Genomic DNA, 72,089 nt, shown 5'->3' on the forward strand with positions numbered 1-72,089 from the left:
TCTTTTTCGGAGAGCCATTTAGGGCATTTTCTAGAGTAGGACGGGTGATCTCCTTTGCAGTTGACACATTTGAATTCCTTTGAGCATTCATTGCTATCGTGGCCGGCCTCAGCACATCTGGCACAAGTTTCTGTGCCACGGCATGACAGCTTGGAATGCCCAAAGCGCTGGCACTTAAAGCACCGTAGCGGGTTAGGAATGTATGGTCTAACAGGGCATGAGAGATATCCAGCTTTGACACGTGAAGGGAGGATAGGCGTACTAAAGGTCAGAATGACATGTTTCGTATTCTGCATTACGCCATTGCGTTTAATAGTGATCCTTTTCACTCCACTTACGCGTTGGTCCTTCATTTCATCTAGGATTTCCTTCTCTGGTGTGAATAGAAGGTCTGGCTCTGAAATTACTCCCCGAGAAAAGTTTAATGTAGAGTGGGCTGTAACTGTGCAAAGATAAGGACCTAATTGTTTAATAGCTAGTATGAGTTGAACTTGTTTATTATCTTTTATTTCGACCAAAAGCTCGCCTGTTCGTGTTTTTTTTACTGATTTAAATTCGCCGATTAGATTTACAAGAGCTTTGTTGATTAGAAAAGGAGATACAGCAGTAAATGTAAGGTTTTCATTTCTTTTGATAACGAAAAATTTTGCGGAGGTATACGATTCATTCTGACGCTCCCCACAAGGGGGAGAAGTGTTCTTTGAGTTTTCATCCATAAACGAACCAGAGAACTAGGGGGAAAATATGGGGTCTAACCCCTGTGTAGCCCCCCACACAGAGGTAAGGCTGCGTACGACAGGGTTCGCCTGCTATCCCTGAAGTCTCCCGTTTGAGGCACCGACTACCCCCGGTACCACGCAGCCATCGGCACGGTTGACACGCCTTGGCTTAGGGGTTTTCGTCCGCATTTGGTAAGTGTGATGAGGGAAGGAAGGGAGAAAAATCCCCTCCCGCCGATATTCTGTTTGAGCAACTGGGGGTTCACGACTCCTCCCAAGAGCTCGCCCCGAACTCACCACACCGCAAGCCCCCCCACCACGACAAGGTAAACGGACACGGGGGGGCCACCCTGCACCTGGAAATGCCAAAGTGGCAGAAAGGAAGGTGAGGATATTGCAAGATCGATGGCATTCTAGGTTTGCGTAGGAAGATGGAAATAGGTATTTTCACCGTTGTTAAGAACACATAGATCGTTGTCTTCAATAAAGTTTTCGATTATTAAACCTCTGCTGTTGGAGTCGGGACTCCCCCAGAGAGGATTATGGCCATTAAAATCCCCCAAGATGATAAATGGGGGAGGAAGTTGATCAACCAATGTCTGCAACTCCACGCTTCTCAAGTCGTAAGAAGGTGGAATATATATAGAGCAGATTGTAGACAGCGAGTAAAGGTGAACGCGCGCAGCTACTGCTTGTAGGGATGTGTTGATATTGAGCTGGCTGGATGCATAATCATTAGCGATTAGCAAAGCCACTCCTCCACAACGACGGTCTCCTGACAAGCAGTCCTTGCGGTATATGTCAAAACCTTTCAACCTCGGTTTATCAATAGGGGAAAGAAATGTTTCTTGTAGACACAATATGGCCGGTTGGTGATATTCGACAAGATCTTTGATGTCCGTGACATTATGCGAGTAACTCTGACAATTCCATGAGAGAATGCTCAGGACCATGGAGAAAGAAGAAAGGAGAAACGGCCGGAAGAGGACGAAGCAGCTCATGAAGGAGAATGGTCCGTCCACCCTTCATCGTCGGATGGCGGAAGATCTTCAAAATCAACATCCTCGTCCTCCTCTTGGAGAGGAGGTTGTTGGAGTTTTTCAATTTGGGACTTGGTCAATTTTACTTTCTTGCTAGAAAAAAGTCCTCTTGTTTAAAGTTGTAAATTTTTGGGGGCCTCTGTTTAGAGGCTACCCCAATTTTTGCGAGCGTTTGGATGTATTTCTTTTTTTCAATAAGTTTTTTCGAATTTTGAGTGATTGGTTTGTTTTCATTAACAGTAACAGATGCAATATTTGTTTTTTGTATTTGTTGTTGATTATGATTAGTTTTCTGAAAAGAAGATTTGGGGCTTTTAATTTGTTTATTTGGTTTGGTTGTGTTTACAGTTTTGGCATTAGTAAAAGCATCTGTTGGGGTATCTGTTTGTGTGCTTACAGACTATAGTACCTTTTTAACGGCTGAAGAATATGAAAGACCTGTTGTTGGTGTGCGGGATTCAACGAGTTTCCTTGTATCTGGATAAGATATTTTTTTGTGTTGCTTTAATTATTTGAATTTCTTTTTCTGTGAGCCATTTTGAGCATGATCTGGAGTATGAAGGATGGTCCCCTTTGCAGTTTACTCACTTGAAGGTCTTGTTACATTCACTGCTATCGTGGCCGGGCTCTGCACACCTGGCACAGGTGTCAGTACCACGGCACGAAAGCTTTGAGTGTCAAAATCGCTGGCATTTAACCTCTTCAGACCCGATGTACCCAATTGGGTACATTCATAAAAAAAATTCGTAAAAAATAATATTTCTTTCTAAAATCATTTAAAAACTACTAAAATCTATTGAAGACATTCTACTTTCATTATTACTCACTAGATAGCAGCATAGGTAGCATTTTCGAAGGATTTATGCTCAGATAAAAATGGCTGATGATAATGTGCTGAAAGCAGGCCCTTCTTGTGGTGTAAAACGTAAGTTATCTTCCCTTTATACTTTAAATTTTTAACATTTTAGTGTTTTATTTTGTTAAGCAAGCCTTGAGATTGAAATTGAGTTAAAACAAATTGGTTTGCAACTCTTTTTAGTGTGATATTTTGAGCTTCAAATATTGTGTACCCGTTCGGGTACTTCCGGTCATAACAGATCATTCAGTCAATCGTTATTCAATCCGCATCTATTACAACTTACCAAAGAAAACTGATAATAAATGCAATACATAGTATATAATGTAGTTTTTCCCACTTAGTAAGTAATTCCATAAGGTTTTTTTCTTTTTACTTTTAAAAATAATAAAATTTCCTATTTTTTTATTTATGTTTGTTTCTAAATGTATCTTTTGTCAATTCTTCCAACATTACTCTTTAGTCCACGAAAAAACATTTCATTTTTCTGCAAATGCTTTAAAAATTTTAATCCTTGTACGCTGTATGTAAAAGAAGGGCTATTCCCTCCAGTGGCGTAGTCAAGGGGAGGGGAAAGGGTGGTCGTACCCCCCCCCCCCCCCCCCCCAAGAAACAAGAAAATTATATGTATGAACACACCAAACGGGCCCAAAATCGCGATTTTCGACCTTTTAGTTGGAAAATTTCCCCAAAACATCCCCCCATGAAAAATTTCTCGCTACGCCACTGATTCTCTCTTCCAGAAATTTTAGTAACCCAAGGATTATGTCATAGATTTCACAGATTCCAAAGAAAATCTATATCTGCCTCTGAAACTTGCTTATTTTTAAAAATTCATCGCATACACATATGTGCTTTTGAATTTATTTAGCATATTCAGCAAATAAATGAAGTAAAAAATGAGTAAAAAATATAGAAAGCTAAAAAATACTTAATATTTAAAGTATTTTTTATCATCATTTGTTCATTGTAGCTTCTTGTTTTTGTAGCTCGGGGACGAAGAAGCCTAACACCCGAAGAGATCGCAGTTTTACTTCAACAATATGATTCTGAATTTTCCGACTTTTCTGATAGTGATATAGAGTTTGGGCCAAACAATTCAATCGCCCCCCATGATTCATCCTCCATATCTTCTGATGAAGAAGAAATCCCTATACCTTCTAAGCAAAAAATATTCTGGAAATCAAAGAAAGCTGTTAAAAGAAATATTCCAGATGATGACTTGCCTAAAATTTCTACTGGAGAGCCTTTATTCCCTCTGAAATATTTTGAAAAGTTTATATCAAATGAGTTTTGGGATTTGGTACAAGAACAAACAAATCTGTATTCAGTAAGAAAGAAATGTAAATCTATTAACACAAATGTAAAAGAATTAAAAGTTTTTGCTGGAATACATTTAATTATGGGTGCCCTGAAAATACCCCAAGCTAGAATGTATTGGGCTAAACATACTGCAGTTGTGCCACTTGTTTGTGAAAGTATGAAGCGGGATAGATTTTTTGAAGTTAGAAGCAATCTTCATTTTGTCGACGACAATGACAGTGTTGATAAAACGGATAAATTGTGGAAAGTTCGTCCAATGCTAGATACAGTTCAGAAAGCCTGTCTAGAACTTCCAAAATCAAATCATCTGTCAATAGACGAACAAATGATCCCATTTTCGGGGAAATGTGTTGCAAGACAATATGTTCCGTCAAAGCCGAACCCTTTGGGACTAAAAAATTTCATACTTGCTTCTAAAGATGGTTTAGTTTTAGATTTTGTGATCTATCAAGGGAAAGGAACTGTTCCAGAGGATGATGTGAAAACTTTTGGTTTAGGTGGCGCTATTGTCAAAAGACTTGTTGAAAGCATAAAAAATCCAAATTATCAACAAGTTATTTACACCGATAGGTACTTCACAGGAATTAAGATAGCTGAGTATCTTCTGAGTAAAGAGATTTATTCTACGGGAACTGTGATGAGTAATCGGACTCAGTCTGGAGCACAGAAGTTTCCAAGTGATAACACAATGGTGCGAGGAGATTACGTAGAATTGTGCAGATCCGATGACAAAATGACAGTTAAATGGAAGGACAAGAAAACTGTTTTGATGTTATCAACTCTTTGTGGAATTGAGCCATCCGATAAATGCAGAAGATGGAGTAAACCTGATAACAAAAAGATTGACGTACCTCGACCTGCATGCGTACGATTGTACAACACGTATATGGGTGGAATTGATTTACAAGATAGGTTTATCGCTCTGTATCGCACAAGTATGAGAACACAAAAGTGGACAGTTAGAGTTTTTGCGTACTTTTTGGATCTTTCCATAGTCAACAGTTGGATTATGTATGTCCGCGATTGCAAAGAATGACTATCCTAAAAAAGACCAACTAACTTTACTGCAGTTCCGAATGACGGTTGCAGAGTTATTGATTAAAGGAGAAACGATGCGAAAATCTGTTGGACGACCTGTCTTATCAGAAAAGTCCCTTGGATGAAGCAGAAAACAAGTCTCCAAAGAGACGAAAAGTAATTCCTAAGCCAGAAAATCTGATCAGATACGACGGATTAAATCATCTACCAAAAGCGATGAAAGGTGTAAACCAATCTCGATATAGAATGGAAGGATGCAATGGAAAATCTCGCTTTAAATGTGTGAAATGTGATGTGTTTTTATGTATACTAAATAATGATTGTTTCTACAAATTTCATACTTCTAATTAAATAATTATCTGGCTGAAACTGCTCCTTTTTTTTTTACTAATAACCAATTTTTTTTTTTTTTACTCAGTTACTGTTAAAATATGCTTAAAACAATCCTATCTAAAATAGTTTACTATTGAATGGTAAAAGTTTCGCATTTATAACGCATTAAAATCCTATCACCTTTCAACACATAGCGAAACGGATGCTCAAGTGTGACCCGATGTACCCGATTGGGTACATCGATTTTCTAAGTCAAAAAATTAAAATTATAGTAATTTTTTTATGCTATTAGAGTCCTAAGACGACAACATAACCGCAACAAAATAATTTTTTTGAACAGTGGTATTTCCTCGGGTCTGAAGAGGTTAAAACACCGGAACGGATTTCGAATCTATGGTCGTACTGCACATGACAGATAACCAGCTTTAACACGTGACGGAAAGACTGGAGTATTAAACGTCAAAATGATGTGTTTTGTATTTGACAATTCGCCATTGCGTTTGATGGTGATCCTTTTCACTTCAGTCACACGTTGATCCTCCATTTCTTCCAAAATCTCCTTCTCGTGTGTAAAGAGAAGGTCAGGTTCTGATATGATTCCTCGGGAGAAGTTAAGGGATTTATGTTCATAGGCAGTTACGAGATAGGATCCTATTTGTTTTATGGACATGATGGATTTGATTTGTTTTTGGTGTTTTATTTCGACGAGAAGTTCGCCATTACGTAATTTCTCAACTAATTGATATTCTCCTATTTGATTAACTAGGGCTTTGTTGATGAGGAAAGGGGATACTTTTGTTAAATTTAAATTAGGATCTGAGCGTTTCATAACAAAAAATTTTCCGGAGCTATTCGATTCAGTCTGACGCTCCCCGCGAGGGGGAGAGGTGTTCTTTGTATTTTCATCCATAAATTAAAAAAAGAACTAAGGGGGAAAGTGGGGTCTAGCCCCTGTGTAGCCCCCCTACACAGAGGTAAGGCTGCGTACGACAGGGTACGCCTGCTATCCCTGAAGTCTCCCGTTTGAGTCACCGACTACCCCCGGTACCACGCAGCCATCGGCACGGTTGACACACCTTAGCTTAGGGGTTTTCGTCCGAATTTGGTAAGTGTGATGAGGGAAGGGGAAGGGAAAAAGATTCTGTTAAAGCAACTGGGGGTTCACTACTCCTCCCAAGAACTCGCCCCGAACTCACCACACCGCAAGCCCCCCCCCCCCCCACCACGACAAGGTAGACGGACACGGGGGGGGGGTGGAGGTAAGCTGTATTGGAGGTAGTCTCTTTAGAGAATTTAGCGAGATCATTGATGGTAGATGGAATTACTTCACACCATGGTTCAATCAGTTCTATTGTATTGAGAGCATTAAAATCTGACAGCTGCAAATCTGAAAGCACCCTGCGCATTCGGATCCCGAATGTCGGGGTTGCAGAAGGACGATGAAGAAATAAGATAACATTAGATGGATTAAAAATATGAAGGTGTAACGGGTGATCTGTATAAGGTTTTGTTTTGAAATAGAAGTTCAATGAAAGTTTGAGGCATCTATTGTTTAAAGATTGTTCATGAGCAAGAATATGAAGACTGTTGATAGGTGAGGTTCGGAAAGCTCCTGTGCAGATGCGCAGTGCCTGATTGTGGATTGAATCTAGAACTTTCAGATAGCTTTTTGCCGTAGAGCCATAAATTTGGCATCCATAATAAAGTTTTGAGCGTATAACAGCCCTGTATATTCTTAACAGAGACTCTGTATCAGCACCCCAAGAAGTGTTCGCTAAGACTTTAAGCATATTTAATTTCAGTAAACATTTCTTTTTTAACTCTTGTATATGCAGTATATATTTAAACTTATTATCAAGTGTAAGACCAAGGAATTTTCCTTGGTCTTTTACAGCTATTGGTTGATTGTTAAGGAGAAGACTTGGATCAGTGTGAAGTCCTCTTTTACGGCAGAAGTGGATGCAGAAGGTTTTTTGAGCAGAGAAAGTGAAGCTATTTTCCTCTGCCCATTGTGAGACTTTATTTATAGCGATTTGAAGTTGTCTTTCAATGATACTCATGTTCGATGAAGAGTAAGAAATTTGAAAGTCATCTACAAACATGGTACACTTCAAAGCGGGAGGTAGTTGTTCGATTAAGCTGTTGATTGCTATTACGAAAAGAGTTACACTAAGAACACTTCCCTGGGGAAATCCTTCTTCTCGGATAAAGGTATCTGACCGAACAGACTTGACACGTACGCGAAAAGTTCGATCTCTTAGAAAATTAGAGAGAAAGATGGGTAGATTACCTCGTAATCCATACTCTCGCAGGGTTTTGAGGATACCATACCTCCAGCTACGGTCATACTCTTTTTCAATGTCAAAAAATACGCTCACAAGATGTTTTCGCTTCAGAAATGTTTCGAGGAGCAGTAGGTTGGTTGGTTGGTTGATTTGTTTTTTTTTTTTTTGTTTTTTTTTGGCGCAAGAGCCCTTCAGGGCTATACTGCGCCAAACGTTTTTTTGTTATAAAATATATAGATAAGTATAGGAGTAAGCGTGTTTTCAGGTGAAAGCTATAAACATAGGTAGTTTAAAATAAGTAATAAAAAACAAGTAGACATTAAAAACATTTAAATAACGTATGAAATAATATGTTGGACAAAACACCTTGAATAACAAGAAAAAGACAAATCACATTTTAACGGCACAAACACTAAATTAAAAGGGAGAATCCAATCTCCAGGAGGAAGGAGTACAAATTGCAATGGGGTGTGTCCCCCAGCAACTCCTTCAAAGAGGGGTTAAAATTATTAAAATATTTAAAACGTGTTTGGTTAAAATTAGGGCATGGTTAAGGTTTGGTTAAAACCTTTAGCCGAGGGCTGGATGGAATGTAATTTATTTTGTGTTTCAAGATTCCAGGACCGCTGCCAATGCGTGTTAAGACATTCAGAAATTACGTTTTTAATGTCGTCAAAAGGGACAGTGTCATCAACCAGGATACTTGCGGCTCTGGCAGCTGAATCGGCTGCTTCATTGACTGCAATTGCCACATGACCAGGGACCCAACAGAAGAGAACATGAAATTGGTTTTTAATAAGATTTTTGTATAAATGATATGACTGAAGGACTATAGGGTGGCTGTTATTGTTGCAGTGAGTGATGGCTTCCACTGAACTCTTTGAGTCAGTGTATATCACCCATTTTTTGTAATTGGATTGGGTTATGGATTGGAGAGATGTAGATATGGCTTTTATTTCTGAAGTAAATACAGAGCAAGATTGGTTTAATTTTTCTGCCGTAACGTGACCATCCACTATTGTAGAAAGCCGACGCGTTCGTTTCCTTTTGATCCGTGAGTGAAAATGACATGGTAATCAGACTATTTACATTTTGTATCAGAAAATATTTGCTGGTAAGTAGCATTAGAGGTAGTCTCTTTAGGGAATTTAGCCAGGTCATTGATGGTTGATATATTTACTTCGCACCATGGTTCAATTAGTTCTATTTTATTAAGAGTATTTAAATCTGACAGCTGCAAATCTAAGAGCACCTGGCGCATTCGGATCCCAAACGTTGGAGTTGCAGAAGGACGATGAAGAAATAAGTTGGTTGGTTTGTTTATTTTTTTCGGCGCAAGAGCCCTTCAGGGCTATACTGCGAGAAACGTTTTTTTGGGATAAAATATATAGATAAGTATAGGAGTAAGCGTGTTTTCAGGTGAAAGCTATAAACATAGGTAGTTTAAAATAAGTAATAAAAAACAAGTAGACATTAAAAACATTTAAATAACGTATGAAATAATATGATGGATAAAACACCTTGAATAACAAGAAAAAGACAAATCACATCTTAACGGCCAAAACACTAAATTAAAAGGGAGAATCCAATCTCCTGGAGGAAGGAGTACAAATTGCAATGGGTTGGGTCCCCCACCAACTCCTTCAAAGAGGGGTTAAAATTATTAAAATATTTAAAACGTGTTTGGTTAAAATTAGGGCAGTTACTTAAAATATGTAACACTGTCTGATTCACATTACATGTAATGCACGTTGGAGCTGGTTCGCGACATAAGAGGTATTTGTGAGTGAACCTTGTGTGACCAATGCGAAGTCGAGCTAGTAATACCTGTTGTCTCCTGGTAAGTTGTAAAGATGTGAAACCTTTAGCCGAGGGCTGGATGGAATGTACTTTATCTTGGGTTTTAAGATTCCAGGACCGCTGCCAATGCGTGTTAAGACATTCAGAAATTACGTTTTTAATGTCGTCAAAAGGGACAGTGTCATCAACCAGGATACTTGCGGCTCTGGCAGCTGAATCGGCTGCTTCATTGCCTGCAATTCCCACATGACCAGGGACCTACCAGAAGAGAACATGATATTGGTTTTTTATAAGATTTTTGTATAAATGATATGACTGAAGGACTATAGGGTGGCTGTTATTGTTGCAGTGAGTGATGGCTTCCACTGAACTCTTTGAGTCAGTGTATAACACCCATTTTTTGTAATTGGATTGGGTTATGGATTGCAGAGATGTAGATATGGCTTTTATTTCTGAAGTAAATACAGAGCAAGATGGATTTAATTTTTCTGCCGTAACCTGACCATCCACTATTGTAGAAAAGCCGACGTGTTCGTTTCCTTTTGATCCGTCAGTGAAAATGACATGGTAATCAGAATATTTACATTTTGTATCAGAAAATATTTGCTGGTAAGTAGCATTAGAGGTATTCTCTTTATTGGTTGGTTGGTTGGTTTACTTATTTTTAATGGCGCAAGAGCCCTTGAGGGCTATACTGCGCCAAACGATTTTTTAGTTTAGAATTTATACATAAATAAAAAATCAGGGTATGATAAAAGTAAAAATGTTTTGGAGAGGAAGGTATAAACAACAGTAGTTTAAAACAAGTAGTAAAAAACCTGTAAACATTAAAAAATTTATGAAAGGGTGTGAAACAATAGGTTGTCAAAGAACCTTCAGTAACAAGAAAAACGGATAAAATTACATTTTGACGACACAACCACTAAATTAAAAAGGGAAAGCCAATCTCCCGGAGGAAGGAGTATATATTGGGATGGGGTGGGTCCCCCAGCAAGTCTTTCAGAGATGGATTAAAATTATTAAAATATTTAAAACGTATTTGGTAAAATTTGGGCAGTTGCATAAGATATGCAACACTGTCTGGTTGACTTTACATCTAATACAAATCGGAGCTGGTTCACGGCATAAGAGGTATTTATGGGTGAACCTGGTATGGCCGATGCGAAGACGAGTTAACGAAACTTGTTCTCTCCTGGTAAGTTGTAATGATTTGAAACCTTTAGTCGATGGCTGGATCGAATGTAATTTATTTTGTGTTTCGAGATTCCAGGTCCGTTGCCAATGCGTGTTAAGACATTCAGATATTGCGTTTTTAATGTCAACTAAAGGGACGCTGTCATCAACTAGGATATTTGCGTCTTTGGCAGCTGAATCAGCGGCTTCATTGCCGGCAATGCCTACGTGACCAGGGATCCAGCAAAAGAGTACATGAAAATTATTTTGTGTAAGACTTTTGTATAAATGGTAAGACTGAATGACTATGGGATGGCTGTTATTGTTGCAGTGGGTGATTGCTTCCACTGAACTCTTTGAGTCAGTGTATATCACCCACTTTTTGTGAGCGGATTGGGTTATTGATTGTAGATATATCAATATGGCTTTTATTTCTGCTGTAAAAACAGAGCAAGATGGGTGTGATTGTTCAGCGGTAACTTGACCATTTATTATTGCAGCAAAGCCGACGTGATCGTTTGCTTTTGATCCGTCAGTGAAAATGTCATGATAATCAGAATATTTGCATTTTGTATCATAAAATATTTGTTGGTAGGCTGTATTGGAGGTAGTCTCTTTAGAGAATTTAGCGAGGTCATTGATGGTAGGTGGAACTACTTCACACCATGGTTCAATCAGTTTTATTGTATTGAGAGTATTAAAATCTGACAGTTGCAAATCTGAAAGCACCCGGCGCATTCGGATCCCGAATGTTGGGGTTGCAGAAGGACGATGAAGAAATAAAATAACATTAGATGGATTAAAAATATGAAGGTGTAAAGGGTGATCAGTATAAGGTTTTATTTTGAAGTAGAAGTTCAATGAAAGTTTGAGGCGTCTATTGTTTAAAGATTGTTCATGAGCAAGAATATGAAGACTGTTAATAGGTGAAGTTCGGAAAGCGCCTGTGCAGATACGTAGTGCCTGATTGTGGATTGGGTCTAGAACTTTCAGATAGCTTTTTGCCGTGGAGCCATAAATTTGGCATCCATAATCAAGTTTTGAGCGTATTAGAGCCCTGTAGATTCTTAAGAGAGACTCTGTATCAGCACCCCAGGAAGTGTTCGATAAGACTTTAAGGATATTTAATTTTAGTAAACATTTCTTTTTTAACTCTTGTATATGCGGTATAAATTTGAGTTTGCTATCAAGTGTAAGACCGAGGAATTTTCCTTGATCTTTTACAGCTATTGGTTGATTGTTAAGGAGAAGTGTTGGATCAGGATGAAGACCTCTTTTACGGCAGAAGTGGATACAGAAAGTTTTTTGAACAGAGAAAGTAAAGCCATTTTCCTCCGCCCATTGTGTTACTTTATTAATAGCCATTTGAAGTTGTCTTTCAATGATACTCATGCTCGATGAAGAGAAAGATATTTGAAAGTCATCAACGAACATGGTACCTTTGACAGCGGGAGGCAGTTGTTCGATTAAGCTGTTGATTGCAATTACAAAAAGAGTTACGCTTAGTACGCTTCCCTGGGGAACTCCTTCTTGAATAAATGCATCTGAAAGAACAGACTTGACACGTACGCAAAAAATTCGGTCTCTTACAAAATTAGAGAGAAAGATGGGGAGATTACCTCGTAACCCATACTCGTGCAGGGTTTTGAGGATCCCATATCTCCAGGTACGGTCATATGCTTTTTCAATGTCAAAAAATACGCTCACGAGATGTTTTCGTTTGAGAAATGCTTCTCTTATTGATGTTTCGAGAAGCAATAGGTTGTCTATTGTGCATCTACCACGTCTGAATCCACTTTGATATGGAGATAGCAGATGATGAGACTCCAAAATGTATATCAGCCTGGAGTTGACCATCCGTTCCATTATTTTACATAGGCAGCTAGTGAGAGCTATAGGTCTATAGCTCTCAGGTTTTTCAGATGGTTTATTGGGCTTAAGGATAGGAATTACTGTTGCTTGACACCAGGATTTTGGGAATCTGTGTTCCGAATAAATTCTATTGAAAAGATGCAGAATATGTTCTAAAGAGGACCTGCTTAGATGTTTTAACATACTATTGTGAATTTCATCTGGACCTAGTGATGTGTTTTTTGATTTTTGTAAGGCAGCATTCAGTTCTTGAAGGGTGAATTTTGTGTTGTATTGATTAAAAATGTTTGAATTAAAATCTAGAACTTTTTGTTCTTTGCGTGATTTGATGGTTAAAAATTTTGAGCAATAGTTATTTGCACTGGAGACTTCTGCCAAATAAGTCCCCATGAAGTCAGCCACCTCTTTGTGATCGGATAAAATACGACCGTTATTCTCCAGAATGGGTGCACAAGATATATTGTAGTTGCCAACGATTTTTTTTATTTTACCCCATACGGTCTTTGATGGGGTGGACGTCGTGATTGTGCTGACATAGGTCTGCCACGAGTCCCGCTGGCTCTTCCGTCGAATCCTTCGAGCTTCAGCACGAGCTCGTTTAAGTGCCACGAGATTTTGTGTGGTTGGATAACGACGAAACGTATTCCATGCCTTTTTTTGCTTCTTATGAGCCTCCTGACAATAGAGGTTCCACCAAGGCTTAGGAAACTTGATCCTGCCTTCAGTGGTTTTTGGTATGGCAGCGTTAGCTGCGTTTAGGATAATGTCGGTTACTCGCTTTACCGCTACATCGATATCAATATCAGTTACGTCTTCTGATTTAATTTCTGCCAACTGGGTAAATGCTGCCCAATCAGCTCGATCAATGCGAAGTCGAGCTTGCTGATGCTGCTGATGGCCGCAGCGTCCAGTAGAGGTTATCCTGATCGGAAAGTGGCCACTGGAGTAGAGAGTGGCAGAAAAGAAGGTGAGCATATTACGAGATCGATGGCATGGTAAGATTGGGTAGAAAGATGAAAATAAGTGTTTTCACCGTTATTAAGGATGCAAAGATCATTGTCTTCAATAAAATTTTCTATTGTTAAACCTCTACTGTTGGAGTCTGGACTCCCCCAGAGAGGATTATGACCATTGAAATCCCCCAAGATGACGAATGGGGGAGGAAGTTGATCTAACAGTGTCTGCAATTCCACGCTTCTCAAGTCATAAGAAGTTGGGATATATACAGAACAAGCTGTGAACAGCGAGTGAAGGTGAACGCGCGCAGCTACTGCTTGCAGGGATGTGTTGATATTGAGCTGGCTAGATGCATAATCATTAGCGATTAGCAATGCCACTCCTCCACAACGACGGTCACCTGACAAGCAGTCCTTGCGGTATTTGTCAAAACCTTTCAACCTCGGTTTATCAGCAGGGGACAGAAAAGTTTCTTGCAGACAGAATATGGCCGGTTGGTGATACTCGACAAGATCTTTGATGTCTGTGACATTGTGCGAGTAACTCTGACAATTCCAAGAGAGAATATTCAGGGCCATGAAGAAGAAAGAAGAGAAAAAACGGCCAAAGAGAGAGAAGCACATCAAGAGGCAGGAAGATCCTCCACCCAACCTTCATCATCGGTTGGGGGAGTTTCCTCAAACTCAATGTCCTCGACTTCTTCGTCAGAGGGAAGAGGAGGAGATTTTGTTAGCTTAACCTTCTTGCTGGTAAGCAAAAAGTCCTCCTTTTTAAAATTGTAATGTTTTGGGGGTCTCTGTTTGGAGGATACCCCAAGTTTTGCGCGTGCGAGAATTTTCTTTTTTTCGACAGTTTTCTTAGATGGTTCAACAGCAGTGTTATTCATATTTGCATTAGTGGATTTTTTGGTTTGTGTTTTACTTACATTGGTTTTACTGCTAGAGGAAGAGGTTTGTTTATTTGTCTGTGTTGTGGAGTTTAGCGAAGTGTTATTATTAACAGTTTGTGTTTCTGTCTGAGTACTTGCTGATTTTAAGATCTTTTTTACTGCTGCAGAGTAGGAAATTCCTACTGTGGGTGTGCGAGAGTCGACTAATTTTCTTGCTTCTGGATAAGAAATTTTTTGAGTTGTTTTAATAACCTGGATTTCTTTTTCTGATAGCCATTTGGAGCAAGATCTGGAATATGAAGGGTGATCCCCTTTACAGTTAACGCATTTGTATGTTTTAGAGCAGTTATTGCTATCGTGACCGGGCTCTGCACATCTGGCACAGGTTTCAGTACCACGGCACGAAAGTTTTGAATGTCCAAATCGCTGAAATTTGAAACACCGGAGCGGATTTGGAATATAAGGGCGAACTGGAGAAGAGAGATAGCCGGCTTTAACTCGTTGCGGGAGGACGGGTGTACTGAATGTTAAAATAATGTGTTTTGTGTTTATCATCTCGCCGTTACGTTTGATGGAGATCCTTTTAACTCCACTCACGTGTTGGTCTTTCATTTCCTGTAATATTTCACTTTCTGAGGTATAGAGAAGATCAGGTTCAGAAATTATTCCGCGTGAAAGATTTAGTGTTGAATGTTCTGAGACAGTGACTAGGTATGATCCAATTTGTTTTATTGACATTATTTTTGAAACTTGTTGGGTATCTTTAATTTCGACTAAAAGTTCACCATTTCGTAATTTTTTAACAGTTTGAAATTCACCTATCTGATGACTTAAGGCTTTATTGATGACAAAGGGAGATATTTTTGTAAAATTTAAATTTGGGTCGCTTCGTTTAATTATAAAGAATTTTGCTAAGCTCGAATATACAGTCTGACGCTCCCCACAAGGGGGAGAGGTGTTCTTAGTGTTTATATCCATAAAAAAACCAGAGAACTAGGGGGAAAAGTGGGGTCTAGCCCCTGTGTAGCCCCCCTACACAGAGGTAAGGCTGCGTACGACAGGGTTCGCCTGCTATCCCTGAAGCCTCCCGTTTGAGGCACCGACTACCCCCGGTACCACGCAGCCATAGGCACGGTTGACACACCTTGGCTTAGGGGTTTTCGTCCGCATTTGGTAAGTGTGATGAGGGAAGGAAGGGAACAAAAGTCCCTTCCCGCCGATATTCTGTTTGAGCAACTGGGGGTTCACGACTCCTCCCAAGAGCTCGCCCCGAACTCACCACACCGCAAGCCCCCCCCCACCACGACAAGGTAAACGGACACGGGGGGGGGGGTATTCTCTTTAGGGAATTTAGCCAGGTCATTGATGGTTGATATATTTACTTCGCACCATGGTTCAATTAGTTCTTTTTTATTAAGAGTATTTAAATCTGACAGCTGCAAATCTAAGAGCACCTAGCGCATTCGGATCCCAAACGAAGGGGTTGCAGAAGGACGATAAAGAAATAAGACAACATTAGATGGATTAAAAATATGAAGGTGTAAAGGGTGATCAGTGTAAGGTTTCGTTTTGAAGTAGAAGTTCGAGGAAAGTTTGAGGCGTCTATTGTTTAAAGAATGTTCATGAGGAAGAATATGGAGACTGTTGATAGGTGAGGTTCGAAATGCTCCTATGCAGATGCGCAGTGCCTGATTATGTATTGGATCCAGACTTTTCAGGTAGGTTTTTGCCGCGGAGCCATAAATTTGGCATCCATAATCAAGTTTTGAGCGTATAAGAGCCCTGTATATTCTTAACAGAGACTCTGTATCAGCACCCCAAGAAGTGTTCGCTAAGACTTTAAGGATATTTAAGTTCAGTAAACATTTCTTTTTTAGCTCTTGTATATGCGGTATAAATTTAAGTTTATTATCAAGTGTGAGACCAAGGAATTTTCCTTGGTCTTTTACAGCTATTGGTTGATTGTTAAGGAGAAGACTTGGATCAGGGTGAAGCCCTCTTTTACGGCAGAAGTGGATGCAGAAGGTTTTTTGAGCAGAAAAAGTGAAGCCATTTTCCTCTGCCCATTCTGATACTTTATTTATAGCGATTTGAAGTTGTCTTTCAATGATACTCATGCTCGATGAAGAGAAAGAAATTTGAAAGTTATCAACGAACATGGTACCCTTGACAGCGGGAGGCAGTTGTTCGATTAAGTTGTTGATTGCTATTACAAAAAGAGTTACGCTTAGTACACTTCCCTGGGAAACTCCTTCTTCTTGAATGAAGGTATCTGACAGAACAGACTTGACACGTACGCGAAAAGTTCGATTTCTAAGAAAATTAGAGAGAAAGATGGGTAGATTACCTCGTAACCCATACTCGTGCAGGGTTTTGAGGATGCCATATCTCAAGGTACGGTCATATGCTTTTTCAATGTCAAAAAATACGCTTACAAGATGTTTTCGTTTGAGAAATTCTTCTCTTATTGATGTTTCGAGAAGCAGTAGGTTGTCTATGGTACGTACATCTGCCGCGCCTGAATCCTCTTTGATATGAAGATAGCAGATGGCAAGACTCCAAAATGTACATGAGCCTGGCGTTTACCATCCGCTCCATTACTTTGCAAAGGCAGCTTGTGAGAGCTATAGGTCTGTAACTCTCGGGTTTATCAGATTGTTTGTTTGGTTTAAGAATAGGAATTACTATTGCTTGGCTCCAGAATTTGGGGAATTTGTACTCAGAATAAATTCTAATAAATAGTCTCAGAATATTTTCTAATGAAGACCTGCTTAGGTTTTTTAACATACTATTGTGTATTTCGTCAGGGCCAGGTGATGTGTTTTTTGATTTTTGTAAAGCAATATCTAATTCTTGAAATGTAAATTTTGTGTTGTATTGATGAAAAATGTTTGAATTAAAATCTTGAACTCTTTGTTCTTTGCGTGATTTGATAGTTAAAAATTTTTTGCAGTAGTTATTTGCACTGGAGACTTCTGCTAAATGAGTCGCCAGGCAGTCAGCCACCTCTTTGTGATCCGACAAAAGTTGACGTTTTTCTCCAGAATGAGAGCACAAGACGTATTGTAGTTGCCAATAATTTTTTTGATTTTACCCCACATGTCTTAGATGGGTTGGACGTCGTGATTGTGCTGACACAGGCCTACCACGAGTCCCGCTGGCTTTTTCGTCGAATCCTCCGAGCTTCAGCACGAGCTCGTTTAAGTGCCACAAGATTTTGTGTGGTCGGATACCGACGAAAAGTGCTCCATGCTTTTCTTTGCCTTATGAGCCTCCTGACAATCGAAGTTCCACCAAGGCTTAGGGAATTTGATCCTACCTTTAGTGGTTCTTGGAATTGCAACGTTCGTTGCCGTCAATATTATGTCGGTTACTCGGCTTACGGCTACATCGATATCAATATCAATCACGTCTTCAGATTTAATTTCTGCCAACTGGGTAAATGCTGCCCAATCAGCTCGATCAATGCGAAGTCGGGCTTGCTGATGCTGCTGATGGCCGCAGCGTACAGTAGAGGTTATCTTGATCGGAAAATGGCCACTGGTGTAGAGACCACCCTCCACCTGGAAATCCCAAAGTGGCAGAAAAGAAGGTGAACATATAACGAGATCGATGGCGTGGTAAGTCTGGGTAGGAAGATGAAAATAAGTGTTTTCGCCGTTGTTAAGAATGCAAAGATCATTGTCTTCGATAAAATTCTCTATTGTTAAACCTCTACTGTTGGAGTCGGGACTCCCCCAGAGAGGATTATGGCCATTGAAATCCCCCAAGATGATGTATGGGGGAGGAAGTTGGTCTACAAGTGTTTGCAATTCCACGCCTCTCAAGTCGTAAGAAGGTGGAATATATACAGTACAAATTGTAAACAGCGAGTGAAGGTGAACGCGCGCAGCTACTGCTTGCAGGGATGTGCTGATATTGAGCTGGCTAGATGCATAATCATTAGCGATTAGCAAAGCCACTCCTCCACAACGACGGTCACCTGACAAGCAGTCCTTGCGGTATATGTCGAAACCTTTCAACCTCGGTTTATCAGTGGGCGATAGGAATGTTACTTGCAGACAGAATATGGCCGGTTGGTGAAATTCGACAAGATCTTTTATATCCGTGACATTATGCGAGCAACTCTGACAATTCCAAGAAAGAATGCTCAGGGCCATGGAGAAAAAAGGAAGGAGGAACGGCCGGAAAAAGAGGGAGCGGCTCATGAAGGAGGATGGTCCGTCCACCCTTCATCGTCGGATGGCGGAAGATCTTCAAATTCAACATCCTCGTCTTCCTCTTGGGGAGGAAGTAGTTGGGATTTATAGTACAGTAAAATTAGGCCAAAAAATGGCCAAACCCAAACATCCAAAAAAAAAAAGTGAAACCTGTTGCAAATTACTTCTTACCCTTCCAGCAAGAAGGGGTAAAAAGTCCCAGCACTTTGCGCGTCGGGTTTTGGGGGGAAGGGGGGGGGAGACGAAATAATCCTCTATTTAAATAAAAATAATTTCTATTACTTAAAAAAAATTCTGAAACCTAGCAGAAACCACTCTATAATAGTAAAACAATAAACTCTCACATAAAAAAATTCTAATTAACAGGGGTGTACAGGCAGGGGGGGAATGGGGGGGGGTATCCATGGAGCAGCTTTGCGTCATTGGAATTTTTAAGGCAGTTTTTTCAAGGGGTATTTCTTTCTTTATTGAGGACTTTTATTCTTGATGGGTACTCCGTCACACTTAAGGGGTGCGCCATCGCTTTGAGGGGGGGGGGGACCCTGAATTTACATTCCAAAATCACAGTGCGTGCACATTTGCAGTGAAGTTCACGAAAAAATTTCCCTGACTTAAACTTTTCCGAAGTACAAAATGCCTCACAATGATATGGTAATGTCAGAATGATAATTCTAAAAGATCTAAGCGAGCTCAGTAACCAAATTATTTGTGACTGAAGTTATTAAACTGTTTAGAGCGCTGGAAAACAAAATCCTGTGTAGCATAAAAAAAAGTCCAAATTGACCAAAGTTTCCCTATTTCTTCTTGATTAACTTACTTCAACTTTTCTACAATCTTTTGCCATCACCGTAAGGGTGGGACAAACCGGAATTGCCAATAGTGAGACGGGCAATGCTGCAATTCTGCGCCCTCTAAGTCGGTGGGGATTCTCATTTGCAAACACCAAGCTACCTCTCTTTTACGCAGCTGGTTATGTGAATTATGTTAAATATGCGGACATATACTTGCAACTCTATCTGAAACTTTTGAGTACATTATGCGATAAAAAAAAAATTTGATTACATCAAACATCAGCTATCCATCGATCTAACGCAGTGACAAATTCAGGTGGTCTAGAACCTGTAGTGATTCAACGATAGAACAAGTCTTGATGAGAGCAATGAGCAATACATCAATAGAATGCTAAATATTTGCACCTTTTTGTCTCCCAGTTTGGAAATCTCAATCCGTTTCTAAAGCCCCAGAAGTTTCTTCCCTCTCAAGTTGGTATGGGTATTGCTCGCTGATGATAAGGTGAGTTGCTATAAGACCTTTAACGTTCGGGTAGTAACATCAAATCATATTGAAGGCAAACAATTTTGTGGCATTTCTTTGTAAAGGAGGTAAGCAGTTATGTCTTTAGCTTCTGTTACGAGAGTAGTTACTATCTGTAAAGATGTGTAAGCCCAAACCATCTTTTACACCGAATGTTATGAACAGTCAAGATGGAATAACAAATTGCTAAAAACTTCTGGTACGAGTTATGCGCTGATCCTCCATCAGTATTCGATGAATCTGGTTTCAGAAGGAAAGAAATCCTGTATCGTTAAAGTACTATTATCTGAAGCAAAAGGTTCATCCAAAATCACAGAACGAACAGCTAGTGTCATATATGAGGCAGTGAGAAGCAAAGGGATGTAAGTGGACATTTACAAGTTTTGAATAAAACGCGTTTAAAGATAAGATCCTAGGTAGACTTTCATTGATTTTTTTTTTCTAAATCATGCTGTATAGAAGCAACTTTCCAGGTCTACTAGGACCATTTCTTGCCCCAAGATATAGGAGAGGTTCACCAACCATTTGTACTGGTTATCTTCAAATTTTTAATTTTGCCCTTTGCTTCTCACTGCCTCATATGTAATAGAAGGAAGATATCCGCTTGAACATATTTTTGGTAATGATATGTAAGTTTCAAGGAAATATGCCAGCAATGCAGCGTGTAGGTCACTTGTAAGTATGGGAAAGCTAGTGTCATTTTTGATGGGTGTAAAGAAAGCACCACAGAAATATAAATGAAGTCCTATTACAACAGCCAAGCCTTCTGCTCTAGAAGACTTTCTGCGTCTCAAATCTTGTGCTTGCTCTGAGGGATTTATTGGATATAGTGAATGTTTGAAAAGTCTGAAAGTAGACTGAAGTGCTCAATTATATGCACAAACTGTGTTAGACATAGCTGCAACAATAACGATTTTGCTGAGGATCGAGATTCCAAAAAACATCTGGATAACGAAGACTTTTTGTTACAAGCTTAGGAGAAATCATTTGAAAGCAAAAAACAGTTCAGCGTTATTTTTCTGGCCATTTAATCAAATGTGCACCATCAGAGGGGGTGGAGGGGGGAGGATAATATTTTAGTACATAATTTCGTTTTGGGGACGTGAGCTACTGTTCTTATGGGGTGGACAGTCCTGATTCATGCATTTTAGATTTGCATGAAATAATACTTCTACTTGAAATAAAAGGTGGGGGGGGGGGGGGTGAGGATTTATTTTATTTGGCAGAGGGGGGGGGGGGTGTTGTAGCTTTGAGACGAGGTGCACCATCGCTCTTGGAAAATGGACACACTTGATTTCTAACAATTTTCTTAGCATAAAATAATGTTTCCATATGAATGTATGGAGGGGGGTTCGGGGGTACTGCTTCGCTTTACGGGGATAGGGGGACTCTGTAGCATTTGTGGGTTTTGTCATCCCTCTTGGGGGTCAAACACCTTTAATTTTATGCTTTTAAATTTAGTATAACATAATATTCTCACTTTAAATTTATGCTAAAAATTCTGAAAAAATACCCAAAACTGCAATTTTCAGATGCCCCCCATTCCAAAACCCGACGCACAATGGGGTGGGACTTTTTACCTGTTCTTATTGGGAGGGTAATAAACAATTTGCACCAGGTTTAGCTTTTTTTTTTTGGATGTTTGGGTCCGACCCCTATTTTTACTGTACTATTAGTCAATTTGACTTTTTTTATGGAAAGCAAAAAGTCCTCCTTTTTAAAATTATGATATTTTGGGGGCCTCTGTTTTAGTGGCCACCCCAATTTTAGCGCGTGTTTGCATAATTTTCTTTTTTTCAGTAAGTTTTTTCGAGTTTTGTGCGATTGGAATGTTTTCATTAACAGTAACAGATACAGTTTTTTTTTTTTATTTTGGTTAGTGTTCTTTAAAGAAGAATTTTGACTATTAATTTGTTTATTTGATTAGGTTGTGTTTACGGTTTTGGGATTAGTTGAAGTCTCAGTTTCTGCATCTGTTTGTGTGCTTGCAGATTTAAATACCTTTTTGATGGCTGCTGCATATGAAAGGCCTGTTGTAGGTGTGCGAGATTCAACCCGTTTCTTGCGTCTGGATAGAATATTTTTTGTGTTGTTTTAATCAGCTGAATTTCTTTTTCTGAGATCCATTTTAAGCATGATCTGGAGTATGAAGGATGTTCCCCCTTGCAGTATACGCATTTGTAGGTCTTAGAACATGTATTACTATCGTGACCGGGCTCTGCACACCTGGCACAGGTGTCAGTACCACGGCACGCAATTTTCGAATGTCCAAACCGCTGGCATTTGAAACACCGGAGCGATTTGGAATATAGGGGCGAACTGGGCAAGAGAGATAGCCAGCTTTAACCCGTGGAGGGAGGAAGGGTGTACTAAATGTTAGAATAACATGTTTAGTTTTCATGATTTCGCCATTGCGTTTTATTGTAATCCTTTTTACTGCAATTACGTTTTGGTCCTTCATTTCCTCCAAGATTTCTTCCTCGGCTGTAAAGAGAAGGTCAGGTTCTGATATTATTCCTCGGGAAGAATTAAGGGTTTTATGTTCAAAGACAGTTACAAGATAGGATCCTATTTGTTTTACGGACATGATGGATTTGGTTTGTTTCTGATGTTTTATTTCGACGAGAAGTTCACCATTACGCAATTTTTTAACTGATTGAAATTCCCCTATTTGATTAACGAGGGCTTTGTTGATGAGGAAAGGAGATACTGTTGTTAAATTTAAATTAGGATCAGAACGTTTGATAATAAAAAATTTTGCGGTGCTATTCGATTCAGTCTGACGCTCTCCACAAGGGGGAGAAGTGTTCTTTGTGTTTATATCCATAAAAAAAACCAGAGAACTAAGGGGAAAAGTAGGGTCCTAGCCCCTGTGTACCCCCCAACATAGAGGTAAGGCTGCGTACGACAGGGTTCGTCTGCTATCCCTGAAGCCTTCCGTTTGAGGCACCGACTACCCCCGGTACCACGCAGCCGTCGGCACGGTTGACACACCTTGGCTTAGGGGTTTTCGTCCGCATTTTGCAAGTGTGATAAGGGAAGGAAGGGAAAAAAAATCCCCTCCCGCCGATATTCTGTTTGAGCAACTGGGGGTTCACTGCTCCTCCCAAGAGCTCGCCCGGAACTCACCACACCGCAAGCCCCCCCCCCACCACGGCAAGGTAAACGGACACGGGGGGGGGGGTTGTGTGGTTGGATAACGACGAAATGTGTTCCATGCCTTTTTTTTGCTTAAGAGCCTCCTGACAGTCAAAGTTCCACCAAGGCTTAGGAAATTTAATCCTGCCTTTAGAGGTTCTTGGTATAGCAGTGATCGGTATAGCAGTGTCGGTTACTCGCTTTACCGCTACATCGATATCAATATCAGTCACGTCTTCTGATTTTTACTTCTGCCAACTGGGTAAATGCTGCCCAATCAGCTCGATCAATGCGAAGTCGAACTTGCTGATGCTGCTGATGGCCGCAGCGTTCAGTAGAGGTTATCCTGATTGGAAAGTGGCCACTGGTGTAGAGACCACCCTCCACATGGAAATCCCAACGTAGCAGAAAAAAAGGTGAGCATATTACGAGATCGATGTTATGGTAAGTTGATCAACCAGTGTCTGCAACTCCACGCTTCTCAAGTCATAAGAAGATGGGATATATACTGAACAAACTGTGAACAGCGAGTGAAGGTGAACGCGCGCAGCTACTGCTTGCAGGGGTGTGATGATATTGAGCTGGCTGGATGCATAATCATTATTGATTAGCAATGCCACTTCTCCACAACGACGGTCTCCTGACAAGCAGTCCTTGCGGTATATGTCAAAACCTTTCATCCTCGGTCTATCAGCAGGGGACAGAAATGTTTCTTGCAGACAAAATATGGCCGGTTGGTGATGTTCGACAAGATCCTTGATGTCTGTGACATTATGCGAGTAACTCTGACAATTCCAAGAAAGAATGCTCAGGGCTATGAAGAGAAAAGGAAGGAGAAACGGCCAGAAGAAGAAAAAGCAGCTCAAGAAGGAGGATGGTCCGTCCAACCTTCATCGTCGGATGGCGGAAGATCTTCAAAATCGACATCCTCGTCCTCCTCCTCTTGGGAGGGGGGGGGGGGAGGTTGGTTGGTTGGTTAGTTGATTTTTTATGGCGCAAGAGCCCTTAAGGGCTATACTGCGCCAAACGATTTTTGGGGGGGGGGAGGTTGTGTAAGTTTTTCAATTTCGGACTTGGTTAATTTTACTTTCTTGCTAGAAAGTAAAAAGTCCTCTTTTTTAAAATTATAAAATTTTGGGGGCCTCTGTTTAGAGGCTACTCCAATTTTTGCGCACGTTTGAAAATTTTCTTTTTTTTCCACAGTTTTGTTTTGTTTTTGATCAGTTGGTTTGTTCGAAATTATTGTAGATGAATAACTTGTACTCGGGATTTGTGTACTTAATTTTTTTTTTTTTTTTTTTTTTTTTTTGTGGAGGCTTAAGGGTATTCAGCTGTTTATTTTTTGATTTAGGAGAGTTAGTTGATTTAGTGCTGGTTATTGTATTAATTATTTGAGGATCTGTTTGTGTGCTGGTAGAACTGAATACTTTTCTTACTGCTGCAGCATATGAAAGTTCGGCGGAAGGCGTACGAGACTGGACAATTTTTCTGGCATCTGGATATGATATGTTCTGAGTGGTTTTGATTACTTGTATTTCCTTTTCGGAGAGCCAGTTTGGACATTTTCTAGAGTAGGACGGTTGATCTCCTTTGCAGTTGACACATTTATATTCCTTTTTGCATTCATTGCTGTCGTGGCCGGGCTCAGCGCACCTGGCACAAGTTTCTGCACTACGGCATGACAGTCTGGAATGCCCAAAGCGATGGCACTTAAAGCACCGTAGCGGGTTAGGAATATATGGTCTAACAGGGCAGGAGAGATTACCAGCTTTGACAATTATGGTCTGGGGAATGTTTTCCTGGCATTATCTGGGTTCACTGATCATTGTGGAAGGCACGATGGATCAATACAAGTACGCATCTGTCTCTGCGGACCATGTCCACCCCTACATGTGCATTGTTTTTCCTCAGGATGATGGCATCTTCCAGCAGGACAATGAGAGGTGCCATACAGCTGGCAGTGTACGTGCGTGATTCGAAGAGCACCAGGATGAGTTTACCGTCCTCCCCTGGCCAGCAAAACTCACCTGACTTAAACCCAATCGAGCATCTGTGGGACCATCTCGATCGAGTTGTTCGCGCCATGGATCCTCAACCGCGTAATCTAGCGCAGCTGGCCACGGCATTAGAGTCGGCATGGCTCAACATCCCAGAGAACACCTTCAGGGGACCTAAGTGACTCTCTTCCTGCACGTCTCGCAGCAGTCCGCTCTGCGAAAGGTGGTTATTCTGGCTTTTGATAGATGGTCACATTAATGTGACTGGACTGTGTATATTACTACGACGGCCTTGTCTCGATCCATAGGAAAAGATTAGCTAACTATAATACAGTTTTCCAAGCAGAGATGAAGGCAACCGAGGAGGCCCTTAATCACGCGGTCAATCTTAGAGAAGGAGCTACACTACCTCTTTACTCTGATAGTAGAGCTTCCCTCCTTTCCCTCTCTAATCCTAAACAAGGCATTACTAACCCTAAAAGCCAATTTTTTAAAGCATTTAAATTACTAAATAACAAAAGATTTCGTGTGGAACCACACTGGATAAAAGCCCATGTCGGCTGGATGGGTAACGAAAGGGCTGATGCAGAAGTGAGGGCAGCCACAGAACTAGAAGAGCAATAGCCGCTTAACATATCCAGGCAAAAATTAAAGTTTCTAGTGAAACAGAGGGATTTAGCAAGATGGCAGAGCGATTGGGACAACACTGGAAATGGAAGAGGTACCTACCAGCAAATCGCTAGAATTCCTAAAATTAAAAACTAAGATCCAGCAACAAACCAAATTATTTCAGAGCACTTTAAAATCCCTGCCTGTCTAAGCAGGATTAATATATCTTAAAACTCGATGTGTACAATTTGTGACACACCAGGCACAATTAATCATTATATAAATAACTGCACTTTAACAGATCAATGTAGAACTTCCATAGCCGGTGGGGTCACTCCAGTTCTGGACGTCAGCGTCAACCTCTGTAGCACTGATTATATAAAATATTGTAATAACATCAAAAAAGCTCTTACGGCCTCCCCTTTGTTTCAGCAGGATATCTGGACCAACTAGATCCTACCAGGACTATCACCGATTATGACCATCCCCGAACGCGACAACAAGAGATGAAGACAGAAGATTACACTGAGGACAGACTACAGAAGAAGACTGATCCTAGTTACCCTGAGCTGGGAGCAGCCTCTGTAATTCCTATTTGTAGGCAGTGTTTTTCCCCAGCACCCGCCAGCATAGCGACTGGCATCGTTTTGTAAATATTCTATTTAATAAAGATTGTTACTTCGTTTCTTTAATAGTATTCCTCCCGTTTTGACCGGTAGCACTGTAAATCTTAAATAAAGCAGAGAAACACAGCCGGGTCGCTAGCTGGCATCATAACTGTGGTTAGACAACGAGAGACTCCCTAGCTTTCGCAAGTTCCCTGAAAAGCCTTCGGGTGGAGCAAGGCGGAGAGTCTCGCTGGATACCCCCAAAATCTTGATCTAGCATTAAAGTCAACTGAAAGAATTAAAGGTGTTGGAGAAGTTGAATTTAAGAAATCATTAAGCTTAATTAGAAGTTCTTCAAGAGGTTCCAAAGGAGAGCAATAGGCGGAAAATATTCTGTTTAAGCAACTGGGGGGTCACTTCTCCGCCCAAGAACTCGCCCCGAACTCACCACACCGCAAGCACCCCCCCCCCTCCCCATCACGACAAGGTAAACGGACACGGGGGGGGGGGGGGTCGTAAGTTTTTGAAAAATGTTTTTGGTATGTACAGTACAATGTCACTACGACTTTCTTTTACTCCAACTTAATGATAATAGCGCTTTGGAGTAAGCAAGGAAACAAATATTTTCACATCTAGTTTCTTGCTAACCAAAGAAAAAAAATGTTTTACACAGATTTATTTCCCCATTATTGGCAGTTTTAATGCGATTCAATAGTTTACTCTCTCAATATCAACAACAGTGGCCAAACTGAAACCATATTAAAAGTAAATAAAGTAAAATCGCCAAATTTGTCGCCAAGTTGGCGACAAAACTTGGCGACCAAAAAACTTACGATATATTGCCAAGTGTCCGCCAAATTATAATACCACTTGAGTTTACATCGAAATTAACAATGATTTCCCCTCAAAAAGGGGCAAAAGACCCCCTTTGGAGTATTCGAATGCAACAAAAAGGGGGGTGCACAACTAGACCCCACTAGAAGTCTACATACCAAATTTCAACTTTCTAGAAAATTCCGTTCTTTAGTTATGCGACATACATACAAACATACAGATGTCACGAGAAAACTCGTTGTAATTAACTCGGGGATCGTCAAAATGGATATTTCGGGTGTCTGTACGTTCCTAGGCATATATTCACGTGTGGTCGGGTTGAAAAAAAAACTCAACATTCATTCGGGGGCGAGTAAAATGGAAATAAAGGCCGATTTTTGAGTGAAATTTTTTTCGCGAATACAATACTTCCTTTTTTCGTAAAAGGAAGTAATATATCGGTCGTTTTAATTGCTGTTACATTCAGTGAATTTCATTACAATAAATTTCACTATGCTTCTCTAATGGCTTGATTTCGGCCTCTTATATACGAGGGTAATGTTTCAATTTTTACTTTTTTTATAGATATTTTCATGGAGTGTAAGTTTTCATATCTTTTTGTGTCTTTTCAAAAGCATTCAAAAAAGTGTGAGATGAAAATCAAAAAGTCACAATCAGCGAATGAGTTAAACTGAAAATTGAGATTTTTCACAATTTGTATTTTGTTATCACATTTTAGAAAACTTCTACTAATTACCTAATGATGAACAATTCTTTCTTGCGTTTGTTAATATTCTCAGTTTTGTACACTTTCAGTATACAAAGAAAATCAAAAAGTCACAATCATAACAAAAAAATCCCTAAAATTTAAACACTAATAGTTGATTCTTAATATTTTTCTTTCAATCATGTACCGTTTTAAATTTGATTCAGAAGAAATACTTGCGGCTGTAACCTGTATCGAGTTGATACATATTATATGCATTAAAAAAAATAAACTATGTTCAGATGCCTTCAGTGAAGCAGCACCAGACATTCCATAGGCCGAAGATACCTCCAGCTTGGATACAGATCAGGAGACCAACAAACCGAGAAAAAGAATTACAAGTTCTTATAGTAGATATCCACAGGAGTCTTCAGAGGACGAATATAAGCCTTTGTCCCCGAAAAAAAAACTGCACGTAAAATCCCTGGTGAAGAACCATATCCTAGGCCCTACAGTACTGCATCTGATCCCCCTGATGAATCGACTGAAATGTCTGCTTCATCGTGCATGCAAGAGCCTTCCCATGATGGCATTGCGCAGGTGATTTAAAGCCCATCTACTCCATCATATTCAAGAAACCAGCCTGCATCCTTCTCGAGTAAATGAAACTTAATTGTTTATCAAACATATTTAACGTTTTAATGAAAACTGGGAAAGTTTATATCTTGTCACTATGACACAGCCATTTGACCCTTAATTCATTTTTAAAGCTTATGTAGCACTGTGGCTTTCTCACAAGTTAGTTATTGGTATTTTCTTCTTTATCTGCCCTAACAGTTTTGGATACACTTGAGCAAGTTTTGCAGAATCAAGAGAGGATGCCCTTCTAGAGCCTATTGAAAGTCCAGAAAGTTTAGCAATGCTGGAAAATCTACCGCTCAAAAATGATGAAAGCTTCAAGGAGTTGAACGAAAGGATGGCAAAAGTAACAATCTGCGCCGTTTAATACTAATTATAATGTAGTTATTCTCTCTATATGTAATTCTAGAGAATGTATGATACGAGCGATAATAATTACTATGATGAAAAGGGCTTTTTAATTAATCAGTCTATGACTAAATTTTGAAAAATAATTTTCACAAAGGTTTTTTAAAACATCCAATATTTTTTCATTTTTCTCCAATTTTTTATGTCAGAAAAGTGTGGTTAATTACTCATTATAATCAATAAAGCGTTTTATGGGCTCAAACGGGCTCATTATATAACATTTTCATTGCATTCCAGCAAAATATGTAGATTTTATTTTTAAAAAATTGACAAAAATTTTTCTTTTTCGGTTTTTTAGTGTCAAATAGGGCAGGCTAGATGTTTTTTAATATCAAAGAAATTTTTTGTGAGTGCTAACTAGCTCACAACGCAACTTTTGCGCGGTATCCAAAAATGGATTTCGAAAATAAATTTTCGGCCTATTTCGGCCCACCCTATTATGTGATGTGAGGTTCGGAAAGCTCCTGTGCAAATGCGCAGTGCCTGATTATGTATTGGATTCAGATCTTTCAGATAGCTTTTCGCAGCAGAACCATACATTTGGCATCCTCAATCAAGTTTTAAGCGTATAAGAGCCCTGTAGATTCTTAACAGAGATTCAATTCAACATCCTCGTCTTCTTCGGGAGGAAGTTGTTGGGATTTAGCCAATTTAACTTTTTTAATGGAAATGAAAAAGTCTTATTTTTTAAAATCATGAAATTTTGGTGGCCTCTGTTTTAGTGATCACCCCAATTTTAGCACGTGTTCGCATAATTTTCTTTTTTTCAATATTTTTTTTAGAATTCTGCATGAAGTTTGTTTTTCATTAACAGTAACAGCTACAGTATTTTTTGTTGCTTTTGGTTAGCTTTCCTAAGAGAAGAGTTCGGGCCTTTGAAGCTCCAGCTTGGGTGTCTGTGTGCTTGCAGATTTAAATACATTTTTAACGGCTGCTGCATATGAAAGACCTGTTGTTGGTGTGCGGAATTCAATTAGTTGGTTGGTTGGTTTGTTTATTTTTTATGGCGCAAGAGCCCTTCAGGGCTATACTGCGCCAAACGTTTTTTTGGGATAAAATATATAGATAAGTATAGGAGTAAGCGTGTTTTCAGGTGAGAGCTATAAACATAGGTAGTTTAAAGTAAGTAATAAAAAACAAGTAGACATTAAAAACATTTAAATAACGTATGAAATAATATGTTGGATAAAACACCTTGAATAACAAGAAAAAGACAAATCACATTTTAACGGCACAAACACTAAATTAAAAGGGAGAATCCAATCTCCTGGAGGAAGGAGTACAAATTGCAATGGGGTGGGTCCCCCAGCAACTCCTTCAAAGAGGGGTTAAAATTATTAAAATATTTAAAACGTGTTTGGTTAAAATTAGGGCAGTTACTTAAAATATGTAACACTGTCTGATTCACATTACATGTAATGCACGTTGGAGCTGGTTCGCGACATAAGAGGTATTTGTGAGTGAACCTTGTGTGACCAATGCGAAGTCGAGCTAGTACTACTTGTTGTCTCCTGGTAAGTTGTAAAGATGTGAAACCTTTAGCCGAGGGCTGGATGGAATGTAATTTATTCTGTGTTTCAAGATTCCAGGACCGCTGCCAATGCGTGTTAAGACATTCAGAAATTACGTTTTTAATGTCGTCAAAAGGGACAGTGTCATCAACCAGGATACTTGCGGCTCTGGCAGCTGAATCGGCTGCTTCATTGCCTGCAATTCCCACATGAATAGGGACCCAACAGAAGAGAACATGAAATTGGTTTTTTATAAGATTTTTGTATAAATAATATGACTGAAGGACAATAGGGTGGCTGTTATTGTTGCAGTGAGTGATGGCTTCCACTGAACTCTTTGAGTCAGTGTATATCACCCATTTTTTGTAATTGGATTGGGTTATGGACTGGAGAGATGTAGATATGGCTTTTATTTCTGAAGTAAATACAGAGCAAGATGGGTTTAATTTTTCTGCCGTAACGTGACCATCCACTATTGTAGAAAAGCCGACGTGTTCGTTTCCTTTTGATCCGTCAGTGAAAATGACATGGTAATCAGAATATTTACATTTTGTATCAGAAAATATTTGCTGGTAAGCAGCATTAGAGGTAGTCTCTTTAGGGAATTTAGCCAGGTCATTGATGGTTGATATATTTACTTCGCACCATGGTTCAATTAGTTCTATTTTATTAAGAGTATTTAAATCTGACAGCTGCAAATCTAAGAGCACCTGGCGCATTCGGATCCCAAACGTTGGGGTTGCAGAAGGACGATGAAGAAATAAGACAACATTAGATGGATTAAAAATATGAAGGTGTAAAGGGTGATCAGTATAACGTATCCATAATCAAGTTTTGGGCGTATAAGAGCCCTGTATATTCTTAACAGAGACTCTGTATCAGCACCCCAAGAAGTGTTCGCTAAGACTTTAAGGATATTTAATTTCAGTAAACATTTCTTTTTTAGCTCTTGTATATGCGGTATAAATTTAAGTTTATTATCAAGTGTGAGGCCAAGGAATTTTCCTTGGTCTTTTACAGCTATTGGTTGATTGTTGAGGAGAAAACTTGGATCAGGGTGAAGCCCTCTTTTACGGCAGAAGTGGATGCAGAAGGTTTTTTGAGCAGAGAAAGTGAAGCCATTTTCCTCTGCCCATTGTGATACTTTATTTATAGCGATTTGAAGTTGTCTTTCAATGATACTCATGCTCGATGAAGAGAAAGAAATTTGAAAGTCATCAACGAACATGGTACCCTTGACAGCGGGAGGCAGTTGTTCGAATAAGTTGTTGATTGCTATTACAAAAAGAGTTACGCTTAGTACACTTCCCTGGGGAACTCCTTCTTCTTGAATGAAGGTATCTGATAAAACAGACTTGACACGTACGCGAAAAGTTCGATCTCTAAGAAAATTAGAGAGAAAGATGGGTAGATTACCTCGTAACCCATACTCGTGCAGGGTTTTGAGGATGCCTTATCCAGGTACGGTCATATGCTTTTTCAATGTCAAAAAATACGCTCACAAGATATTTTCGTTTGAGAAATGCTTCTCTTATTGATGTTTCGAGAAGCATTAGGTTGTCTATGGTACATCTGCCGCGCCTGAATCCACTTTGATATGAAGATAGCAGATGGCAAGACTCCAAAATGTACATGAGCCTGGCGTTTACCATCCGCTCCATTGCTTTGCAAAGGCAGCTTGTGAGAGCTATAGGTCTGTAACTCTCGGGTTTATCAGATTGTTTGTTTGGTTTAAGAATGGGAATTACTATTGCTTGGCTCCAGAATTTGGCGAATTTGTGCTCAGAATAAATTCTATTAAATAGTCTCAGAATATTTTCTAATGAAGACCTGCTTAGGTTTTTTAACATACTATTGTGTATTTCGTCAGGGCCAGGCGATGTGTTTTTCGATTTTTGTAAAGCAATATCTAATTCTTGAAATGTAAATTTTGTGTTGTATTGATGAAAAATGTTTGAATTAAAATCTAGAACTCTTTGTTCTTTGCGTGATTTGATAGTTAAAAATTTTTTGCAGTAGTTATTTGCACTGGAGACTTCTGCTAAATGAGTCGCCAGGCAGTTAGCCACCTCTTTGTGATCCGACAAAAGTTGACCATTTTTCTCCAGAATGGGAGCACATGACGTATTGTAGTTGCCAGAAACTTTTTTGATTTTACCCCACACTGTCTTAGATGGGGTGGACGTCGTGATTGTGCTGACATAAGCCTGCCACGAGTCCCGCTGGCTTTTTCGTCGAATCCTCCGAGCTTCAGCACGAGCTCGTTTAAGTGCCACAAGATTTTGTGTGGTCGGATACCGACGAAAAGTGCTCCATGCTTTTCTTTGTGCCTTATGAGCCTCCTGACAATCGAAGTTCCACCAAGGCTTAGGGAATTTGATCCTACCTTTAGTGGTTCTTGTAATTGCAACGTTCGCTGCCGTCAATATTATGTCGGTTACTCGGCTTACGGCTACATCGATATCAATATCAATCACGTCTTCAGATTTAATTTCTGCCAACTGGGTAAATGCTGTCCAATCAGCTCGATCAATGCGAAGTCGGGCTTGCTGATGCTGCTGATGGCCGCAGCGTGCAGTAGAGGTTATCTTGATCGGAAAATGGCCGCTGGTGTAGAGACCACCCTCCACCTGGAAATCCCAGAGTGGCAGAAAAGAAGGTGAACATATAACGAGATCGATGGCGTGGTAAGTCTGGGTAGGAAGATGAAAATAAGTGTTTTCGCCGTTGTTGAGAATGCAAAGATCATTGTCTTCGATAAAATTCTCTATTGTTAAACCTCTACTGTTGGAGTCGGGACTCCCCCAGAGAGGATTATGGCCATTGAAATCCCCCAAGATGATGTATGGGGGAGGAAGTTGATCTACAAGTGTTTGCAATTCCACGCCTCTCAAGTCGTAAGAAGGTGGAATATATACAGTACAAATTGTAAACAGCGAGTGAAGGTGAGCGCGCGCAGCTACTGCTTGCAGGGATGTGTTGATATTGAGCTGGCTAGATGCATAATCATTAGCGATTAGCAAAGCCACTCCTCCACAACGACGGTCACCTGACAAGCAGTCCTTGCGGTATATGTCGAAACCTTTCAACCTCGGTTTATCAGCGGGCGATAGGAATGTTTCTTGCAGACAGAATATGGCCGGTTGGTGAAATTCGACAAGATCTTTTATATCCGTGACATTATGCGAGTAACTCTGACAATTCCAAGAAAGAATGCTCAGGGCCATGGAGAAAAAAGGAAGGAGGAACGGCCGGAAGAAGAGGGAGCGGCTCATGAAGGAGGATGGTCCGTCCACCCTTCATCGTCGGATGGCGGAAGATCTTCAAATTCAACATCCTCGTCTTCCTCTTGGGGAGGAAGTAGTTGGGATTTAGTCAATTTGACTTTTTTGCTGGAAAGCAAAAAGTCCTCCTTTTTAAAATTATAATATTTTGGGGGCCTCTGTTTAGTGGCCACCCCAATTTTAGCACGTGTTTGCATAATTTTCTTTTTTTCAATTAGTTTTTTCGAATTTTGTGCGATTGGAATGTTTTCATTAACAGTAACAGATAGAGTATTTGTTTTTTGTTTTTGTTGTTGATTTTGGTTAGTTTTCTTAAAAGAAGATTTTGGACTATTAGTTTATTTGATTTGGTTGTGTTTACGGTTTTGGGATTAGTTGAGGTTTCAGTTTCTGCATCTGTTTGTGTGCTTGCAGATTTAAATACCTTTTTGATGGCTACTGCATATGAAAGGCCTGTTGTAGGCGTGCGAGATTCAACCAGTTTTCTTGCGTCTGGATAGGATATTTTTTGTGTTGTTTTAATCACCTGAATTTCTTTTTCTGAGATCCATTTTAGGCATGATCTGGAGTATGAAGGATGTTCCCCCTTGCAGTTTACGCATTTATAGGTCTTAGAACATGTATTACTATCGTGACCGGGCTCTGCACACCTGGCACAGGTGTCAGTACCACGGCACGCAATTTTCGAATGTCCAAACCGCTGGCATTTGAAACACCGGAGCGGATTTGGAATATAGGGGCGAACTGGGCAAGAGAGATAGCCAGCTTTCACACGTGGAGGGAGGACGGGTGTTTCAAATGTTAGAATGATATGTTTAGTATTGATCATTTCGCCATTGCGTTTTATTGTAATCCTTTTTACTGCACTTACGTTTTGGTCCTTCATTTCCTCCAATATTTCCTCCTCGGGTGTAAAGAGAAGGTCAGGTTCTGATATTATTCCTCGGGAAAAATTAAGGGTTTTATGTTCGGTAACAGTTACAAGATAGGATCCTATTTGTTTGACAGACATAATGGATGTGGTTTGTTTTTGATGTTTTATTTCGACGAGAAGCTCACCATTACGCAATTTTTTAACTGATTGAAATTCCCCTATTTGATTAACGAGAGCTTTGTTGATGAGAAAAGGAGATACTTTTGATAAATTTAAATTAGGATCAGAACGTTTGATAATAAAAAATTTTGCGGTGCTATTCGATTCAGTCTGACGCTCCCCACAGGGGGGAGAAGTGTTCTTTGTGTTTATATCCATAAAAAACCAGAGAACTAGGGGGAAAAGTGGGGTCTAGCCCCTGTGTAGCCCCCCTACACAGAGGTAAGGCTGCGTACGACAGGGTTCGCCTGCTATCCCTGAAGTCTCCCGTTTGAGGCACCGACTACCCCCAGTACCACGCAGCCATAGGCACGGTTGACACACCTTGGCTTAGGGGTTTTCGTCCGCATTTGGTAAGTGTGATGAGGGAAGGAAGGGAAAAAAATCCCCTCCCGCCGATATTCTGTTTGAGCAACTGGGGGTTCACTACTCCTCCCAAGAGCTCGCCCCGAACTCACCACACTGCAAGCCCCCCCACCACGACAAGGTAAACGGACACGGGGGGGGGGGAATTCAATTAGTTTCCTTTCATCTGGACAAGATATTTTTTGTGTTTTAATTTTCTGAATTTCTTTTTCTGAGTCATTTTGAGTATGATCTGGAGAATGAAGGATGATCAACCTTGCAGCTTACGCATTTGTAGGTCTTAGAACATGTATTACTATCGTGACCGGGCTCTGCACATCTGGCACAGGTGTCAGTACCACGGCACGATAACTTCGGTTTTGGTTTGGTTGGTTTGATTTTTATGGCGCAAGAGCCCTTGAGGGCTATACTGCGCCAAACGATTTTTTTTTATACATTATTTATTTTTCATTTAAGAATAAGTCAAAAAAGTAAAAGTAAGTATATTTTGTAATAAAAAGCATAAACCTTCAAGTACTAGTATTAAAAAAGGACAGCCTTAAAAACATATAAACGTTAAAAACATATGAAAAAAAAAATGGATGAAACAATATCTTGAAAAATACGGAAAGGACGAATCACATAATGGTTGGACGAACACTAGATTAAAAAGGAGAATCCAATCGCCTGGAGGAAGAAGTACAAATTGCGATGGGGTGGGTCTCCCAGCAAGTCTTTCAAAGATGGATTAAAATCATTAAAATATTTAAACCGTATTTGATTAAAATTTGGTCAGTTGCATAAAATATGCAACACTGTCTGGTTGACAATACATTTTATACAAGTTGGAGCTGGTTCACGGCATAATAGGTATTTATGGGTAAACCAAGTATGACCGATGTGAAGACGACTTAAAAGAACTTGTTCTCTCCTGGAAAGTTGTATTGATTTAAAACCTTTAGCCGACGGTTGGATCGAATGTAATTTATTTAGTGTTTGAAGATTCCATGTCTGCTGCCAATGTGTTAAGGGGTCTAAAGACCCCTTAAATTTCAAAATTTTCGATTTTTTGAAAAAAATTTATGTTATAGTCTTTTTTTTTTTTTTTTTTTGAACAATTTCATACCATAATTTTTCCGATACTAAAAAAACTTCCAAAGTTATTCATAAAAAACTAAAACGATACTTACGAATCGTAAACAAAAACACGAACGGCTGCGCCTCCTTTTGACAGCTGACAAGTCGTTACGCAAACAGTTTTAGCTTTCTACCGAAATACTTTTGCAGCTAAGCCACACTCAATATACGAAAATAACGTATGATGTAGTAGCATAGAAACAACTAAACTCATCTCTCTTGATCTTGCACGTTAGTTTGTTTACATTGCGATTTTGAAAGTTATAAAAGCAGGTTTTTGATCATTTGAAATTAGCTTGTTATGGATACATCTGTGAAAAAACGATCCTCGGGCAAAAGACCTAGGAAAAAAAGATTTCAGGGAAACAGATACCTAAAGAAACCGAAATTTGAAGATGGTTCAGTAAATTTTGAGTGAATTACACCCGACAAAAGTGCATCTGCAAAAAAGCTACCGAGTGCACATGACGTTTCGAAATCGTTGGAAAATGAAATGTGTCCTTCGTTTCAAGGCTACAGACTACTTGATGTGTCCTTATTTTTTAAACAAATTGCAAAATGTATTTGTTGTTCTGAATGCCATGGAAAAATCACAATTACAGAAAAATCAACAGTAGAATTGTCATCGACATTCTGCATTGTTTGTTCGCAATGTAAAGTGGAGAAGAAACTAAATTCCTGTGAAATGATAGGAAAAACATTCCAGAAATTAATCGACGGTCTGTGTTGGCCACGCGATGTATAGGACAGGGGTTATCCTCACTCGAGACATTTTGCGCAGTTATGTGTTTGCCCAAGCCAGTGTCTCGAAAGGCATATAACAAGGAAATAATAATAATGAAAGATAAATGAAAATATTGTGGATGTGAGTGAGAGGCTTGCAAATGCCTCGATGAAAAAAGCCGCGGCTGATGAGACTATCATTGGCGGCACTGCTAATTCTATTGCAGTAAGCGGTGACGGGACCTGGAAAACCCGTGGTCATACGTCCCTTATTGGTGTACACTTTGATTGGAGCTGACTGTGGAAAAGCACTGGACATCGAAGTTATGTCCTCTCACTGCAAAGGCTGTGACTCATACAAGGGACCAAAGTTTGGACCCAAATATAGTGCCTTTATGGCGAAGCATAGACAGTCGTGCAGAAAAAATCATAGTGGATCCGCAGGAGCTATGGAGGTCAGTGGGATGCAGCAAATTTTTTGCCGATCCGAGCAGAAGTATGGTTTGAAATACCAGCAGTACATCGGAGATGGTGACTCTAAAACCTTTTCGTCACTAGTAAGCAACAAGCCATATGGCGACAGTTTCACGATTGAAAAAGTAGAGTGTGTAGGACACATACAAAAGCGAATGGGAACCCATTCGCTTTTGTATGTGTCCTACACAGTACGCAAATTGAAACTCTCACTTGGAAAGAAAAAACTATCCGACGAGAAAACGATAGGAGGAACAGGTCGCTTAACTAATAATACGATTACAAAACTGACACAATACTATGGTAACGCTATCCGAGCTAATGCACATAGCGTTCCAAAAATGAGGAAGGCAATATGGGCAGTATAGGCTCACATGTCGAGTTCCGATGAAGAACCAAAGCATTGGTTCTGCCCTGAAGGAACCGACAGCTGGTGCAAATATACTCTCTCTGTGCAAAATAATACAGTTAAAAATTTTCCGCATAAAAACACGTTAACTAAAGCAGTGGCCGAAGCTATAAAACCTACATTCAAGGAGTTATCGCATCCTAAATTGTTGCGTAAGTGCTTGGGCGGAAAAACCCAGAATGCCAATGAGTCGCTAAACTCACTTATTTGGAAGTATAGCCCAAAAGTAATTGGATCGGGCATACAGATAGGCAAAATAGCTGCATATATGACTGTATGCGAATTCAATGATGGTTGGTTGGTTTGGTTTACTTATTTTTAATGGCGCAAGAGCCCTTGAGGGCTATACTGCGACAAACGTTTTTTTAGTTTAATATTTATACATAAATAAAAAATCAGGATATGATAAAAGTCAAAATGTTTTGGAGAGAAAGGTATAAACAACAGTAGTTTAAAACAAGTAATAAAAAACCTGTAAACATTAAAAACTTTTGGTTGGTTTGGTTGGTTGGTTTGTTTATTTTTTTTTTTGGCGCAAGAGCCCTTCAGGGCTATACTGCGCCAAACGTTTTTTTGGGATAAAATATATAGATAAGTATAGGAGTAAGCGTGTTTTCAGGTGAAAGCTATAAACATAGGTAGTTTAAAATAAGTAATAAAAAACAAGTAGACATTAAAAAATTTAAATAACGTATGAAATAATATGTTGGTTGGTTAGTTGATTTTTTATGGCGCAAGAGCCCTTAAGGGCTATACTACGCCAAACGATTTTTTGTTATATTTTATTTAGTTTTCATTTAAGAATGAATCAAAAAAGTAAAACAAAGTATTTTTTGAAGTAAAAGCATAAACCTTCAAGTTGTAGTATTAAAAAAGGAACACCTTAAAAACATAATTGCTAAAAACATATTAAGAAGAAATGGATAAAACTATCTTGAAAAATATAAAAAGGACGAAATCACATAATGACGACACAAACACTAAATTAAAAGGGAGAAACCAATCTCCCGGAGGAAGGGGTGTAAATTGCGATGGGGTTGGTCCCCAAGCAACTCCTTCAAAGTAGGGTTAAAATCATTAAAATATTTAAAACGAATTTGATTAAAATTTGGGCAGTTACTTAAAATATGTAACACTGTCTGAATGACATTACAAGTTATGCACATTGGAGCTGGTTCACGGCATAAAAGGTATTTATGTGTGAACCTAGTATGACCAATGCGAAGTCGAGCTAATAAAACTTGTTCTCTCCTGGTGAGAGGCAATGATCTAAAGCCTTTAGTTGAGGGTTGAATTGAACGCAGTTTGTTTTGGGTTTCTGAATGCCAAGACCGCTGCCAATGCATATTAAGGGATTCAGAAATGGCGTTTTTGATGTCAGCGTAAGGAACACGGTCGTCAACCAGAATACTTGCAGTTCTGGCAGCCGAATCGGCTGCCTCATTGCCTACAATGCCTACATCACCAGGGATCCAACAAAAGAGGACTTCAAAATTGTTTTGCATAAGATTTTTTAACACATGATAGGACTGAATGGCTATAGGGTGGCTATTATTATTGCAGTGAGTGATGGCTTCCACTGAACTTTGAGTCAGTGTATATCACCCACTTTTTGTAGTTAGATTGGGCTATTGACTGAAGAGATATAAATATGGCTTTTATTTCTGAAGTAAGTACAGAGCAAGATGGGTTTAATTTTTCTGCCATAACGTGACCATCAACTATTGTAGAAAAGCCGACGTGATCGTTTGCTTTTGATCCATCGGTAAAAATATCTTTATATTCCGAATATTTGCATTTTGTATCATAAAATATTTGCTGGTAAGCTGTATTTGGTGTAGTCTCTTTAGGGAATTTAGCGAGGTCATTGATAGTAGATGTATTTACTTCACACCATGGTTCAATTGGTTTTAATGTGTTGAAGGTTTTGAAATCTAATAGCTGCAGGTCTGACAGCATCCGACGCATTCGGATCCCAAACGTTGGGATCATCGAAGGACGGTGTAGAAATAACAGAACATTTGATGGATTAAAAATATGAAGGTGTAGTGGATGATTAGTGTAAGGTTTTGTTTTGAAGTAAAAGTTTAAAGAAAGTTTGAGACGTCTATTGTTAAGAGACTGTTCATGTGCTAGAATATGAAGACTGTTGATTAGGGTGGAACGAAAAAAACTTTGTTTTTATTTTCGAATCGTAATAGTGCGGAAAAGTTGCAATTGGTGAAGACTTTCAAAACAAACAAAAATTTTAAAAATCGGATAATATCTTCCGATCCCGCAACGGGCCTGAATATTTGAAAAAATGGAAAATTTCGTGTTTTCTTAGTGATGTTTTAATGTTTCTTTTTAAGGCTCTAAGACGGGTAAAGTTACGATTCGTAAAGCCTTCAGAAATATAAAAAAAAAATGAAATCGAATAATACCTTTTGATCCAGAAACAAGCCTAAAAATTCGAAAAAATTGAGAATTTCAGGTTTTTTTCCGAATTTTTAACATTTTTGATTCAATGTACTTTTTCAGGCTACAGAACGGAGAAGTTACGTTTAGTGAAGACTCCAAAACAAAAAAAAAATATCTTTTTGAAATAAAACAATATCTTCCGATCGTGCAACGAACCTACATGTTTGAAAAAATGTAAACTGTAAGCCCTTTTTCAGCTTTTTTTTTTATTTTAGTTTAACGATCCTCATAAGTTCGGTATGAAATACTAATGGAAAAACGTTTGTTTATAAAACAAATGTGATATTTTAGTATTAGCCTGCCTGTGAAATTGTCCACATGGCTTTTTAATCCCGCGAGACTTATATTTGTTTATGCCGCTCAGTACAGTGTATGCATCTAATATGCCCCATTAGCGCCTCACGATCTTGAATTTATGATCTTTTTCGTTGGCTTCTGTCTATAGGTATCTTACTTAAATGAATAAAGCAGTCGTGCTGGCATCAGTATTTCTCATTCTTTCTAATGTGCGTGTGAAGTCGATTTGCTCTGCTAAACGTGTTTCAAACATGAATCCATCTTCGCAGAAAAGAATTACGAGAAAGTCCTTTGAGTGCCCTATATTTGGCTACCCGAGAAATTTGCCAACAAATAAGCTCCCTACTTATGAAAATGTACTTCAAAGTTGCTTTCAAGAGAGATTTGAGTTAGCTAGAAAAGTCAATAACACGAAAGTGAGTTTTTCCATTGTTAAGGACATAGTGGCGCAAAAAGTTAAATGTATCTTTGATAAGACATCGATTCCTACAGTTTCCCTGAAAAGAATTGCTCAGCTCATTGATATCTTCTACAAAAAATATCTCAATTTCATGAGATCTTACAACCGAGACAAGGATAAACCAAAGTTTAAAGAAAGGATTGATGAATTTAAAAGTGAAGCAAGGAAACTCTTTGACGTCTCTGCGTGTAAGTGCGTAATGAATGTTATTTGCACTTGTAAAAAGACCCTAGACATTTGTGAATGTCCAATTTACATGAAATGTATGTGTGAAAAATCTAAAAAGATACCGATCTCTGAACAAAGATTTCTCTATCTTCAGAGGAAACATGGCATAGGAAAAATTGGAACTTTGGACCAAAAGGAAACAAAAAGGTCGAAAAAAAGATTTCAAAGAAAAGCCTATGCCTTAAAACGAAAAGTTACTGAGTGCGTTTCAGTCATGAAAGATGAATCTGATCTTTCAAATGAAGAACAACCAAGTTGCTCAGTCAAGGGAGAACCTGATAATGATTACAAGTCAACCGACCCAGACAAGAAAACCCGGTGGCAGATGAGGATTAAGCTGAAAACTACGGCACTAAGTAGCGATCGTTACGGCGTATCTGATCGTGCAACTGCTTCCATAGCATCCAGTGTGCTTCAAGACGTTGGCTTAGTGACTGAAACAGATATTCTAAAGTTATTGATAGACAAAAAATTAGGAGAGAAAAGAGCCAAAATAGAAAAGATCTGCAAAGTGGCATTAAACAAGACTCCGTTCGTGGTATTTATGTACTGACGAAACGTACAGTACGCGAAACACCAAAACACATACCCAAGATCACATTAATTACAATTCTTTAAAGAAAGAAACAGCTTTATTCTTACTATGTGGCATGGTTAAGATGCAGCATTATAACACAAATACAATTGCAAGAATAGTGCTTTTAAAAGAATTTAAAACTACTCCTTGATCAAATACTAACTCTAAAATTAACCCCCAATAAAAGTTAAAATACATTAGTTATTACACGGCCAGAGATTCCGCCTATACATATTTACAAAAGCACCAAGCCCAAATAACTCTCTGCTTAAAATTAACTAATATGAAATTTGCATTTTACACACATTAAAATAACATTAGCCTGTAACAACATAATACCACAATTTGCACAGATTAAAAAGTTCTCATGTAATACATTAAAACATTACTTCACAGGGGTTGAATTCTACGACGAGGCATCAAACACTAAAAATCTCACACGCTGTACAAAAGGCACCAATTCGACCTTGCTTCAAAGATCTAGCGTAGGCTGAATGATTTGAGGATTCGCCCGCTGCCGGTAGCTCCGAACTCCAATTCCTGCTATTCATTTTCACGGGCCACAAGACTTATAATTTCTAACCATCCGATGCGTTCACTAGCTCCCAGGTCTGGTCCATGGGGCCTCCACTTCCGACACAGCGATGAATTTAGTCTGGCAGAAGACTCTGATAGATTCTTGGTTCACTTATGTGATGCCGAGACTTCACATCTTAGCGAGGAACATTTATCTGCACTTAACCTTGCAAAGGGCCATCCCCACATTCACCATTTTAACGAAACTCGAGAGGCTGTTTCAGCCACGCACGCAAGGCGAGATGATATGCGTAAAAAAGGAAACTTTAGCTCTTTCGTACTGCCTTATATCCATTGCGTCATTTCCAACTGTTGCCACTACGCTTTTGGGCAGTACATTTATTTTGACGGAAGAAAAGATGATACTTTATATATAGATAAGATTGAATCAAAGCAATTTCGGCGAACAGTGAAAGAAGAGCATTATTCTATTATCAAAGAACCTGATTCCGTTTATATTGGCCACGTGTCTCCAAACTCTGGATCAGCCAAAGACATAGTGAATAGCATTGTTTCACATCTAAATGAACAAAGAATTTCACTGGATGATTTAGCCATCGTAGGTTGCTGGTTGGTTGGTTAGTTGATTTTTTATGGCGCAAGAGCCCTTAAGGGCTATACTGCGCCAAACGATATTTTGTTATATTTTATTTAGTTTTCATTTAAGAATGAACCATCGTAGGTTGCGATGGTACTAAAATCAATACTGGGTGGAAAAGTGGCGCGATTCGTCAATTTGAAATTTATATTGGACGACCATTGCAATGGGCTATTTGTTTATTACATTTCATTGAGTTGCCTTTTCGCCATCTTTTTCGGTATTTGGATGGTGGAACAACTGGCCAAAATTCGTTTTCTGCACCAATAGGAGAACAACTCAGAGGTTGCGAAAAACTGCCAGTAATAGATTTTCAAGCAATTGACTGTACAATTCCAGATGTAAACAGAAAGTGCTTGAGCAAGGATCAAAGATATCTTTTAGATATATCTCAGGCAATAAAGGGTGGCAATTGCCCAAATGATTTGTCAAATCGTGACCCCGGCCCACTCTCACATTCCAGATGGCTCACTTGTGCAAATAGAGTCCTTAGACTGTACGTACGTGTATCGATCCCATCAGGTGACTTAAAAGACATAGTGACTTTTATTTTGAGATGTTACATGCCGGCCTGGTTTGAAATAAAGAACCGCAAAAATTTCACAGACGGTGCCATTCATGTTTACAGAACAATTCAAACCTGTCGATACTTACCTGACAATCTAAAACAAGTTGTTTACCCTGTCATTGAAAGAAACTCTTTCTTTGCGCATCCCGAAAACTTATTCATGGCAGTGGTGTTTGATGAAAGGAGGCACATAAGAGAACTAACGTTTAAAAACGTCTTAAAAGCCAGGGATCTAGGTCAATTATGCCCGAATTTTCCAAAAAATCTGATTATAAATTAACTTTAACAAGTAACACTTAAAAATATAAGACTTGTATACTGGATTGTAAATTTGGTAAATATTTTATAACTTTCTATTATTTGAAAATGTTTCATTGTTGTAAAGAATGGTAGTTTTGCATGTTTAGAAGATACCTTAAAAGTCAAGAAATAAATTAATATTTATGTGTAATATACTGTTTTTTTAAAAGGCTTTTCCCTGTAACACCGGTCAAAAAAAAACAAGAACAATTTAATTTTTAATCACTATAAGAAAAGATGAAATTCTCCCTTTTTTTCTACTTTTCATGCTTGTTCCTGGATCAGAAGGTATTATTTGATTTCAATATGTTTTTTTAAATTTCTGAAGGCTTCAGCAATCGTAACTTTTCCGTCTTAGAGTATTAAAAAGAAACGTTGGAGAAAATTTTTTAAAAAATCGCTAAAAACACATGAAATTTTCCATTTTTTCAAATTTTTAGGCTCGTTGCGGGGTTGGAAGATATTATCCGATTTTAAAAATTTTTGTTTTGTTTTGTTAAGTCTTCACCAATCGCAACTTTTCTGCACTATTACAATTTCAAAATAAAAACTTTGTTTTTTTCGTTCCACCCTACTGTTGATAGGTGAGGTTCGGAAGGCTCCTGTGCAAATGCGCAGTGCCTGATTATGTATTGGATCCAAGGCTTTCAGATACCTCTTCGCTGCAGAGCCATAAATTTGACATCCATAATCAAGTTTTGAGCGTATAAGAGCCCTGTAAATTCTCAACAGAGACTCTTTATCAGCACCCCAAGATGTGTTTGCTAAGACTTTCAGGATATTTAGTTTCAATAAACATTTTTTCCTCAGTTCTTATGTGTGCGGTACAAATTTAAGTTTTTTATCAAAAATGAGACCCAGGAATTTTCCCTGATCCTTTACAACTATTGGTTGATTATTAAGGTTAAGGTTTAGATCAGGATGGAGACCTCTTTTACGGCAGAAATGAATGCAAAAGGTTTTTTGAGCAGAGAAAGAGAAGCCATTTTCTTCCGCCCATTGTGATACTTTATTGATGGCTATTTGAAGTTGTCTTTCAATGATACTCATGCTCGATGAAGAAAAAGAAATTTGAAAATCATCAACGAACATGGTACCTTTTACAGAAGGAGGCAGTTGATCAATTAAGCTATTGATTGCGATTATGAAAAGAGTTACGCTTAGCACACTTCCCTGGGGAACTCCTTCTTGGATGAAGGTATCCGACAAAACAGACTTGACAGGTACGCGAAAAGTTCGATCTCTTAGAAAATTAGAAAGAAAGATTGGTAGGTTACCTCGCAACCCATACTCGTGCAGGGTTTTGAGGATCCCATACCTCCAGGTACGGTCATATGCCGTTTCAATGTCAAAAAATACGCTCACAAGATGTTTTCGTTTAAGAAATGCTTCCCTTATTGATGTCTCAAGAAGCAGCAGGTTGTCGACTGTGCATCTGCCGCGCCTGAATCCACTTTGATGGGAAGATAGCAGATGGTTTGGTTTGGTTGGTTTGATTTTTATGGCGCAAGAGCCCTTGAGGGCTATACTGCGCCAAACGATATTTTATTATATGCTATTTATTTTTCATTAAAGAGTAAGGTAAATAAAAGCATATTTTGAAGAAGAAAGCATAAAACTTCAAGTGTTAGTGTTAAAAAGTGCAGCCGATAAAAACATTTAAACAATTTGAAGAAGAAGACAAAATGGGCAAAACAATATCTTGAAAAACGAAGGACGAAATCACATAATGTCGAGACAAACACTAAACTAAAAAGGAGAATCCAATCTCCTGGAGGAAGGAGTACAAATTGCGATGGGGTGAGTGCCACGAGATTTTGTGTGGTTGGATAACGACGAAATGTGTTCCATGCCTTTTTTTTTTTTTGTTTCTTATGAGCCTCCTGACAATCGAAGTTCCACCAAGGCTTAGGAAATGTGATCCTACCTTTAGTGGTTCTTGGAATTGCAACGTTCGCTGCCGTCAAGATAATGTCGGTTACTCGGCTTACCACTACATCTGTATCAATATTAGTCACGTCTTCCCATGTTATTTCTACCAACTGGGTAAATGCTGCCCAATCAGCTCGATCAATGCGAAGTCGGGCATGTTGATGCTGCTGATGGCCGCAGCGAACAGTAGAGGTTATCCTGATCGGAAAGTGGCCACTGGTGTAGAGACCACCCTTCCACATGAAAATCCCAACGTGGCAGAAAAGAAGGTGAGCATATTACGAGATCGATGGCATGGTAAGACTAGGTAGGTAGATGAAAAAAAGTGTTTTCACCGTTATTAAGAAAGCAAAGGTCATTGTCTTCAATAAAAGTTTCTATTGTTAAACTTCAGTCATAAGAAGGTGGGATATATACAGAACAAACTGTGAAAAGCGAGTGAAGGTGAACGCGCGCAGCTACTGCTTGCAGGGATGTGTTGATATTGAGCTGGCTAGATGCATAATCGTTAGAGATTAGCAATGCCACCCCTCCACAACGACGGTCTCCTGACAAGCAGTCCTTGCGGTATATGTCAAAACCTTTCAATCTCTGTCTATCAACAGGGGACAGAAATGTTTCTTGCAGACAAAATATGGCCGGTTGGTGATATTCGACAAGATCTTTGATGTCTGTGACATTATGCGAGTAACTCTGACAATTCCAAGAAAGAATTCTCAGGGCCATGAAGAGAAAAGAAAGGAGAAACGGCCAGAAGAAGAGAAAGTAACTAAAGAGGGAGGATGGTCCGTCCACCCTTCATCGTCGGATGGCGGAAGATCTTCAAAATCAACATCCTCGTCTTCCTCTTGGGGAAGAGGTTGTTGGAGTTTTTCAATTTGAGATTTCGTCAATTTAAATTTCTTGCTAGAAAGCAAAAAGTTCTTTTTTTAAATTATTAAATTTCGGGGCCCTCTGTTTAGAGGCTACTCCAATTTTTGCGCGCGTTTGGATAATTTTCTTTTTTTCAATTGTTTTCTTTTGTTTTTGGTCAGTTGGTTTGTTCGAAATTGATGTAGCTGAGTAACTAGAACTGCGATTTTGTGCAGTTTGTAATTTAATTTCGTTAGAATTTTTGTGGGGTGGTTTAGAATTATTGAGCTGTTTGCTTGTTGATTTAGTCGAGTTCGGTAATTTATTGCTGGTTATTGTGTTTACTGGAGGCTCAGTTTGTGTGCTTATGGAATGGAATATTTTTTTTACAGCAGCAGAATATGAAAGTCCAGCAGTTGGTGTTCGAGATTGGACAATTTTTCTCGCGTCTGGATATGATATTTTTTGAGTGGTTTTGATGACCTGTATTTCTTTTTCGGATAGATATTTTGGACATTTTCTAGAGTACGAGGGATGGTCTCCTTTACAGTTGACGCATTTGAATTCCTTTGAGCATTCATTGCTTTCGTGGCCGGGCTCAGCACATCTGGCACAGGTTCCTGTACCACGGCATGACAGCTTGGAATGTCCGAAACGCTGGCAATTAAAACACCGTAGAGGATTAGGGTTGTAGGGTCTCACTGGACAAGAGAGATAACCAGCTTTGACACGTGAAGGGAGGATAGGCGTACTAAAAGTCAGAATGATGTGCTTCGTATTCTGCATGTCCCGTTGCGTTTGATAATGATCCTCTTCACTCCACTTGTTGATCTTGCATTTCCTCTAGAATTTCCTTCTCTGATGTAAATAGAAGGTCTGGCTCCGAAATGATTCCCCGAGAAAAATTTAATGTTGAGTGTGCTGAGACTGTACAAAGATATGAGCCTAGTTGTTTTATAGCTAGAATAGGTTGAACTTGTTTAGGGTGCTTTATTTCGACTAATAATTCGCCTCTACGTAGTTTTCTAACTGATTGGAACTCACCGATAAGATTTATTAAAGCTTTGTTAATAAGAAAAGGGGAGACAGCAGTAAATGTAAGGTTTTCGTTTCTTTTAAGAATAAAAAATTTTGCAGAGCTGAACGAGTCTTTCTGACACTCCCCACAAGGGGGAGAATTGTTCCTGCTATCCCTGAAGACTCCCGTTTGAGGCACCGACTAACCCCGCTACCACGCAGCCATCGGCACGGTTTACACACCTTGGTTTAGGGATTTTTGACCGAATTTGATAGGTGTGATGAGGGAAGGAAGGGAAAAAATCCCCTCCCGCCGATATTCTGTTTGAGCAACTGGGGGTTCACGACTCCTCCCAAGAGCTCGCCCCGAACTCACCACAGCGCAAGCCCCCCTTCCCCCCCACCACGACAAGGTAAACGGACACGGGGGGGGGGCTGAAGGGAGGATAGGCGTACTAAAGGTCAGAATGACATGTTTTGTATTCTGCATTACGCCATTGCGTTTAATAGTAATCCTCTTCACTCCACTTACGTGTTGGCCCTTCATTTCATCTAGAATTTCCTTCTCTGGTGTGAATGGAACGTCTGGCTCTGAAATTACTCCCCGAGAAAAGTTTAATGTAGAGTGGGCTGTAACTGTGCAAAGATAAGGACCTAACTGTTAAATGGCTAGTATGAGTTGAACTTGTTTTTTTTTTTTATTTCCACTAAAAGCTCGCCTGTTCGTGTTTTTTTTTACTGATTTAAATTCGCCGATTAGATTTACAAGAGCTTTGTTTATTAGAAAAGGGGAAACAGCAGTAAATGTAAGATTTTCGTTTCTTGTAATAACAAAAAATTTAGCAGATGTTAGCGCTTCTTTCTGACGCTCCCAGGGGAAAGTATTTTTTATGTTATGATCCATAAATTAACCTGAGAACTGTGGGGAAAAAATTGGGTCTAGCCCCTGTGTTGCCCCCCTGCACAGGGGTAAGGCTTATACCACAGGGTTCGCCCGCGATCTCTGACGTCAACCATTTGAGGCACCGACTACCCCCGGTACCACGCAGCCAAGGGCACGTCAGACACCGAATTTTGTCCGAATTTAGTAGGTGTGATGAGGCAAGGAAGGGAGAAAAATCCCCTCCCGCCGGTATTCTGTTTGAGCAATTGGGGGATCACTACTCCTCCCAAGAACTCGCCCCGAACTCACCACACCGCAAGCCGCCCCACCACGACAAGGTAAACGGACACGGGGGGGGGGGGGGGTTCCAAGTGATTCAGCTTCTTATTTTAATCACTGTTGGTCACGAATTAATCAGAAGTTGCGACAAGTAGTTAACTAGAGAGCAATTTCTTTTGATTAACTAATATTTAGCATAAAACTACTTTTTCTTACGCTACTAGTTAAAACCAACAAATTTGTAGCTACTCCAAAAATGTTTCAGTATTTTTTTAATGAGAAATGTCATTAACTTTGTTCAGGTACAGTCGTCTACTTCATAAAGGTTTTTGCGGAAACGCAATAATTTCCAAAACGCGTCATTAAACTTCATTTACTGTCAAAAATTTTAAAGAAATCACGCTTAAGCCGGGTTTTTTAAAACTATATTGACAAAAGCGGTCGGATTCGTCCGGTTACATTGCAAACTTCTGCCTGCATTGTTAATAGGGAGGGCTGGAAGAGCGTGAAGTTTTCAACCGAAGGCAGCTGGGATATTTTCCGCGGCTTTTTAAAAAAGCAATTTTGTATATAACACTTATAAGATACAATCGTAATACCCAGTAAATCTATTGACATTTAAATTATTAATTTCTGTTGTTACCTATCTCAATGTCTTGGATCTCAAAGGTTTTTTGTGTTTGGTAGGCCATTAAATTACTAATTCGCCATTTAACTTCATAAATGAAATTTAATTTTAATGATTTTTCGCTCGCTATAGGCAAAAATCAACAGTTCACCTTCCCATTTTTTTAAAACTTAATTATTATTTTTTTCTTTTTAAAGAATGTAATAAAATAGCAGCAGTGTGCTATAACTATGACCAAAATCCATTCATTTAAGAAGCACATGTTTCAAGTGTTTATCACTCGCCTTTAAAGCGACCATTAAAGCTGAAATATATTTACAACTCACTCTTTTTTCGAATGATAGATCGATCTGAAGAAAAGGTTTTTTTTAACATTTTAATGGAGGTATCTCGGATAACAACATTTCGAAACGTAGCGTAATAAACTACAGAACATAACTTCGAAAAGAGAAAAAAAATTGAAAGAAAAAATCAAAATAGTTTAAATTCGTTTTTTTTAACGAATATTTCAACATAGTAATTTTGGTACTTCGTGTACACAGGTACGGTATATTTCATGTTAGTGATTAAAGAAACACGATTGACTGACACCCCATAACTTGAACCCCGTTGATCAGAAAGACTGAGCGTTAAGCAGTTGTGTAACTTGGATGGTGTTGAATCACTGGAAAAAGATCTCAAAGTTTTAAAAAAACAATAACCGTTAACCAGTTTAAAATTTGGAAAAAAATAACAGTAAATGAGTATAATATCTAGGTCGATATTGGCAGGTAAAATTTAGTTGCTTTTGAACAAATAATCAGTAACTACTTGTTTAAATCTGTACGTTACTTCTTTTTTTCAAGCACCCATAATATTATTCTCCTTTGTTATATTAATGTAATCATTAAATGCATCTGTAATTGAAGAGTTCTCTTTGATCTAAGTCAAGGTCAATACTTAAAAGTAGCATTAGAATTTGGTTTTATTTTTTACAATGGTGAAATGGAATTACCTTTTACGAGAACTTAAACTCATGTCAAACTAAAACTATTTAAGACATTTCAGTTGAATGTGTGTTAATGTGAAATTTCTTCCTCTTTCAGGAGAGAGCCCAGAGGTTCATTCGAACCAGAGGAATGAGGATGAACTTCGCTGCACCGGGGTGCAGCTTACCAGAACTTGCAAATTTCAATGGCCCTTCTGAAGGATAGAGAGTTTCCCTGAGTTCTAGACGCAGAGGGACGAGCGCCTCGTGCTGTTTTGGAGAAAGAAGCTGCAGCGGACATCCTGGTCCATGCCGAAGGGGAGATTCACATCCAGGATGAAAAAGGATGCACTCCCCAGCATATTGTTGCCAACCGTAAGATATTTGAAAGGCTACTTGCAGGTGGAGTTAACGCCGGTCTGAGAAACATAATGGGTCACATATCCTTGCACTGGGCTGTTAAACTTCCAAATGCAGAAGCTGCCGAACTGCTAGTAGAAGCATCAACAGATGTTCATATTTCCAATATACTCCTGAGAATGCCATTGAACTTGGCTACAGACTGGGGACACGCTACAACTATTAGGGCATTAATTGCCAAAGGTACCCATTTGGATTATTCAAACGTAAATCAAGACCTGCCGATACATATAGCTTTACGAGAAAACAATGAAGCATTGAAGGCCTTTCTGGCGGCACACCTTTGGAAAAAGATGAGCTGGGATCAAAGGGTTCTGAACCAGGTCCAGAGACACCGTTCTATCGGACCTCTACGAATCTGTTAACTGCAAAGAAAGAGAAACGTCAGGATAGAGGAATCCACTGTGACGTTTTGCCATGTCGCAACAATGCCAGCAAGCTCTCTCGCCCGTTATCTCAGAATGGAAAAAAATAATCAGGCTTTAAAAACCATGAGACCATGGCAGGGTTCCCAGACTTAGAGCACCACTTCTTCAAGAAGCTGAGGGACTTCTGGGACAGGTGGATCTTAAGTAGATCATTGTGTGGATTGTTTCCTCCACCTGACTAGTGTACCGCTAACCTGCACGTATGTCATCCTTCTAAGTCTAGAGGATGAGGATTTAGAAACTTCCTTACCGCTTCGCAGATTTGATAACATTCATATTTTAATGTTTTTTCAAAATGATACGTTGTTAACAAGTATTGCTTAGTAGTGATTGATTCATGCATTTTAGCTGCGTATGGATTGTGTGTTTAGCTAATGTCGATCATCCGCCTTTAAGAGGAAAATTTTAAAAAACTTTTTTTTTATTAACAATATTATTGGTATCCATGGGGGGAGACTAACCCCTACATGGCGCGTCTCCAGGTAGTGGTTCGGGTGAATGCCTCCACTAGTTTTCTTTTGAGTGATAGAAGGGAAATAAAATACCTCCTTCAGAGCAACATGTAGAAGTCTAACCTCCTTGGAGGCGCTGGCAACCCTTACTTCTTTATATGAAGAACTCCTTCAGTGTGTGTGCGAATTATGCTACTATGAGCCGACGGGACAGGAACTGCAGTCCGGGATCCAGCCGATAAGCAAGATTCTGGACTACCCGGTTAAACCAGTGCCAAACTTTATCCCTTTGAGCGCGAAGAACAACTAGAGGAATACAGATGAACAAAAAAGGAATTTGATGGCTTTTATTACAGATGCATTGCATACTTGAGCCTCGCTGCGCCGGGTTGCAGCTTACCTGGACTTCAGTCCCCTGCATATTGCTGCAAATACAAAATATTTGAAAGTCTGCTTACAGGTGGAGTGAACACCAGTCTGAGAAGCTTCATGGGTCACATATCCTTGCACTGAGCTTTAAAGTTTCCAAATGCTGAAGCTGTGGAACTGCTAGTAGAAGCAACAACTGATGTAAATATCCCTAATATAATCCAGCACGCCATTGAACTTTGCTGTAGACTGATGGGGACATGTTACAACTATTAGGGCATAATTTGCCAATTGGTTGGCTAGTTTATTTGATTTTTATGGCGAAAGAATATACTGCGCCAAACGTTTTTTATTGTATACTGTTAGTTTTACATTCAAAAATAAAGTCAAAAAAGTAAAAGTAAGCATATTTTGAAGTAAACAGCATAAAACTTTGTGTAACAGTATTTAAAAAAGGCAGCCGTTAATGGTACCCATTTGGATTATCAATACTTCAAACTAGAACTGCCAATAAATATAGCTTTAAGAGAAAACAATGAAGCATTAAAAGCCTTTCTGGCCGCACACCTGTGGAAAAAGATAAGCTGGGATGAAAAGGGTCTGGACCAAGTCCAGAGAGACCGCTGTACCGGACTTCTACGAATCTGTTAAGAACTGCAAAAAACGAGAAACATCAGGAAAGAGGAATCCAACGTGTCGTTTTACTAGGTCGCAACATTACCAGAAAGCAGTCTCGCCCGTTATCTCAGAACGGAATTAATCAGGGTTTAAAACCACGAAACAATAGCAGAGTTCCCTGACTTCGAGAACCACTTCTTCAGGAAGCTCAGGGATATCTGGGACAGGAGGGTCTTCCGTCTGGGACAGGAAAGTAGATCATTGTGTCGACTGATTCCTCCACCTGACTAGTTTACTGCTAACCTGCACTTATGTCATCTTTCCAAGTCTAGCGAATGAGGATTTGGAAACTTCCTCACTGTTTCGCCAGATGAGTCAACATTGATATTTTAATAATATTTTTTCAAAAAGATATGTTCGTAAACATATATTGTTTATTAGTGCATTGATTCATTCATTTTAGATGTGTCTGGCTTATGTGTTTAACTGTCGACTATCCAGGAGGAAGAGTACAAACGAGTAGTTTTTTTTTAAATACACTATCTTCGGTATCCATGGGGAGAACCTGAAACCCCTATATGGCGAGTCCCCGTTTAGCGGATCGGCGAACGCTTCCACTTGTTCTCCTTTGCGTAGTAGAAGAGAAATAAAATACCTCCAGAGGGCAAACATCAAGTCTAACCTCCTTGGAGGCTCTGGAAACTAGACCACCTCTTATGAAGAACTCTTAGTGTGTGTGCGCGAATTATGCTACCGTGAGCTGACAGGCAGGAACTGCAGTTCGGTATCCTGCCGATAAGTATACAACGAGGACATTGCTCAATATTCTTCAATTAAACCTCAACGGGACTCTTGAGAAAAATGGATGAACTGCAGTCTCCTTCGTGATAACATCTACATTATACGGTTAGTTCAGTCAAACTAAGAAAAAAAAAATTGCAACAGAGGCTTTTCAATTGTTCTTATATCTGTAACTCAAACAGAATAATCTATTCCAAATCGGACAAAATCGAGTCACGGAAACACCCCGAAAACCCGATTTGAAAATTGGGGTTATTAGCAATTATCCTCAAAACAGGTAAGCTACAATCAAGTGCCCACAGTTGGGACAGTTTTAAACTTTTACCTTTAGTAGCATATTAATCATGTGTTTTCCATTCGAAGGAAGTATTCTACTTTTAGGATGTGCCATAGTACTTCATCTTAACACATGGTATAGATGTGTAGTTGGGTCCCTTTAAAAATAAAACAAAAAAAATGTTTATTGTCCCAAGTAAAGAACCCCCATCCCTAACTTGGGACACTTGATTTTTCTTTCCTGTATTCAGCAATAGGTAACAGTTAGGGAAGCCAACTATCATTTTAAAGAAGTTTCTTTTACAACCCAATAAGAAAAAAATATCATTCGATAGAAATAATATAATCTCATCAAAAACAACCCTCATAAAAAAATTTCCCCGCCAAGAAAACCTTTAACTTTTCCGCACAAAAAAGAAAACCTGCATCCTAAACCCAAAAACCCTCAGCCATAAAAAGTTATGATATCTAGTTTGCCCGCCAAGTATCTGCCGAACTATCATCCTCCCTCTTCTCCTTTTTCATCACAGCTACTTCCATTAGAACCTCCTTCCACCTTCAACTCCTCAGAAATATGGATATATCTTTTAAATTGTTTATCTTGTTTGGCGAGAAGCTTTTTGCTCACCAAGCAACCACTTCACTTTGGTTGGTTGGTTAGTTGATTTTTTATGGCGCAAGAGCCCTTAAGGGCTATACTGCGCCAAACGATTTTTTGTTATATTTTATTTAGTTTTCATTTAAGAATGAATCAAAAAAGTAAAAGTATTTTTTGAAGTAAAAGCATAAACCTTCAAGATGTAGTATTAAAAAAGGAACACCTTAAAAACATATAAATGCTAACAACATATTGAGAAAAAATGGATAAAACAATATCTTGAAAAATATAAAAAGGACGAAATCACATAATGACGACACAAACACTAAATTAAAAGGGAGAAACCAATCTCCCGGAGGAAGGGGTGTAAATTGCGATGGGGTTGGTCCCCAAGCAACTCCTTCAAAGTAGGGTTAAAATCATTAAAATATTTGAAACGTATATGATTAAAATTTGGGCAGTTACTTAAAATATGTAACACTGTCTGAATGACATTACAAGTTATGCACATTGGAGCTGGTTCACGGCATAAAAGGTATTTATGTGTGAACCTAGTATGACCAATGCGAAGTCGATCTAATAAAACTTGTTCTCTCCTGGTGAGAGGCAATGATGTAAAGCCTTCAGTTGAGGGCTGAATTGAACGCAGTTTGTTTTGGGTTTCTGAATGCCAAGACCGCTGCCAATGCGTATGAAGAGATTCAGAAATGGCGTTTTTGATGTCAGCGTAAGGAACACGGTCGTCAACCAGAATACTTGCAGTTCTGGCAGCCGAATCGGCTGCCTCATTGCCTACAATGCCTACCTGACCAGGGATCCAACAAAAGAGGACTTTAAAATTGCTTTGCATAAGATTTTTTAACAAATGATAGGACTGAATGGCTATAGGGTGGCTATTATTATTGCAGTGAGTGATTGCTTCCACTGAACTCTTTGAGTCAGTGTATATCACCCACTTTTTGTAGTTGGATTGGGCTATTGACTGAAGAGATATAAATATGGCTTTTATTTCTGAAGTAAATACAGAGCAAGATCGGTTTAATTTTTCTGCCATAACGTGACCATCAACTATTGTAGAAAAGCCGACGTGATCGTTTGCTTTTGATCCATCGGTAAAAATATCTTTATATTCCGAATATTTGCATTTTGTATCATAAAATATTTGCTGGTAAGCTGTATTTGGTGTAGTCTCTTTAGGGAATTTAGCGAGGTCATTGATAGTAGATGTATTTACTTCACACCATGGTTCAATTGGTTTTAATGTGTTGAAGGTTTTGAAATCTAATAGCTGCAGGTCTGACAGCATCCGACGCATTCGGATCCCAAATGTTGGGATCATCGAAGGACGGTGTAGAAATAACAGAACATTTGATGGATTAAAAATATGAAGGTGTAGTGGGTGATTAGTGTAAGGTTTTGTTTTGAAGTAAAAATTTAAAGAAAGTTTGAGACGTCTATTGTTAAGAGACTGTTCATGTGCTAGAATATGAAGACTGTTGATAGGTGAGGTTCGGAAGGCTCCTGTGCAAATGCGCAGTGCCTGATTATGTATTGGATCCAAGGCTTTCAGATAGCTCTTCGCTGCAGAGCCATAAATTTGACATCCATAATCAAGTTTTGAGCGTATAAGAGCCCTGTAAATTCTCAACAGAGACTCTTTATCAGCACCCCAAGATGTGTTTGCTAAGACTTTCAGGATATTTAGTTTCAATAAACATTTTTTCCTCAGTTCTTGTATGTGCGGTACAAATTTAAGTTTTTTATCAAATATGAGACCCAGGAATTTTCCCTGATCCTTTACAACTATTGGTTGATTATTAAGATTAAGGTTTGGATCAGGATGGAGACCTCTTTTACGGCAGAAATGAATGCAAAAGGTTTTTTGAGCAGAGAAAGAGAAGCCATTTTCTTCCGCCCATTGTGATACTTTATTAATAGCCATTTGAAGTTGTCTTTCAATGATACTCATGCTCGATGAAGAAAAAGAAATTTGAAAATCATCAACGAACATGGTACCTTTTACAGAAGGAGGCAGTTGATCAATTAAGCTATTGATTGCGATTATGAAAAGAGTTACGCTTAGCACACTTCCCTGGGGAACTCCTTCTTCTTGGATGAAGGTATCCGACAAAACAGACTTGACACGTACGCGAAAAGTTCGATCTCTTAGAAAATTAGAAAGAAAGATTGGTAGGTTACCTCGCAACCCATACTCGTGCAGGGTTTTGAGGATCCCATACCTCCAGGTACGGTCATATGCCTTTTCAATGTCGAAAAATACGCTCACAAGATGTTTTCGTTTAAGAAATGCTTCCCTTATTGATGTCTCAAGAAGCAGCAGGTTGTCGACTGTGCATCTGCCGCGCCTGAATCCACTTTGATGGGAAGATAGCAGATGGTCTGACTCAAGAATGTACATGAGTCTCGCGTTGACCATCCGCTCCATTAGTTTACATAGGCAGCTTGTTAGAGCTATAGGTCTATAGCTCTCGGGTTTATCAGTTTGTTTATTTGGTTTAAGGATAGGAATTACTATTGCTTGGCTCCAAAATTTTGGAAATCTTTGTTCAGAATAAATTCTATTGAAAAGTTGCAGAATATTTTCTAAAGAGGACCTGCTGAGATTTTTTAACATGCTATTGTGAATTTCGTCAGGGCCAGGTGATGTGTTTTTTGATTTTTGTAAAGCATTATGTAGTTCTTGAAAGGTAAATTTTGTGTTGTATTGATTAAAAATGTTCGAATTAAAATCTAGAACTTTTTGTTCTTTATGTGATTTGATAGCTAAAAACTTAGAACAGTAGTTGTTTGAGCTGGGGACGTCAGCCAAATGAGTCGCCAGGCAGTTAGCCACCTCTTTGTGATCAGATAAAATATTGCCGTTTTCTTCTAGAATGGGAGCACAAGATGTATTGTATTTGCCAGAAATTTTTTTAATTTTACCCCATACGGTCTTTGATGGAGTGGACGTCGTGATGGTGCTGACATAGGTCTTCCACGAGTCCCGCTGGCTTTTCCGTCGAATCCTTCGAGCTTCAGCACGAGCACGTTTAAGTGCAACAAGATTTTGCGCGGTTGGATAACGACGAAATGTGTTCCATGCTTTTTTTTTCTTTCTTCTGAGCTTCTTGGCAAGCAGAGTTCCACCATGGCTTAGGATATTTGATACTGCCTTTAGAGGTTCTTGGTATAGCAGCGTTCGCTGCGTTTAAGATAATGTCGGTTACTCGCTTTACCGCAACATCAATATCAATACCAGTCACGTCTTCCGGTGTTATTTCTGCCAACTGGGTAAATACTGCCCAATCAGCTCGATCAATGCGAAGACGGCCTTGCTGATGCTGCTGATAGCTGCAGCGTCCAGAACAAGTTATTTTGATAGGAAAGTGGCCACTGGTGTAGAGACCACCCTGCACCTGGAAATCCCAAAGTGGCAGAAAGGAAGGTGAGGATATTGCAAGATCGATTGCATGGTAGGTTTGCGTAGGAAGGTGGAAATAGGTATTTTCACCGTTGTTAAGAATACATAGATCGTTGTCTTCAATAAAGTTTTCTATTATTAAACCTCTGCTGTTGGAGTCTGAACTCCCCCAGAGAGGATTATGGCCATTAAAATCCCCCAAGAGGACAAATGGGGGAGGAAGTTGATCTACAAGTGTTTGCAATTCCACGCCTCTCAAGTCGTAAGAAGGTGGAATATATATAGAACAGATTGTAAACAGCGAGTGAAGGTGAACGCGCGCAGCTACTGCCTGCAGGGATGTGTTGATATTGAGCTGGCTGGATGCATAATCATTAGCGATTAGCAATGCCACTCCTCCACAACGACGGTCACCTGACAAGCAGTCCTTGCGGTATATGTCAAAACCTTTCAACCTCGGTCTATCAACAGGGGACAGAAATGTTTCTTGCAAACAGAATATGGCCGGTTGGTGATATTCGACAAGATCTTTGATGTCTGTGACATTATGCGAGTAACTCTGACAATTCCAAGAAAGAATGCTCAGGGCCATGGAGAAAAAAGAAAGGAGAAACGGCCGGAAGAAGAGGAAGCAGCTCATGAAGGAGGATGGTCCGTCCACCCTTCATCGTCGGATGGCGGTAGATCTTCAAAATCAACATCCTCATCCTCCTCCTGGGGAGGGGGTTGTTGGAATTTTTCTATTAGTGATTTGTTCAATTTTACTTTCTTGCTAGAAAGTAAAAAGTCCTCTTTTTTAAAGTTATAAAGTTTTGGGGGCCTCTGTTTAGAGGCTACCCCAATTTTTGCGCGCGTTTGGATAATTTTCTTTTTTTCAATAAGTTTTTTCGAATTTTGAGTGATTGGTTTGTTTTCATTAACAGTAGCAGAATTTGTTTTTTGTATTTGTTGTTGATTACTTTTCTGAAAAGATTTGGGGCTATTATTCTGTTTATTTGATTTGGTTGTGTTTACAGTTTTGGCATTAGTAAAAGCATCGGTTTGGGTATCTGTTTGTGTGCTTACAGACTTTAGTACCTTTTTAACGGCTGAAGCATATGAAAGACCTGTTGTTGGTGTGCGGGATTCAACTAGTTTTCTTGCATCTGGATAAGATATTTTTTGTGTTGTTTTAATTATCTGAATTTCTTTTTCTGTGAGCCATTTTGAGCATGATCTGGAGTATGAAGGATGGTCCCCTTTGCAGTTTACGCATTTGTAGGTCTTGTTACATGTATTACTGTCGTGACCGGGTTCTGCACACCTGGCACAGGTGTCAGTACCACGGCACGCAAATTTCGAATGTCCAAACCGCTGGCATTTGAAACACCGGAGCGGATTTGGAATATAGGGGCGAACTGGGCAAGAGAGATAGCCAGCTTTAACACGTGGCGGGAGGACAGGTGTGTTAAATGTCAGAATGACATGTTTGGTGTTAGTCATTTCGCCATTGCGTTTTATGGTGATCCTTTTTACTGCGCACACGTTTTGTTCCTTCATTCCCTCCAAGATTTCCTCCTCGGGTGTAAAGAGAAGGTCAGGTTCCGAAATTATCCCCTTCGAAAAATTTAAAGTTTTGTGTTCTGTTACATCGACAAGATATGAGCCTATTTGTTTTATAGCCATTATTTGTTTTATTTGTTTGCTGTCTTTTATTTCTACTAAAAGTTCGCCGTTGCGTAATTTTTTGACAGATTGATATTCACCAATTAAATGTGTTAGGGCTTTGTTTATTAAAAATGGAGAAACTTTAGTTAAATTTAAATTCGGATCATTGCGCTTTATTATGAAAAACTTAGCAGTGCTAGACAAAACATTCTGACGCTCCCCACAAGGGGGAGAATGGTTATTTACGTTATCTTCCATAAATAAACCTGGGAACTAGGGGGAAAAGTGGGGTCTAGCCCCTGTGTAGCCCCCCTACACAGAGGTAAGGCTGCGTACGACAGGGTTCGCCTGCTATCCCTGAAGCCTCCCGTTTGAGGCACCGACTACCCCCGGTACCACGCAGCCATCGGCACGGTTGACACACCTTAGCTTAGGGGTTTTCGTCCGAATTTGGTAAGTGTGATGAGGGAAGGAAGGGAAGAAGATCCCCTCCCGCCGATATTCTGTTTGAGCAACTGGGGGGTCACTACTCCTCCCAAGAGCTCGCCCCGAACTCACCACACCGCAAGCCCCCCCCCCCCCCCACCACGACAAGGTAAACGGACACGGGGGGGCACTTCACTTTGAAAATGACTATTAAGATTCTATGTTCATTTTGCGAGAATAGGGCGGTTTAAATTTTATTACAATACTTGTATTCTCTCTCTGTTGCAAAGAAAATTTCTTGGATAATAAAATACTATATTTTAAATTATATTGCTTTCGAGTATTTTACAACTTCGCAATAAATTCTATTACTGTTTCTTTATTTGACAGATGTAAAGAAACCTTCATGAAAATGTTGAATAATGTTTTACAGCATGAGGACTATTTTAATCTAGCTTTTTACTTTTTGTTTAATTACATTTTTCTTAAATCGCAGATTATTTTACGTTTTATGGGATAATTTGAATTGTTTGGTGATTTATCTTTCTCTTCATAGAAGTTTTTGTCTTGTTTAATACCTTGTTTTGTTTAAAAGTTCATTTAAAAAACGAAACAACGCATGTTATCACCAAGCAAAAAAAAAAAAAAAAAACTAAGCCATTAAATATTATAAATTTGAATGTGTCAGAAAATCTACACAACTTTACTCGATGTCAAATCGCGGATATCCCAAATTTGCCATAGCGAATGCGAATGTTGCGAGCGGACTAAGCTCATTAAAAGTCTTGCTTAAATTAATTGCAAAAAATTTTTCAGCGAACAAATTACTGCAAAGCACGGATATCCACGCACGTATTTCATATATTTTCAATTCATTATGTATTGTTTGTGAAAAATCCATTAATTTAGAAAGTAAGCAAACCAATAAAAAAAGCTATTTTTCGCTTTCAATTAAAAAGTGATATGTGCCGTATTCATATGCGTACAGTTTCATATAATTTGTCACATAAAATATTATAATGGTTTAACCTCAGTTTCGCGCCGACATTTAAAACTTCTTTCCTCCATAAATATATCAAAACTGAAAAACAGGAAGAAAAGAAATTTTGTATCGGCGAAACAGGGGGGGGGGACAGCATTCTGATCTCATTCATTAATTTGTTTCTCTGCTTAAGTATTAACAAACGACATAGAATTTGAAAACAGAAAGCCCAATGAGCTAAGTCTGCGCGCATGCGCAGTCGCTGTGGCAAATTTGTGATATCCGCGATTTAACTCTAGTTGCAACTGTTGGATATGTTTTAGTCTTGATTGAATTTCATTTCCTAAGACAACTTTGGAATAACTGTTAGATCTGTTCTAACCTTGCAATTGCAGTCCGAGATAAACAAACCCTATGAGCTGAGAGTAAGTACATAAGAATTTAGGGAAAATTAATGATTTACAAACTTCAATTACTCCGGCCCATGATGTCCCTGGGGGGTTGAATTTTCGTATACGTACTCAATGGCCCCCCAAGAATATGTATACAAAAAATCATTACCGTAGCCCCCCTGGGGGGGCTGTGATAGAACCCCGGGAAGGTACAATTTGGGGGGTAAAAACGAGGGGGGAAGGGGAGGGGGGTCAAATGGCACAAAAGGCACATCAGTAGGGCACAAGGAATGTGTGTGCGAAATTTCAGCTTGATTCCTTTTTTCGTCTGGGCTGTAGCATTGTCAAAGTAAGCGAAAACTTTTTGGAACAGCGATTTTATAACTTTAATACCTCCTCCCCCTCATGGTCTAGGGGATTGTATTTTGGTTTACGGCGTCAGGGGCCACTAGAAATTGAGTGTACCAAAAATCAGCTCCGGGGGTCTTCATGGGGCTGAGATAGAGGGGTGAAAAACCCAAAAAACCCCAATTCGTTCTGTCGCGTAATCTTGTTCTAGGTCGCTTTAATTTCTTTCGTCTTTGGCGGTGGATTTGCTTCTGTTGGCTGCTGCCGTTTGGTTTCCTTGGCGGGGTGGGGCGCTCCCGCGACCCTTGATCTTGTAAACTTTCAATGCTTTCAGAATGTACACCTGCTCCTGAAAACATTAAATGTCTCCACAGCCTTCTTCCTTTTTTTGAATGTAATATTTCTGCTTTCCCTTTATATTTAGCAGCATAAAAGCAATTGGTGAACCCAAAGAATTATTAACACTGCATATTTTTAGCTCTCCATGTTCCTTATTTTACATCTTTTCTCATTCATTTTCATTCCTTCATAATTCACTACAAATAATCTAGTCTCATCTTTACTTAGAGACTTACTTTCATTAGCAGAACTAATACATGTAATATATTTTGGTAAAACCTCTTTTCCTCATCAATAAATTCAAATTTTTTTAACAATGACAACTGTTTTGTCTTGTTATGGGTATGACACATTTGTCATCAAAATAGCCGACAATTTTTAAAATTTTGTATCTACAGGTTTTTCTTAATACAACTATACAGCTTTTTTCCTCAATATTCTTCATAGACAATTTTATGCCTTAGTAACGAAACTTGGAACAGTGTCTTAAGTTCGGAGCGTATTTGCAATTTCTGAAATTTATGAAGAATAAGTTCAACTGAATTAGTTGGATGGAATTGAATTTGCCCAAATAAGGCGCAGGTACATTACCGAGATGAATTGTGGAACAAATTCAAACTAATACTGCTCAGCGTAGGTAACGAAAGGTATTTCCATACTTAAAAATCGCATATTTGCCCGAAAGTTCCAAAAACATAAAAATAACTCAAAGTTCAACTCGCATACCCTCATAAGATAACTATTCATTTACTCTGTTACACTATTTATTTCTTACTGGTGAAATACCAACAGGTGCACCAGCCCTCAAAATTTAATTCGGCAAAATGTCCCAAGTTAGGGTACTGTCCCAAGTATGGGCACTTGACCGTACAATACTTCTTTTAAAACATATATAAACACATTTAGCCTTCCCAACTGGAATAATCATTGGCAAAGCGTGTTTAATTTTTATGTCACAAAATTTAGGTTAAAACGCGGTAACTCGTCACTTTCATAATTTGACCATCAAGATAACTCGACGCATTTGTTTTTCGTTCTAGTAGAATATTTTGATCATGTAGGTGGAAAATGTATGGTTACACCACATGTGTTCATAAGTAATACTCCTTGGTCGACTACTATATAAACTAATGGTTGAAAAGCTGAGCCCCGCGGGTCGTATATGGCTTATATTGCATTCCGATTCATTCCGCTGAACAAAAAAAAAAAAAAAAAGACACACGCATTAAAAAGAAAACATTGAAATATTTTTTTAGTTTTAAATATGTTTCTTTTATTTCTTGATAAATTTCATAAATATTTCCCACGCAAACATTGGCTGCAATCTTCTCGTTTAATAAGAGATGTTTCTCAATTGTACAAATCAAGTACATATTGCTTGAGACTTTGAATTTATAGATTAGGGGAAATTTAAAATCGCTTTTTTAAATAATTTAGTTGCTACAACTGGAAAGCACAACGTTAGTCATGACAAAATGTTGAAAACTTTGTGAAACTCCATACTATCCGGCGCAGATAGCTTTCCCTTTTTATTAGAGTCCTATTCTTGGATCTCCAATTTAAACTATTCTATAATAATTTACCCTCTTAATGAGTTCCAATTATTTGGTACAAACATCATTTCCAAATTGATAGGACAGGAAGTATTTGGATACACTGTTAAAAGATCGGACAAAGTAAACTTGAGGATCACATGCTGCTAATTGTAGTAAAGATGATCCAGACATAAGTAGCCTTCATTTTATCAATGAAGGCCAAAGCAGTCGACATTAAAGAACTGTATGAGGAAAAGAACAAGCAGCCTGAAATCTAACCATTTTTTTTTTAACCTTCTGATGTTAACAAACCTATTCCATCCCAGATTATGGAAACTGATATTAAACCTTTGAAGGAAAATGCCCCATAAAACCTTAAGAAATTAAGCTTGCCTTAAAAAGCAAACAAAAACCACACATTCTTCATTTAATGCAAAACAAGCTATACATTTCAACCCTACAGTAACAAAATATTGCATAAAAGACTGGATAAGGCCATAAACGTTTTACGAGGTAAACTTTATGACAGAATTACCACACTGAACAAATGGAAACTTACCAAGAAATTGGTAAATTTGGAAAGCGACATAACATAAGTTGCCAGTTCGAATTTACTGTATCACTGGGAAATAGTGAAAATTTTACAATCACTTCATCTAGTGGTACTGAACTTCACATTGTCGTGAAAACTGAAAATAATATTTCTTGTCGTCTGAGGTATGAGAAATGCAATTAAGGCATTCATTCCTATATATGTATAGATACACTATACGATGGTTGGTTTACTTATTTTTAATGGCGCAAGAGCCCTTGAGGGCTATGCTGCGACAAACTATTTTTTAGTTTAAAATTCATACATAAATATAAAATCAGGATATGATAAAAGTAAATACGTTTTGGAGAGAAAGGTATAAACATCAGTAGTTTAAAACAATAAAAAAACTGTAAACATTAAAAACTTTTAAAAGGGTTTGAAACAATAGGTTGTCAAAGAACCTTAAGTAACAAGAAAAACGGATAAAATTACATTTAACGACACAACCACTAAATTAAAAAGGAGAAGCCAATCTCCTGGAGGAAGGAGTATATATTGGGATGGGGTGGGTACCACAGCAACTCTTTCAGAGATGATTAAAATTATTAATATATTTAAAACGTATTTGGTTAAAATTTGGGCAGTTGCATAAAATATGCAACACTGTCTGGTTGACGTTACATTTAATACAAGTTGGAGCTGGTTCACGGCATAAGAGATATTTATGGGTGAACCTGGTATGGCCGATGCGAAGACGAGTTAACAAAACTTGTTCTCTCCTGGTAAGCTGGATAGATAGGATTTGAAACCTATAGTCGACGGCTGGATCGAATGCAATTTATTTTGTGTTTCGAGTTTCCAGGTCCGCTGCCAATGCGTGTTAAGGCATTCAGATATTGCGTTTTTAATGTCATCAAAAGGAACACTATTATCAACTAGGATATTTGCGGCTTCATTGCCGGAAAATGCCTACGTGACCAAGGATCCAACAAAAGAGTACATGAAAATTATTTTGTATAAGACTTTTGTATAAATGATAAGACTGAATGACTATGGGGTGGCTGTTATTGTTGCAGTGGGTGATCGCTTCCACTGAACTCTGAGTCAGTGTATATCACCCCCTTTTTGTGATCGGATTGGGCTATTGATTATAGAGATATCAATATGGCTTTAATTTCTGATTTAAAAACCGAGCACGATGGGTGTGATTTTTCAGCGGTAACTTGACCATTTATTATTGCAGCAAAGCCGACGTGATCGTTTACTTTTGATCCGTCAGTGAAAATGTCATGATAATCAGAATATTTGCATTTTGTAACAAAATATTTGCTGGTAAGCTGTATTGGAGGTAGTCTCTTTAGAGAATTTAGCGAAGTCGTTGATGGTAGATGTAATTATTTCACACCATGGTTCAATCAGTTCTATTGTATTGAGAGTATTAAAATCTGACAAGATCTTTTATGTCCGTGACATTAAGCAAGTAACTCTGACAATTCCAAGAAAGAATGCTCAGGGCCATGAAAAGAAAAGAAAGGAGAAACGGCCGGGAGAAGAGGAAGCCACTCATGATGGAGGATGGTCCGTCCACCCTTCATCGTCAGATGGCGGAAGGTCTTCGAATTCGACATCCTCCTCCTGCGGAGAAAGTTTTGGGGACTTAGTCCATTTTACTTTCTTGCTAGAAAGTAAGAAGTCCTCTTTTTTAAAATTATAAAATTTTGGGGGTCTCTGTTTAGATGCTACCCCAATTTTCGCGCGCGTTTGAATAATTCTCCTTTTTTCCAGTCTTCTTTTTTTTTGATCAGTTGGTTTGTTCGAAATTAATGTAGTTGAGTAACTTATACTCGGGATTTGTGTACTTTGTACTTTAATTTCGTTACTACTTTTTGTGGAGGCTTAGGAGTTGTTTATTATTTGATTTAGGAGAGTTAGTTGATTTAGTGCTGGTTGATTGTAATAATTTGAGGATCTGTTTGTGTGCTGATGGAATTGTATACTTTTATAATTTGAGGATCTGTTTGTGTGCTGATGGAATTGTATACTTTTTTTTACTGCTGCAGCATATGAACGTCCAGCTGTAGGCGTACGAGACTGGACAATTTTTCTTGCGTTTCTTCAGAATTTTTCGTTCATTTCTTCTAGAATTTCCTTCTCTGATGTAAATAGAAGGTCTGGTTCTGAAATAATTCCTCGAGAAAAGTTTAAAGTTGAGTGAGCTGTAACTGTACATAGATATGAGCCTAGCTGTTTGATAGCTTTTTTTACTGATTAGTTTTTTTACTGATAGGAACTCGCCGATAAGATTTATTAATGCATTGTTAATTAATGGGGATACAGCAGTGAATGTTAGATTTTCGTTCCTTTTGATAGTAAAAAATTTTGCAGATAAAATCGATTCATTCTGACGCTCGCCACGTGGAGGAGAGGTATTCTTTATGTTATCATCCATAAATTAACCTGGGAATTGAGGGGGAAAATGGGGTCTAGCCCCTGTGTAGCCCCCCTGCACAGGGTAAGGCTTTTACACCAGGGTTCGCCTGCTATTCTTGACGTCAACCGTTTGAGGCACCGACTACCCCCGATATCACGCAGCCATCGGCACGGTTGGTTGGTTGATTTCATTTTTATGGCGCAAGAGCCCTTGAGGGCTATACTGCGCCAAACGATATTTTATTATGTGCTATTTATTTTTTATTAAAGAATATAGTAAATAGAAGCATATTTTGAAGGAGAAAGCATAAAACTTCAAGTGCCAATATTAAAAAAGTGCATCCGATAAAAACATTTAAACAATTTGAAAATAAAGACAAAAATGGGCGAAAAGGGACACTATTATCGACCAGGATACTTGCAGCTCTGGCAGCTGAATCGGCTGCCTCATTGCCTGCAATACCCACATGACCAGGGATCCAACAAAAGGTAATTTCAAAATTATTTTGCATAAGGTTTTTGTATAAAAGATATGACTGGATGACTATAGGATGGCTATTATTATTGCAGTGAGTGATGGCTTCCACTGAACTCTTGGAGTCAGTGAATATCACCCACTTTTTGTAAACGGATTGGGTTATTGATTGTAGCGATGAAAAAATAGCTTTTATTTCTGCAGTAAATACCGAGCAAGATGTTTTAGTTTTTCTGCCGTAACTTGATCATTAATTATTGTTGAAAAGCCGACGTGATTGTTTGCTTTTGATCCGTCAGTAAAAATGTGTTTGTAAACAGAATACTTGCTTTTGATCTCATTAAAGACTTGTTGATAAACTGTATCTGCAGTAGTTTGTTTTGGGAATTCTGATAAATCATTAATTATAGAAGGTATGACTTCGCACCATGGTTCAATTAGGTTTATTGTGTTGACGGTTTTAAAATCTGGTAGCTGCAGGTCTGAGAGTACCCGACGCATTCGGATCCCAAATGTTGGGGTATCGAAGGCCGGTTTAGAAATAAAGCAGCATTACATGGGTTAAAAATATGGAGATGTAGTGGGTGATTAGTGCAAGGTTTTATTTTGAAGTAAAAATTTAAAGAAAGTTTGAGGCGTCTATTGTTTAGAGATTGTTCGTGTGCAACGATATGAAGACTGCTGATAGGCGAGGTTCGAAATGCTCCTGTGCAGATGCGTAGTGCCTGATTATGTATTGGATCCAGACTTTTCAGATAGGTTTTAGCAGCGGAACCATAAATTTGACATCCATAATCAAGTTTTGAGCGTATCGGAGCCCTGTATATTCTTAGCAGAGACTCAGTATTAGCACCCCAAGAAAAGTTCGCAAAGACTTTAAGGATATTTAATTTTAATGAACATTTCTTTTTTAACTCTTGTATATGCGGTGTAAATTTTAGTTTATTGTCAAGTGTGAGACCAAGGAATTTTCCTTGATCTTTTACAGCTATTGGTTGATTATTGAGGAGGAGATTTGGGTCAGGGTGAAGGCCTCTTTTACGGCAGAAGTGGATACAGAATGTTTTTTGAGCAGAGAAAGTGAAGCCATTTTCATCCGCCCATTGGGTTACTTTATTGATTGCAATTTGAAGTTGTCTTTCAACGATACTCATGCTTGTTGATGAGAAAGAAATTTGAAAATCATCCACGAACATGGTACCTTTTACAGCGGGAGGCAATTGGCCAATCAAGCTATTGATTGCTATAATGAATAGAGTTACGCTTAGTACACTTCCCTGGGGTACTCCTTCTTGAATGAAGGTATCCGACAGAACAGACTTGACGCGTACACGAAAAGAGCGATGTTTCAGAAAATTGGAGAGAAAGATGGGTAAATTACCTCGCAACCCATACTCATGAAGGGTTTTGAGGATCCCATACCTCCAGGTACGGTCGTATGCTTTTTCAATATCGAAAAATACGCTCACAAGATGTTTTCGTTTAAGAAATGCTTTTCTTACTGATGTTTCGAGAAGCATTAGATTGTCGATTGTGCATCTGCCACGCCTAAATCCACTTTGAAATGAGGATATGAGATGGTGTGACTCCAGAATGTGCATCAGTCTGGCATTTACCATCCGTTCCATAAGTTTACATAGGCAACTAGTGAGAGCTATAGGTCTATAGCTCTCAGGTTTATCAGATTGTTTATTTGGTTTAAGGATAGGGATAACTATTGCTTGACTCCAGGATTTTGGGAATCTATATTCGGAATAAATTCTACTAAAAAGCTGCAGAATATTTTCTAATGAAGACCTGCTTAGATTTTTTAACATGCTATTGTGTATTTCGTCAGAGCCAGGTGATGTGTTTCTTGATTTTTGTAAAGCAATATTTAGTTCATGAAAGGTAAATTTTGTGTTGTATTGATGAATAATGTTTGAATTAAAATCAAGAACTCTTCGTTCTTTATGAGATTTAATAGCTAAAAACTTAGAACAGTAATTATTTGCGCTGGAGACTTCAGCCAAGTGAGTCGCAAGGCAGTCAGCTACCTCTTTGTGATCAGATAAAAGTTGACCATTTTTCTCCAGAACTGGAGCACAAGATATGCTATAGTTTCCAGCGATTTTTTTTTTATTTTACCCCATACAGTCTTGGACGGGGTGGACGTCGTGATTGTGCTGACATAGGCCTGCCACGAGTCCAGCTGGCTTTTCCGTCGAATCCTACGAGCTTCGGCACGAGCTCGTTTAAGTGTCACAAGATTTTGTGTGGTCGGGTATCGACGAAATGTGTTCCATGCTTTTTTTTGTTTCTTCTGAGCTTCTTGGCAAGCAGAGTTCCACCATGGCTTAGGATATTTGATCCTGCCTTTAGAGGTTCTTGGTATAGCAGCGCTCGCTGCGTTCAAGATGATGTGGGTTACTCGCTTTACCGCTACATCAATATCAATGTCAGTCACGTCTTCCGATGTTATTTCTGCCAAATGGGTAAATGCTGCCCAATCAGCTCGATCAATGCGAAGACGGCCTTGCTGATGCTGCTGATAGCTGCAGCGTCCAGTATATGTTATTTTGATTGGAAAGTGGCCACTAGTGTAGAGACCACCCTGCACCTGGAAATCCCAAAGTGGCCGAAAGGAAGGTGAGGATATTGCAAGATCGATGGCATGGTAGGTTTGCGTAGGAAGGTGGAAATAGGTATTTTCACCGTCGTTAAGAACACATAGATCGTTATCTTCAATAAAGTTTTCAATAATTAGACCTCTGCTGTTAGAGTCTGAGCTCCCCCAGAGAGGATTATGGCCATTAAAATCCCCCAAGATGACAAATGGGGGAGGAAGTTGATCAACCAATGTCTGCAACTCCACGCTTCTCAAGTCGTAAGAAGGTGGAATATATACAGAGCAAACTGTGAACAGCGAGTGAAGGTGAACGCGCGCAGCTACTGCTTGCAGGGATGTGTTGGTATTGAGCTGGCTAGATGCATAATTATTGTTGATTAGCAATGCCACTCCTCCACAACGACGGTCGCCTGACAAGCAGTCCTTGCGGTATATGTCAAAACCTTTCAACCTCGGTCTATCAACAGGGGACAGAAATGTTTCTTACAGAGAGAATATGGCCGGTTGGTGATATTCGACAAGATCTTTGATGTCCGTGACATTATGCGAGTAACTCTGACAATTCCAAGAAAGAATGCTCAGGGCCATGAAGAGAAAAGGAAGGAGAAACGGCCAGAAGAAGAAAAAGTAACTCAAGAAGGAGGATGGTCCGTCCACCCTTCATCGTCGGAAGGCGGAAGATCTTCAAAATCGACATCCTCGTCCTCCTCTTGGGGAGGAGGTTGTTGGAGTTTTTCGATTTGGGACTTAGTTAATTTTACTTTCTTACTAGAAAGTAAAAAGTCCTTTTTTTTTAAATTATAAAATTTTGGGGGCCTCTGTTTAGAGGCTACCCCAATTTTTGCGCGCGTTTGAATAAATTTCTTTTTTTCTACAGTTTTCTTTTGTTTTTGATCAGTTGGTTTGTTCGAAATTAATTTAGTTGAGTAACTTGTACTTGGGATTTGTGTACTTTGTACTTGAATTTCATTATTATTTCTTTGTGGAGGCTTAGGAGTATTGAGCTGTTTATTTTTTGATTTAGGAGAGTTAGTTGATTTAGTGCTGGTTATTGTAATGATTTGAGGATCTGTTTGTGTACCGGTGGAATTGAATACTTTTCTTACTGCTGCAGCATATGAAAGTCCAGATAGAGGTGTACGAGACTGAACTATTTTTCGTGCGTCTGGGTATGATATATTCTGAGTAGTTTTGATAACCTGTATTTCTTTTTCGGAGAGCCATTTAGGGCATTTTCTAGAGTAGGACGGGTGATCTCCTTTGCTGTTGACACATTTGAATTCCTTTGAGCATTCATTGCTATCGTGGCCGGCCTTAGCACATCTGGCACAAGTTTCTGTGCCACGGCATGACAGCTTGGAATGCCCAAGCGCTGGCACTTAAAGCACCGTAGCGGGTTAGGAATGTATGGTCTAACAGGGCATGAGAGATATCCAGCTTTGACACGTGAAGGGAGGATAGGCGTACTAAAGGTCAGAATGACATGTTTCGTATTCTGCATTACGCCATTGCGTTTAATAGTGATCCTTTTCTCTCCACTTACTTGTGGGTCCTTCATTTCATCTAGGATTTCCTTCTCTGGTGTGAATAGAAGGTCTGGCTCTGAAATTACTCCCCGAGAAAAGTTTAATGTAGAGTGAGCTGTAACAGTGCAAAGATAAGGACCTAATTGTTTAATAGCTAGTATGAATTAAACTTGTCTATTATCTTTTATTTCTACCAAAAGCTCGCCTGTTCATGTTTTTTTTACTGATTTAAATTCGCTGATTAGATTTACAAGGGCTTTGTTGATTAGAAAAGGAGATACAGCAGTAAATGTAAGGTTTTCATTTCTTTTGATAACGAAAAATTTTGCGGAGGTATACGATTCATTCTGACGCTCCCCACAAGGGGGAGAGGTATTTTTTATGTTTTCATCCATGGATTAACCTGGGAACTGAGGGGAAAAACTGGGGTCTAGCCCCTGTGTAGCCCCCCTGCACAGGGGTAAGGCTTTTACACCAGGGTTCGCCTGCTATCCCTGACGTCAACCGTTTGAGGCACCGACTACCCCCGGTACCACGCAGCCACGGGCACGGTAGAGACACCTTGGCTTAGGGGGTTCTGTCCGAATTTGGTAAGTGTGATCAGGGAAGGAAGGGAACAAAAGTCCCTTCCCGCCGATATTCTGTTTGAGCAACTGGGGGTTCACGACTCCTCCCAAGAACTCGCCCCGAACTCACCACACCGCAAGCCCCCCCCCCACCACGACAAGGTAAACGGACACGGGGGGGGGGGCCCATCGGCACGGTAGAGACACCTTGTCTTAGGGGATTTTGTCCGAATTTGGTAAGTGTGATGAGGGAAGGAAGGGAACAAAAGTCCTTTCCGCCGATATTCTGTTTGAGAAACTGGGAGATCACTACTCTTCCCAAGAACTCGCCCCGAACTCACCACACCGCAAGCCGCCCTCAACCACCACCACGGCAAGGTAAACGGACACCGGGGGGGGGCAGGTTTTATGTGATGTTTTCCGAGAAATGTGAAAATGAATTACATCTCTTAATTTTGTTCACTAGTGTAGTTTTCAGAATTCCTGTTTTCACCATTTATAACTCAGTTTACTACATTTAAGTAGTGTATCATTTCTGTAAATAAACAATTGGCATAAGTTC

General features: G+C 39.2%; 1 protein-coding gene across 1 annotated transcript; it reads left to right on the forward strand.

Annotated features, from left to right (window-relative positions):
* Positions 1–4,017: 4,017 nt before the first annotated feature.
* LOC129233679 (piggyBac transposable element-derived protein 3-like) lies at positions 4,018–34,032 on the forward strand. The gene is made up of 3 exons (XM_054867658.1): positions 4,018–4,873; positions 25,999–26,160; positions 33,947–34,032. The coding sequence occupies exons 1-3, from the start codon at positions 4,018–4,020 to the stop codon at positions 34,030–34,032; spliced, it is 1,104 nt and encodes a 367-aa protein (XP_054723633.1).
* The last annotated feature ends 38,057 nt before the right edge of the window (positions 34,033–72,089 follow it).

The sequence above is a fragment of the Uloborus diversus genome, unplaced genomic scaffold (assembly GCF_026930045.1).
Source record: "Uloborus diversus isolate 005 unplaced genomic scaffold, Udiv.v.3.1 scaffold_619, whole genome shotgun sequence".
In the NCBI taxonomy this organism is placed as follows: Eukaryota; Metazoa; Arthropoda; class Arachnida; order Araneae; family Uloboridae; genus Uloborus; species Uloborus diversus.

Bases quoted from the DNA above. Each gene is read 5' to 3' on its own strand.
- LOC129233679 (XM_054867658.1), top strand. From the start codon at position 4,018: ATGGGTGCCCTGAAAATACCCCAAGCTAGAATGTATTGGGCTAAACAT. The intron at 4,874-25,998 runs GTATGAGAACAC...TTGTTTCAGCAG, and splicing joins TATCGCTCTGTATCGCACAA to GATATCTGGACCAACTAGAT. The intron at 26,161-33,946 runs GTAGGCAGTGTT...GTGTGCTTGCAG, and splicing joins AGCCTCTGTAATTCCTATTT to ATTTAAATACCTTTTTGATG.